A 60948-nucleotide genomic window follows, 5' to 3' on the forward strand; every position below is an offset into this window, starting at 1 on the left:
GCAGGAGCAACGTTGTAGTGTAGACGCTTACAGAGTTAGGGCGACATCAGCTGCCTTACGTTGACCTAACTCTGCAGTGTAAACCAGGCCTAATACATGCGGCATCCTACAAGCATTTCATAAACACGGAACACGTTTTTGTGAATCAAATACCTGTTTTAACAATACTAACACACAGGGGAGCCAGACAGATTTCCAGCCATGTATGTGTTGTCGTAGGAAGAGAGCCTGAGACAGAAGCCCTTGTATCAGAGGCCTGGTATGAGGCAGGACCTGCTCACAGAATCTGGCAAGAACAGGGCTGATATTGCAGAAATACATATTCCTAAGATGTGCTAGTCACAGAGTTCTCACGCAAACACATCGCGATATCAAGTGGTACCAGAACATCCCAATATCAAGGATGGTACAAAAACATCCCCCAAGGATAACAGGAACATACTGACCCCTCCTAAAAGATAAGGTCAGGATGACAGTACACAACAGAGATGTTTTAATCCAACCAACATGTACAAGGTGATGGGTAATAACTAGCCACGTCGGGGGCAGTAACTATATCAGAGGGGCAGTACGTAACTTGTTTGTATCAGGGTATAAAGATGCATCTCAGAGGGAGTGTCTTTGTCTGGCCTAGGGAGGAACGGAAAGTCCCACCGTTCACTGAGCTGGTCCATTGTTATGGGCATACATGTGTTAGTGGTCCAGTAGAGTCTGTGGGATACTAGTACCGTGCTTCATCAACAATAAACCTGGCTGGATGCCTTTGTCCCTTAACGGATCTTGTGGTCATTGAGCCATTTTATTGAGTTCTGTCATGCCAGCTGTCTGTGCAGGGCTGGGGCAGCAAAAAAGGGAACACACTCACCTAGACAAACATCAACCAACATCTTACCACATGTGTCAGTGTTCAGTTGGGGCCTAGGCATGAGCTGGCACCTGGTATGCCAGTGTCACATACCCCACCCCTCCACTGCAGTGTAGACATACTCAGAGGGATCTTCAGAAGCCAGCAAGTTGAGTAGGGAACTGCTTAAGCTAGGCAGGAGTGAAAAGCAGAGGAAACAGGCGGGACTTAAGGACAAGATTCACAAAGTGTAGTCAATAGCCCAGAGATCAGGGCACTCACTTGGGATACGGGAGCCATGTTTTCATCCTGCCTGATATGGAGCCGGGACCTGACCTCCAGGTCTCTCCCCCTAGGCAAGTGCCTGAACCACCAGCCTATTGGCTCCTGCAGGTGGGGCTGTCTCAAACTCTCCTGTTAGAGCTACTCTGCTTCTTTAATTGGAGCAGGGACATGAACTTGGATCTACCATATCCCAGGTGAGTGCCCCTGGAATAGGGGCACATACTCACCTGCCTGTGCCTGAACAGTTCCCAATTTAGCCCCCTAACCACTAGGCCATCCTTCCCCAGACACTTCCCTGGGAATCCCCCTTCCCCCAGCCCTCTCTCGCTGTGTTCATCTTTCAGAGTAATGACAGAGGAAAGGCCCATCCACAGCTGAGTTTCTGAGAGCGGCTCCCTATGGAGGCAGGGTGGGGTGTGTAGGGATGAGTCAAGAACAGTTGGGTTTTTAGGTAATGGAGAGCATAAGGTGAATGCCCCCCTGGCAGCCAGCTGCAGAATGAATCAGGCATTCCAATACTCCCTCACGCCGCGTCATTCCAGGACTCCCTTGTGGAAGAAGCATCTGGCTTCAATATTCTGTACAATGTGCAAGGCTAATTCAGCAAGGCAGCAGCTGTATGCATAGTGGGCTGGGATTTATGGCATTGACATGAGTAAGTGAGGTTAGAGCAAGGTCTAGAAAGGGACTGAGCAACCCCAGCAGAGAGACAGAGCTCTGCCCAGTATCATTTGCAATGGGCACTTTAATACCATGGTGATGGGCACCTTTAGAAATACCTAGGATGGATACATTAGACAGGGCCAGATGCTATGCTGTTGACTCACATCCTGTGAGAGCCTGCTGACCATAGGCGCCAGCTCCGTGGGTGCTCCACCCACTGAAGAAGGAAAAAAGGCTTAGCAAGGCTTAGCACCCACCGGCAGCCCCCCGTATCCGCTCTTCCCCCCAGCTCTTCCACCGATCAGCACCTCCCCCTCTCTCCCAGCACCTCCCACTCGCTGCAGATCAGCTGTTCTGCGATGTGCAGGAGGCACTGGGGGGGGATGGGGGAGGAGCGAGGGCAGGGCACACTCACGGGAGGGGGAAGAACAGGGAGGGAAGAGGCAGGGTGGGGCCTTTGGGGAAGGGGTGGACTGGAGGGAATGTGGGAGACCACCCCGCAGCACATTAGAAAATCAGCGCCTATGTCACAGACTTCAGTGGGGGCAGGGGGAGAGGGCAGCCAGCGCAGGCTTCAGCCCTTAGATAGAGTAGATAGCCGGATTCTGATCTCACTCATACCAGTGCAGGTCTATAACTTTCCTGGAGCCACCCCTGATTTACACCAGTGCAAATCACATCCACACGATGTAGGCTGCAGGCAGGAACAGAGCTTGGATGAGGATTTAGGGGTCATAGCTGACAAACAACTAAACACGAGCTCCTAGGGCAGTAGTTCCTAAACTGGGGTTCACGAATCCCTGGGGGTTCACAGAATGTTACAGGGGGTTCGCCAGAAAAAATGTCACTAATGGCAGCCAGAGGACCCCGGGCATTGGAGGTAGCAGGTGGCACCCAGTTGCACGGCAGACAGCCCGAGCCCCAGGGAGAGCGGGCCCAGGTAGTTTGGGCTGGCAGCCCCAGCCCCGGCGGTCAGCAGAACCTGCAGCCCGAGCTCAGTGGAGCTCAGTTGACCGGGGCGGTCAACGGGGTCCAGCAGTAGGAGCCCCACAGAGTGAGGAGGAAATTTAAACTTAAATCCCTGGAAATATTCATTTTTAGGAGGGGGTTCACGAGATTTCACAATTTAGTGAAAGGGGTTCGCAGGCTGTTGAAGTTTGGGAACCACTGTCCTAGGACAATGGTGCCACACAACAGCCAGGCTGCCCAGCTAGATCAGCGGGACCCAGAGAAGTTCAGCCCCCAAAGTACCAACATTTATTGTAAATAAATAGCAATTATAAAAGAACAAAGACTGCCTTGCCAGATCAGCCTCTGTACCTGTCTAACGTACTCCATTGTCTCCTCCAGGCAACCTTCCCCTCTCATTCTGTAACTCTCATGCAGTAACTTTGCTTTGTCTTTCTTTTTGCTCTTTTCTATGGCAAAGCAGACCTTGACTGACCAGTCCATAGCTGCCACCAATTATAATTCTTAATACTTAGCAGTTTATATTCTCTCATTCTGCCCTGTGTCTGTCAGGTAATGAATTGTCTTTTAATCTGGTGGAAAACTTCACTTTGATTTTCATCATTACTCCCCCCTGGGAAAGTTTCTCCTAAAACTTCTGCTCTCTCATTATCAGAGCTTCTAACTGAGCTGTCAGTCTGTTATACCAATAAAATAAAACCCAGCAGGATCTTATTAAAGGGGATAAGACAAAAGGTCACATTTATTGTGAATACAAAAAGAATCTTAGGAGGCAGTCAGTTATAGCTATAACATTTCATTCAGTTTCACATTCATTCACACGCTCATTCATACACACACACACACGCACACGCACACACACACACGTTCTGCAAATTTGTTATAGTTACCAGCCTAGAGGTTCGCAAAAAGAACAGGAGGACTTGTGGCACCTTAGAGACTAACCAATTTATTTGAGCATAAGCTTTCGTGAGCTACAGCTCACTTCAAGGAATGCATCCAATGAAGTGAGCTGTAACTCACGAAAGCTTATGCTCAAATAAATGGATTAGTCTCTAAGGTGCCACAAGTACTCCTGTTCTTTTTGCGAATACAGACTAACATGGCTGCTACTCTGAAACCAGCCTAGAGGTTGCTCATGCCAAGTTGCTGGCCAGGTAACTTGGGCATGAGGATGGAGCCGAGTCTTCGTCAAATGCGCATCCGATGCTCCTGGAGGGGGATAGCAGAACCAGACTCAGAGTTCTCAGTTTCTAGAGTCCATTTTTATAGGAATTTCTTCCTATGCCAGTCTATGGGAATTGCTTCATCATGCTGTTGCTGAATCAATCAGCAGATGTCACATTCCTGATGGCTCCGTGCTGCCAGATGTTACCTTGTTCTTCGGTTCTCCCACCCTTGAGGCTGTTGGGTGGTTTCCAGTCTGCCCTCCGGGGGTCCTCTGGTTGTCTCCACTCTGCGCATTCTTCGGCTGATTGATACTGAACTCCTAGGCTGGCACCTCCCTGATCATTCATTTATTATCTACACCAAGCATCCATCCACATAGATCCTCTCTCTCTATTTTAATCACAATTGTTAACGAAGCGAGATAAATATAACAGAAGGGTGGGGAGTCTCTGTGGGCTGTTTCTGTTGTTACAAACTTTGAGTCTCTCTCAAACACAATTAGCAGCTTGCAAGTTTCACACAGAGAGGAGAGAAACAGTAACAAACAAAAAACAAACAAACAAAAAAACCAAACCAAGAGACCTCTTAATTAGCAATGCCCTAGAATTTAAACTATGGGGAATCAAACTTACTTGTGATTTTAATACAGAACTTCTTTAATATGATCCAACAAGTCCCAAGAAGACCTAAAATGGGGTTACACTTAGTCTGAATTCCATTCATTCTTCTAATTTGCCTGTATACTTCTGATGTCTTGGTGTCTTTATTCATCTGCCTGCAGTACTTCCTCCAACTCATTTTCTTTGATTTTATAAAAATAAATTATTTGTGCTATTGCCTTACATCTTTTATATGTCATTAGATCTTCACACTATATTTTGCTTTGTTATAGGCTTTATTCCTTTCTTTGTCTGCCATTTTCCACACCTCATTCCACCATGGAAGTGAGTTTTTAGTTTTGGGGTACTTCAATATCTTAGGTACAGCTACAAGAACAGGAGGACTTGTGGCACCTTAGAGACTAACACATTTATTTGAGCATATTTTCCACTGAATGCATCCGATGAAGTGAGCTGTAGCTCACGAAAGCTTATGCTCAAATAAACTTGCAAAAAGAAAAGGAGGACTTGTGGCACCTAAGAGACTAACCAATTTATTTGAGCATAAGCTTTCCTTTTCTTTTTGCGAATACAGACTAACACGGCTGTTACTCTGAAACCTGTCAAATAAATGTGTTAGTCTCTAAGGTGCCACGAGTCCTCCTGTTCTTTTTGTGAATACAGACTAACAGGGCTGCTACTCTGAAACTCGTCGTACAGCTACAGTAGCTGCTGCTATTAATCCCTTTATTGTATGGTCATTGAAATTCTCTGTGCCATCACCCACATAATGATTATTCACAAATTCAGTACACTTAATTGTAAATAGCTCCTAGTTATTTTTCTTAAAATTCCAGGTGGGTAAACTTTTCATTACCTTTAGCCTTACCTTGCCCTTGAAAAGTAAAAAGGGTTGGGAAATGAGCATTCCCCATTCTTTCTTCCTTATATATTTTTTCCAGTTGCATCTACTTGCAATATCTGCTATTATAATTCCCAGGTCTAAGCAGTCTGCTGCATTAAATCTATAAAGTCATGACGGGTGTGGAGAAAGTAAATAAGGAAGTGTTATTTACTCCTTGCCACAACACAAGAACTAGGGGTCACCAAAGGACATGAATAGGCCGTGGGTTTAAAACAAACAAAGGAAGCATTTTTCCCCCCCACACAACGCACAGTCAGTCTGTGGAACTCTTTGTGAGAGGATGTTGTGAAGGCCAAGACTATAACAGGGTCCAAAAAAGAACTAGATGAGTTCATGGAGGATAAGTCCATTGGTGGCTATTAGCCAGGATGGGCAGGGATGGGGTCGCTAGCCTCTGTTTGCCAGAAGCTGGGAATGGGAGACAGGGGATGGATCGCTTGAGGATTCCCTGTCCTGTTCATTCCCTCTGGGGCACCTGGCATTGGCCACTGTCAGAAGACAGGATACTGGGCTAAATGGACCTTTGGTCTGACCCAGTCTGGCCATTCTTATGTTCTTAGTTGGGGTCCCATCATTTAACAACACTAATTTGTTGTCATCAACAAACTTTTCTGAGCATGTACCATGTTTACCAGTTGTCTTACTTCCACACCATTTTTTATGACTATTTAGGTCATCACATATAATACATGGGGTGTCACAGGGCCACCCACTGCTCCTGGCACCTCCTGCTGGCCATCCTGGGGGTTAGCTGTGCCAGTTGGTGTGCCCCCCTCAGGTGGTGCTGATCCCATTGTCCTCTCACCTTGCAGACCTGCCTCACCCCAGGAACTACTACACCACCATCATCATCATGACTCAGCTCTCTGACTGGGTCACTCAATATTCCCCCCTTCTGCGGTAGCAAAGTCCCTTCTCCTTAGCAGTCCTAAGGAGTGACTGCCGACTTCTCCGCAGTCCCCAAACACTCCTACCACTTCCCAGGGAGTAAATGCCCTTTCCCAGCCACCCGGCTCCTGGGCTTTCTAGGCCCACCTATTCCTGCCCAGCTGAGCCTCATTTAGTCAACTCCCTGTGCTTGGCTGCTCCCACAGGTGCAGCCTCGGCAGTTAATTGACCTACCTGGCCACTTTAACCCCTTCTAATCCTGTGTGGGGTGGACACCCCATCATGTAGTCTTTTAGCATTCTTCACTATTTCTTGCAGCTTCAAGCTTTCTACTTTCCCACATGGGTTATAGATATAAATCCTTAAAGATATATTTCTCTTCTGCATTGGGATCTAAACAGCATAAGCTTCCTTCTTCTTTCTTTACTGCTATGTAGTTTAATCTTTCCCTTATGACAGTACAAACACTTCCTCCTCTTCCTAGATTGTTGGTCTTGCCTACAGGAAATATACCCTGGAAATTTAAAAGCAAGCTTTTTAATCAAACCATGTTTCCTGGCTACATATGATATCTGGTTTAGTTTTCATTTCCAGAATATTTTCTTTTCGTTCTTGACTGGGTGATCTCAAGCTGTGCTCATTCCAGTAAAAGATTGAGATCCCCATACTAACCATATTTCTCCATAAACCTTATTCAAAAATCACATGAACACTGTCCGTTGCCAATTGCTAGCATACAAGTATTTTTCCACTGCCCTGGCTATAATTTTCATTTTTTCTGATTTTTCCGCAGTTTGTGATGTGCAATTTATCACTTCTATCAGAAATGCAATAAACCTTTCCTCTTTCGTGCTAAAAGACAAAACAAAGCTGCTGAAAGAGAGGAAAGGGCTTATACATGGCGTATGGAACTGCTCGCTGCTGAGAAGAGGGTTCACCAGTTGCAACAAGAAACTGCCAGACTTAAGCTCCAAGTCAAAAAAGCAATGGAAGAACAGCAGAAACTGTATTATCTTAAAAGTCCAGTTTATAACTATGTTGGTATGTTGTATTACTCTGAATAGTTGTCTGTGTTTAACCAGTTTTGCTATGGCCAGGGAGAGGGTGACTCTAACCTGGGAAAGGTGGCAAATAGCTGTTTGTCTAACCAATTTATTTGAGCATGAGCTTTCGTGAGCTACAGCTCACTTCATCGGATGCATACTGTGGAAACTGCAGAAGACATTATATACACAGAGACCATGAAACAATACCTCCTCCCACCCCAGTCCCCTGCTGGTAATAGCTTATCTAAAGTGATCATCAAGTTGGGCCATTTCCAGCACAAATCCAGGTTTTCTCACCCTCCGCCCCCGCCCCACACACACTCACTCTCCTGCTGGTAATAGCCCCATCCAAAGTGACCACTGTCTTCACAATGTGTATGATAATCAAGGTGGGCCATTTCCTGCACAAATCCAGGTTCTCTCACCCCCTCACGCCCCTCCAAAAACCACACACACAAACTCACTCTCCTGCTGGTAATAGCCTATCCAAAGTGACCACTCTCCTTACAACGTGCATGAAAATCAAGGTGGGCCATTTCCAGCACAAATACAGGTTTTCTCACCCCCCGCCCCTTTTTCCAAAAAAACACACACACACAAACTCAGGCTCCTGCTGGTAATAGCTTATCCAAAGTGACCACTCTCCCTACAATGTGCATGATAATCAAGATGGGCCATTTCCAGCACAAATCCAGGTTTTCTCACCCCCCCCCCACAAACTCACTCTCCTGCTGGTAATAGCTCATCCAAACCTGATGTGGGGGGGGCGGTGAGAAAACCTGGATTTGTGCTGGAAATGGCCCACCTTGATTATCATGCACATTGTAGGGAGAGTGGTCACTTTGGATGAGCTATTACCAGCAGGAGAGTGAGTTTGTGTGTGTGGTTTTTGGAAGGGGGTGTGGGGGGTGAGAAAACCTGGTTTGTGCTGGAAATGGCCCACCTTGATTATCATACACATTGTAAAGAGAGTGGTCACTTTGGATGGGCTATCACCAGCAGGAGAGTGAGTTTGTGTGTGTGTGGGGGGGAGGGGCGGAGGGTGAGAAAACCTGGATTTGTGCTGGAAATGGCCCAACTTGATTATCATACACATTGTAAGGAGAGTGATCACTTTAGATAAGCTATTACCAGCAGGAGAGTGGGATGGGAGGAGGTATTGTTTCATGGTCTCTGTGTATATAATGTCTTCTGCAGTTTCCACAGTATGCATCCGATGAAGTGAGCTGTAGCTCACGAAAGCTCATGCTCAAATAAATTGGTTAGTCTCTAAGGTGCCACAAGTACGCCTTTTCTTTTTGCGAATACAGACTAACACGGCTGTTACTCTGAAAGCTGTTTGTCTGTGAATGAAGTTTATGAATGTCTGTCTAACGTCTCAGAGGTGAATATGGAATTAGATCAAGCACAGAAAGAACTCATTGGTCAGGAAAAAGTTTCTCAGGAGCAGATTAAAGTGGATGGTCAGGTTAAAGCCCTAGCTGAGGAAGGAAAGGGTAGATTTTTGATGGGTGATGGATTGTTGGCTAATACAGTTTATAAAAGTAAACCTGAAAAAGGTGACTGTGCTTTGCTGGAAGAAGCTCAGTGTAGTGTGGAGAACAGCAGTTTACCTGCCCCACTCTCCTGGTATTTGTCTGTAACCAGCCCTGTGTGCTGGGACAAGGGAGAGGAGGACAAGGAAGGCAGGGAAAGTTTGGATGAGCCTAGGCAGCCTTGTGAGGTGATGGCTTTGTCTAGTCAGCAGTTTGGGACGGCAAGGATAGTGGAAAATGAGTGTCCCTGTACCTTACCTGTTAGCTGTGTGGAGAATTGTGACAGTGAAGGAAATGTGCCTGTGTCTGTCAGGGGTATTGACTTGCCTGTGGAGGGAGCTACCCCAGTCTCCAAGCTGTTGTCTGTGACCAGCCCTGTGTGCTGGGACAAGGGAAATGAGATCCCAAGCTGGGTGTCTGGTGAAGGAGAATGTGTCTCCGGCTCGTCTTTGTCTGTGAAGCAGACAGAAAGTGCTTCTCAGTTTATGCTACTTGACAATTTACCAGTGGTCCCAGAGTTGGTTCTGGATACAGCTAAAGCCCAGGAAGACAATGGTCCTAAGTTTGTGTCTGCTAGGGAGAATGGCCCTGTAACTAGGTTGCATCCACTTAGTGTCCTAGCAAAATTCCAGAGACCCAGACAATTCTGGTGCTTGTATTTTGCCTGTTGCTAATGTGTTGCTGGGAAACGGTGTAGCAACTCCGTCCGATCACGGTGATACCCTAGGTGGGGCACACGGGAAGCATAAAGGTGATTTGATTGTGTTGCCTACTGACAGTTTGAAAACTGGTAGCAAGAAGGAAAAGATTCCTGAACTTGTGTGTGGCAAAGGGAAGGAGAATGCTTCTAACCTTTTGCGTAGGAAATCTAGCCGTTTGCCCGAAAGGGGATTGTGTAGGAATGCGCCTGATGGGCCAAAGGTGATTCTGGATGTAAGTGAAACTCAGGAGTTAGTAGGGACTCAACAGAACAATGCTTCTGTGGAGCAAGGTAAAGGTGAATTGGTGCTTAGAAAGATTCCTGAAGAGAAAAATTTTCAGGGTAGTCTTTGCAAGCAGTTTGCTGCAACTGAAGAGTGTGGAAGTGATTTGATCAAGGAACATTCAGTTCCTAACAGCCAGAAATTTTCTGTTGTGAATGGATCCACTGACTTTCCTTTTGAAAGATCCAGTGTGGATAGCTTTGAGAAGGTCTCAGATGCCGTGAAAGCTGTTAAGAGAGTTGAACAGCCCCATAACCAAGTGGCTGTGCTTGACCAGTTTGTTGGAAAGACAAGGTTGTTGGGACAGGAATATCTCCATGTAGATTCTGTGAGTGAACATTGTCTCAGGTTTGGAGGGAAGAGTGGGTAGCTGAGTCTGCAGAGCAGAACAGCTGTGTAGTTAATCTCTGGAGAATGCAGGGGATGGCAGGTATGCGCTCATCTCTAGACACTTTGGATATGACTTGTAGTCTCTCAGTGGACTTAACATCTGATTCCACATGGAAGCAGAGGTTGGTATGAAAGGACAACAGAACCTTGCATCTAACATGCTAGTAAAAATGGATGGTATCTCTTTAAGACACAGACCAGCCTTGGAATTGGTAACAGTTAAGGATCTGAAAACTGGTAAACCGGCTCCTGTCTGTTTGGATGTAAATTACCTGGCTGACAGTGAGAAGAAAAACTTGCTCCTAGCTGTTAGCAAAGAGAGCACACCCAATCAGCCAGTGGATTCTGTTAAGCAAGGGAAATCAGGGTCCGATCTTTCAGGACAAGGAGGAAAGCGAGAACTTAATTTTGCAAAGGGAAGCCACAGGGTAACCCTAAAAGGCCCAAACCCCAATGGTATTGAGCCAAAGGTGTGGCATGTCAAAAATGATTGTAGATGGACACTTGCAATGGATTTGTTGTTATTGCTAATGGTGATTTTTGTACTAATATGTTGCTATTACTAAAAACCGTAAAAATGTACAATGTGCCTAATCTTTTGGGAAAACCCTTGAACACGTTAAGAGTGATAGGTAAGAACACACTTTATGTTAAAAGACCTTGTGATACGGATCTTTCACAGTTAGTGCCTGTAAACAGTCTTGAAACTTTTCACAGGAGAAAAGATATTCCCGACCCGATGTGCTGTATGAAAAGGGAAACTGAGGCAGACTACCATATAGCTTTCATGGCTAAATGCCAAGATTTCTATACTATGGACAACATTAATATCTACATTGTCTTGATATTAATTGGATTCCAAACATTTGCCAGAGCTTGTATGGATAAAGTAGCTATTTTCATTAGCTCTTGGCAAGATCACATGAGACATACAGGAACCATGCTGCAAGAGCAGATCCAATCCACTATTGTTCTAACCAAGTTTTACCTTGAGTTTGTAAAAAGATTCAATCCTGTTATTGAACATGACTTTGATAAACCATTTCTGTTATACACTGATACAGCTTCTAACCCCGGTGACAAAGTTCCTGCTCTACCTTGGCGGGTCTTGTGCTTATTGGCGGATTTGCTTGCCTTGGAGCTTCACGGCAGCCCTCAGCTTGGCCGTTTTTCTGAACCCACAGTCCAGGTTGACTCCTCCTGTGTCTGACCAGGAGTTGGGAGGATTTGGGGGGAACCCGGGCCCGCCCTCTACTCCGGGTTCCAGCCCAGGGCCCTGTGGGATGCAGCTGTCTAGAGTGCCTCCTGGAACAGCTGTGCGACAGCTACAACTCCCTGGGCTACTTCCCCATGGCCTCCTCCCAACACCTTCTTTATCCTCACCATAGGACCTTCCTCCTGGTGTCTGATAATACTTGTACTCCTCAGTCCTCCAACAGTCCGCATTCTCACTCTCAGCTCCTAGTGCCTCTTGCTCCCAGCTCCTCACACGCACACCACAAACTGAAGTGAGCTCCTTTTTAAAACCCAGGTATCTGATTAGCCTGCCTTAATTGATTCTAGCCGCTTCTTGATTGGCTGCAGGTGTTCTAATCAGCCTGTCTTAATTGTCTCCAGAAGGTCCCTGATTGTTCTGGAACCTTCCCTGTTACCTTACTCAGGGAAAAGGGACCTACTTAGCCTGGGGCTAATATATCTGCCTTCTATTACTATCCTATAGCCATCTGGCCCCACCCTGTCACATATCCGCCTCCCTCTGCTCAACACTACGGGGTTGGGCAACTTGGGACGTCAGGCAGTGTACTTGTGACAAGCCATCTGCATTGCCATGGTGGCTTCCAGCCGGGTGTTGTGTGGTGAATAGGAAAGGTTGTAGGGACAGGAACCATCTGGTCACCCTTGTGTTCTTCTCTTTATTTCGCTGCATCCACTGGAGGGGTGCATGGTCGGTCACAAGGGTAAACCGTCATCCCAGAAGGTAATAACGTAGTGTTTCCATGGCCCATTTCACAGCTAGGCACTCTCTTTCAACCATGGCATACTTCCAACATTCCACACAAAGATGGACTTCAAGCTGTCAGGAACAGTATCCCTGATAATGTCATGGCAAACCTGGTGGCTGAACTTTGTGACTTTGTCCTCACCCATAACTATTTCACTTTTGGGGACAATGTATACCTTCAAATCAGCGGCACTGCTATGGGTATCCGCATGGCCCCACAGTATGCCAATATTTTTATGGCTGACTTAGAACAACGCTTCCTCAACTCTCATCCCCTAATGCCCTACTCTACTTGCGCTACATTGATGACATCTTCATCATCTGGACCCACGGAAAAGAAGCCCTTGAGGAATTCCACCATGATTTCAACAATTTCCATCCCACCATCAACCTCAGCCTGGACCAGTTCACACAAGAGATCCACTTCCCGGACACTACGGTGCTAATAAGCGATGGTCACATAAACACCACCCTATACCGGAAACCTACTGACCGCTATTCCTACCTACATGCCTCCAGCTTTCACCCAGACCACACCACACGATCCATCGTCTACAGCCAAGCTCTACGATACAACCGCATTTGCTTCAACCCCTCAGACAGAGACAAATACCTACAAGATCTCTATCAAGCATTCTTACAACTACAGTACCCACCTGCTGAAGTGAAGAAACACACTGACAGAGCCAGAAGAGTACCCAGAAGTCACCTACTACAGGACAGGCCCAACAAAGATAATAACAGAACGCCACCTTCAGCCCCCAACTAAAACCTCTCCAACGCATCATCAAGGATCTACAACCTATCCTGAGGGATGACTCATCACTCTCACAAATCTTGGGAGACAGGCCAGTTGTTGCCTACAGACAGCCCCCCAACCTGAAGCAAATACTCACCAGCAACCACACACCACACAACAGAACCACTAACCCAGGAACCTATCCTTGCAACAAAGCCCGTTGCCAACTGTGTCCACATATCTATTCAGGGGACAACATCATAGGGCCTAATCACATCAGCCACACTATCAGAGGCTCGTTCCCTTGCGCATCTACCAATGTGATATATGCCATCATGTGCCAGCAATGTCCCTCTGCCATGTACACTGGCCAAACTGGACAGTCTCTACGTAAAAGAATAAATGGACACAAATCAGATGTCAAGAATTATAACATTCATAAACCAGTTGGAGAACACTTCAATCTCTCTGGTCACTTGATTACAGATCTAAAAGTCGCAATATTACAACAAAAAGACTTCAAAAACAGACTCCAACGAGAGACTGCTGAATTGGAATTAATTTGCAAATTGGATACAATTAACTTAGGCTTGAATAGAGACTGGAAGTGGATGTGTCATTACACAAAGTAAAACTATTTCCCCATGTTTATTTCCCCCCCCCCCCCACTGTTCCTCAGACGTTCCTGTTAACTGCTGGAAATGGCTCATCTTGATTATCACTACAGAAGGTCCCCCCCCACCCCCCGGCTCTCCTGCTGGTAATAGCTCATCTTAAGTGATCACTCTCCTTACAGTGTGTATGATAACACTCATTTTTTCATGTTCTGTGTGTATATAAATCTCTTCACTGTATTTTCCACTGAATGTATCCGATGAAGTGAGCTGTAGCTCACGAAAGCTTATGCTCAAATAAATTGGTTAGTCTCTAAGGTGCCACTAGTACTCCTTTTCTTTTTGCGACTAACACGGCTGCTACTCTGAAACCTGGCATACTTCTGCTCTCTCAGGAGGAGTTTCCTGCTGAGGTAGAGGATTGGGTGTTCTTCATCTCCGACCATCTGCGATAGGACAGCTCCCAATCCTACTTCAGATGCATCTGTTTGTAAAATGAATTCTTTGTTGAAGTCTGGGGCTATAAGCATGGGGTTACTGTAGAGGGCTGTCCGTAGATCCACGAATGCTTTCTCTGTGGCATCTGTCCACTTTACCGTGTCTCGACCCCGGGCTTTTATCAGGTCTGTCAGGGGACCCGCTCTGGTAGCAAAATGGGGAATAAATCGTCGGTAGTACCCTACCACACCCAGGAATGCCCAGACTTACTTTTTCCGATTCGGCCGGGGCCAATTTTGGATAGCCTCTAGTTTGTTTAGTTGGGGCTTGACCGTGCTCCTTCCTACAATGTAGCCAAGGTATTTAGCCTTGGCTAGCCCTATAGCACACTTGGCTGGGTTGGCTGTGAGGCCAGCCTGTCTTAGCATATCCAGAACTGCTTCCACCTTTCCTAAGTGGGTTTCCCAGTCGGGGGTGTGAATAATCACATCATCCAGGTATGCCACTGCATAACTGGTATGGGGCCGTAGGAGCTTGTCCATAAGACGCTGGAAGGTGGCAGGTGCCCCATGCAGTCCAAAAGGAAGAACAGTATATTGAAACAGACCCTCTGGTGTAGAGAATGCCGTCTTTTCTTTCACATCTTTGGCAAGGGGAATCTGCCAGTATCCCTTTGTTAAATCAAGGGTGGTCAAAAATTGAGCATTGCCCAGGCGGTCAATAAGGGGTATGGGGTATGCATCGAATTTGGATATCTCATTCAGCCAGCGAAAGTCATTACAAAACCTAGTGGTGCCGTCGGGTTTGGGCACCAACACAATCGGGCTTGACCACTGACTGTGGGACTCTTCGATGACTTCCAGCTCCAACATCCTTTTTACCTCTGCCTTGATCTCCTCCCTTTTTGCTGCTGGGACCCAATAGGGCCTTAAAGTTACCTTTGCCCCAGGGTCTGTGATAATGTGGTGATACGCTTCGGTGGTCCGGCCCGGTTTGGTTGAAAACACGTCCTGGTATTGGTTGATCACCTCAGTTACCTCCTTCTTCTGGTTTGGTGTCAGATCAGTGGCTATCCTGATCTGCTCCTGCATATTGTTTCCCTGGATCGGGGTCTCTTGGGCCACTACACTTGCCTCTCGTTGGTGCCAAGGCTTTAAGAGGTTAATGTGATAAATTTGTTCTTGTTTCCGGCATCCTGGCTGCCGTACCTTGTAGGTTACTTCCCCCACAGTCTCAACCACCTCATAGGGCCCCTGCCATTGGGCCAAAAGCTTGCTTTCTGCCGTGGGTACCAACATCATCACCCGATCCCCTGGTTGGAACTGTCGGATTTTTGCCTGGCGATTGTAATGGGTTTGCTGGGCCTCCTGCGCCTTTTCCAAATGTTCCCGTACAATAGGAGTGACCCGGGCTATCCGTTCTCACATCTGCAGTACAACCCGTTCCCTGCTCTCATCGCTGGACCCTGCTGCCCCTCCTGTATGACCCCTCCAGCCATCATCTCCCATAGGCCATCCCCACCACTCTCCAATACCAGGCGGTTTCCATAATGGAAGCAGGCTTGTAACAGAGTTCACTCACCGGTGCCCCTTCCTCACAATGCCTGGTGCCACAGCTTTCTTGCTGGGCTAGTCCCCCCGCCGATAGTCGCTAGGGCACTCTGGCAGTCTTTTGCCTGGGAACCCAGCCCTTCAGCCAGGTGACTTTTAGTCCGCTCCTTCCTGGGTCATGCTCATCCCAAACTAAAAGTCCAAAAATGTCTTTAACAGAAACAAGGTCCTCCGTCCTGTGGGGGGCTCTTCCCCAGCCTGACTTTGGCTCGGCTTGCCCTTGCTGGCCTTGGTAGCCCTTTCTATGGCCTTGTACATCCCCTTCCTTATAGACCATGGGAGAACCAGTCCTACCCTGGATTCTAGGTTCTGCCCCAAGGCCCTGTACCGACCAGCTAGGCCTGCTCCTGTACCTTTGCTGCGGTTTTCCCTGGTTTTCCCCTCATGTGGAGCTCACTCTGTAATCCATTTGGCCTAGCTCCAGGCTTTATAGCCCACAGGCCAAGCCCCCCTCTTATATACCCTCCTCCTTAGTACCTGGCCCACACGGGGGACAAGTTCTATTCTTCTCCAAGCTTCATCCCTCGTCATCTCATCGCTGACACCAGCTGCGCACTTGTACGGCCTGCACGCACCGTGTCTCCAGCTCCCCTGCCAGCTCGCTCAGCAGAATGCAGAGGCCATCCTCCTCTTCTGCAGGATCCCAGCGCTCTTCCTGCAGCCCCTCGTTCCCATGAGCCGCTGCCTGCAGAGCCTCTTCTGAAGCCTTTAGCTTCTTCTGTAGCCTCTTTGCTACTGCCGCTGCATACGCCAAAACCTTTTCCGTCAGGGTCGGAGAGCCCACCATGGACTGCTCCCTGCTTGTGTCTGTCCCTACTTCAGTCAGCTTCATCTCTGGGCCAACCATTTCGTCCTTCACCTCCCTGCAGCACCCAACAGGGTGTGTTGGTGGAGGGTCTGCAAGGTCCACGGCCATCCCTGCCACCTCCATGTTGCCTGCCCCATGAGGGTTTGCTTCTCCTTTCCTTGTACCTTCTTGGGACCCTGGCCCCTCCTTTTGCCACTCAGCAATTTCCTAAGCAGGCCGTGTCTTTCAATATGACCTGCTTCTCTGCACCCAAAACAAAGAACTCTTGTCCCCATCTTGGCATTAGCCAGGCTTGGACACTTTCTCATGCCCTGCCCTCCTGGGCTAACCTTCTCAGCACAGCCCAGGCATGCTCTCCGTGTCTGCTCTTTTTGGCCATGGGCAGAGCAGACCCTGGGTTGATTTCCCTTTGCAGGATCTCTCACAGGTTTTGCTGCTGCTGAGTCTGTAGCTCCGCCTGCACTTCCTTCGGCTTCTGTTGCTTTTCTAGGAGCTGCTGGAGAAACCCCTAGACCTGCAGGGACTGGTTCAGCAGCCAAAGCAACTGAAGTGGGAAATCCAGTGACCAGCTCGGTCCCCCGATACACCCGCTTGGGAGGACAGACCTTCCTTCAGCAACCAAGCCTTCCATCAGCCCTCGCGGATCACAGGGGGAATTCAGTCCTTCTGACTATGCCAATCAGAAACGAATCTACTCATTGTTACATGCCCCCGGGCCGCCACGCATGGCATCACAGCCCTCGCACTGGGCTAGCATCCCGCATCCATGGTCACTCCAGCACCATGGTAGTTTCTCTGCCTGGTAACTCAGCCCGCTGGCCAAGTCACCACCTTTAGTCCACCTTTCTGGAGCCCAGCTTATCTCATACTAAAAGTCCAAAGAAGTCTTTCCACAGAAGGAAGTCCTTCTGCCAGCGCTTCTGGGGCTCTTGCTCAGCCTGCAGCCCCCTTGCGGGGCTTGGTAACCCTCTCCGGGAGCATGTACGCCCCCTTCTTTGGGGCCAGTAGGGGAACCCAGTCCCACCCTGACATTGGTAGCTGCCCAGGACCATGTACCCAACAGCTAGGTCTGCTCCTTTCTCTTTGCTGCACTTTTCCCTGGGCACTTCCTACCTTTCTTCTCAAGTTCCCCTCTAGGCTTTCCTTGCTGCTTTGAACTTCCTACCTCCTTCTCATTCCTGTAGATACCCCAGCTGGGCTGGATCACCACTGAAGTCTGGCTCTTTAGGGGGAGATACATGGTGCCTCTCAGGTAGGGCTCATTCTGTAATCAGCTTGGCGAAGCCCCAGGCTGTGCAGCCCAGAGGAAAGCACCCTGTTACAGGCCTGCTCTGCCCACTTCTACTCTGACTGGGCTGGGGTCCTTGCTCCCCATTTCAGACCTGGTTTCCAGAGGGGCTGAGTACACACAGACCCCACTGCCTAGAACTGGAGTTTGCTTGTTCTGGTGACTCTGACATTCAGGCCCTTCATCATTCAGAGGCTGACAGGTGTGGTGAGGGTGCTGGAGAAACCCCACTGCTCAGCGGAAGGAGGTCAAAGGGTTGGGATTCTGGGAGCTGATGGGTTCATTTGCTCCGCTGTGGGAAGTGGAGCTAGAGACCGGACATGCCATGGGAACGAGACTACCTGACCCTCTCTTCATGCCCGAGGGGCTGGAGCCTCCTACCGGAAATGCTCTCGGGAGTCCAGGTTCGAGGACATCTCTGGGGAGCCCCTTCCTAGGAACAAAACCAGAGTGGTACAATGATGGATACATCTCTGTCCCAGAGCTGGGAAGCCAGGGATGGGGGAAGCTCCCAGACAGGCTATGCAGCGGGGATCCCATTTCTCCCCCAAGAGACCCACATGCCCCAAGGAGTAAATGGCTCGTCCCTCCATGGGGGAGTGGGGTCTTCCATCTAAGCCTCTTTGAGGGCCAGCGTTGCTTACTTTGATGGGATGAGGTGACCTGTCCCCACTGCTCCCTGAGGTGGCTCAGCTGCCGGCTGCGCCTGTCTGGGAGCCTGTGCCGGATCCCAGGGCCTGGAAGACAGCTGGGAAGGAGACTCCTATTCATTTCGCATCCAGACACCCCATAGAAGGGCCAAGGGGAGAATAAAGGGCAGGAGGTGAAGCTAGCCCTGAGCCTCTGTCCCACCCCCACCTCCTCAAAAGTGGAGCTTTCCGAGCTTCAGTGGGGTTCGGGGCTGTGGCCCTGACAAAATGGCCCTACTGCACCATATGGGTCAGGGAGAGCTCTGCCTGGGAGCAGGGGGAATGGGATGGGGGTAGACCAAGGAAAGCAGGGAGGGGAATGGGTGTGAGGGAAATAGCTCTTGCCCCAGAGGAAGGAATTGTGGGGGCAGAGGGAAGGACCCTGCTCCACAGAGAGGGGGGAGAGTTTTTGTGAGTATCAGGGGGCTCCATTTCCTCTTCCACTAGCTGCCCATTTCCAGTAAGCCAGAGCAGTACCTGCAGCGGGGAGCGGGAGCTGCTGGTGGTCTCAGAGGCACAGCCCCTGCAGTGCCTACGGCACCTGGCGCAAGTGCCGAATGATGTGGAGCTCGCGCTTCACATTGGCCGTAATGGCCTCCTGCTGCAAGGGAACGAGAACTTGTCAGAGACTCAGATGCCCTCAAGGAATCAGGGGATTAAGGGCACCTGGAACCCGCAGCATTTCCACCCAGTCCCTGCCACCTCTGCGGGATGGATTCACCCTCCTGATCCCCAGAATGGAGTCTTGTTTTCCTTTCTAGTGACCTCCAGTGCCAATTCCCCTCCTTGTAGGGTGAGCGCCTGCCAACTCCCTCTCAGTGCCCCTGACAGCTGTTCCACCTCCAATCCACAGCTCAACTTCTCAGACCCCTCTCCTCTGCCCCCACCCAGGGAGGGGGCTCTAGCAGGGGGCGCAGGAGGGATTCTGGCAGCAGTGAAGTGGGATGTGGGGAGGCTGAGACCTTTCCCCAAGTCATCCCAGCCACTAATGCTGACGCCGCAGGATGGCAGGCCTGGTGAATGGGCAGATCAGTGGCCCCTGCTGACTGAATCCTCCCGTTCTCTCTAAAGCGGGTCCAGCCCTGCCAGCAGCAGGACAAGCTTCCCCCGCCCATGTGCCTCAGTCCTGCCTGGTCAGTCGCCATCCCCAGTGAGTCCTTGGCCTCCCAGGCTGCCAGTGATGGGAGCAACTCTGGGTGGCGGCTCGGATGACACGGACACTAGGCCACTGGGAACTGGGTGCGGCCCTGTGGGACAGGAGAGGCTCGCAGAGGGCACTTAGGGGACTCTTCTGCCCTTCCCAAGAGCGATAGCACCATGTCCTAAGAACATAGGTCCACGATGAGGTGACGCTTGTCATTAATTAGCCTGGCTATAGAGCTGGGTTGGAGCTGTTCCAGGGACAAGCTCTCTCCCTCCTGCTCATGGAGGTGAATTCATCTCCCTCTCATTCCCCACCAGGCTCCTTGCTGCCAGGCCAGCGAATGGTGTTAGGATGGGAACGAGGCCTGGGCCCCACCCCAATCTCCCGAGTCTAATCCCACTGTTTACCTTGTCCCCCATCAGCTGCTGGGCTTCCCCCAGGAGGGAGAAGGCCAGGACCAGCCCAGTCTGGCTGACACGCAGCAGGGGGTCGTGGATGGCCAGCACCGCCGTCCAGAGGAACAATCTTCTCTGCCCCTCCAAGAAGAACTTTCCGAAGACCTAAAATAGACAGGGCGTGAGGCATTAGCAGATTGCCCAGAGCCAGCCTCCAAATCCTGGGGCTAGAACAGCATCTCCGTCTAGTGGCCCCAGGAGGTAGCCACTGCAGGGGACCCAGCCCCCCCCAACTCCCTGAGCTGTCTCATGCCCTGGCAGAGTGTCCTTACCTCCCCCACCCGGGCTGTGTTCCTGTAGCCCAGGAGCCTGCTGTCCTGGTGCCAGTCCCAGCACCACAGGTCTTCGGCCTCATGGATGGTCAGCCCTGGGAAAGAGACACACACACGTTTGTCATTCTGGTTGCGGTGCGTGTGTCCTTCCAATCCCTTTGGTGGCTGCACAGTGGGCAGAGGCCTCGCTGCGTGCCTGGCCCAACAGAATTGCAGGGCTGGTGTAGAACAGAGAAAGAGAGAGAGAGAGAGACTCATCCTCCAGCCGGGGTCAGTCTGAGAGAAATTGGCTGGGGTCCCAGTCTCACTCTTCTAGCGGGTGCCATTTCCCCACTGGGTTCCTTACCCCTCTGGTGCAGCAGCAGCTGGTAGAGCCGGTAAACACGCTCCCTGGCCTGCCGGCTGATGTCCTTGGCTGGGTCACCGATGGACAGAGCCAGCTGTGCCCCACGGTGACCCATCCTGGGGAATTCTGCTGAGTTCTAATGGAAGGGAGAGGAAGAGGGGACTCCATCAGCATTTTTCTGTCAGCTTCCAGGCCCCGCTGGGTCAGGACTCTCCTTCCCCCTCAGCCCCTCTGCAGGAGATGCTAGAGGATAGGACCTAGAGTTAGACCCTTAATTTCCTCTGCCCCCAAGGGAGCCTGGAGCACAGGGATGTGGGCAGGGCCCTTCATGAGGACTTGCTTCCCCAGCTGCTCCAGGGAGACAGGAAGGCATGAACCTGGAGCATGGTCCCCTTGAAAGCCCAGAGTCACCACTTAACCAGGACAAGAAGAACTTGACTCAAGCCAAGCTCAATCTCTGCTCTGACTCTGCCTCCCCAAGAGGAACACTCCTAATCCACAGCCCCTGCAGCTGCAGATCCTACAGCCAGTTGGACCCAACCCACCCACACCTGGAGTCAGAAAGCCGGGGTCAGAGGCCACTTACATCAAACTCAGGGAGGGTGATGGTGAATCTGAGTAGGGCCGTGCTGCTTCTAATGGCCCTGCCTCTCTCTTGCCATACCCTGGACACGATCCAGTAGTTAATGTGCTGTGGGGAAAGGAGGAAGCTCAGGATCAATGGGCAGGTGCATGTGTTATGCAAATGGGACCCTCCTCCCATCCCCAGGGGGCTGAGACATTGTGCGCAGGGTGGAATATCTGAGTCATTGATCGCAGAGCTTTAGAAGGGGAATGTTGCCCTCAGGACGATGCTTGTATCCTGCAGGTCACAACTTGTCATTGTCTCTAGACTGGAACAAAGGTCGGTGTTGGGGCTGGTCCCATCCTCCCTGAACTCCTGATTCCTGAACAGCTCACCAGGAAAGAGACAGACCCCTCACCCCTCCCTGGCTCTCAAGTCCTTGATTGGGTGAAGGGACTGATTGTGAGCACAATCCCCCCAAGAATCTCAGGTCCCATCACAGAGAAGGGCTGATTCTCTGGGGTCCTCCTGTTTGTCTAGGAAGGAGCCTGTGACTCTTCTCTGAGGACCATCTTCTGGATCTCACAGGAAGGGTTCAGACTCCCAAAGCCAGCCAGGGGCCCTGTGGTTAGTGCTCAACAGAACCAGGCAGAGCTCTGGCTTCAAGTCTCAGTTCCTTCCTCTGTCCTTCAAGGAGGAAGGGCCTGACACTGCATTGCACTGACTGCCCTGACCAAGGACAACCCACTGGGGGCCCAGCTAGGAGGACAGACTGGAAAATGGATAAAAGAGTGAAGGTAAAATTGCCCCCACCCTTTTCATCAGACTCACCTCCAAGATGTAGTGGAGCTGGTTGGTGTCTGGGGACTCTGCCAGCAGGTTCCCCAGCATGGCATCCAGGAGGTCTGGCAAGACCCTATGCAGATCCTGCAAAGCAAGGGAGAGCCATGGGTCAGAGTTAGGGAAACTGGGGCTACACCTGCCACAGGATGGGACGAGAGGTCTCTGGGAACCACTGGTGAGACCCTCAAACACGTATCCTGGCCTGTCTCATTCACATCGCACTGCAGGCAATTAGCAAGGATTCATGACAGGATGACAGCTGGCTCTTCAATCCATGACTTTAGCATGGGTGGTGTCCTTCTCGGTGCCCAGGGTGAAGACGGCATGCAGGGCAGCTCAAAGGAGGTGGGTCTCCAGATCTGGCTCCAGGGCAGGTGTCATGGTGCTGGCAAGAGAGAGGAGCCAGTATTAGACTGTGTAGTGTGGGGGTGGGACTGGCACCAACAGGCACGTGAAACTGCAGGGAAATAGGCACAGGCTGGCGAGAATGGAAACTGAGGCACCGAGCCAGGGAATGACAAGGCCAAGGTTTCCCAGACAGACAGTGGCAGAGCAAAAATGGCCCATGCTGCCCCTCCTGTATCTGATCCGGGGAGTGAGCTTCTCCCCAAAGCCATTGCACTCTTACTGGAGTGAAAAGAACACCGCAGCCAGGAGAGAGGAAACCTTCCCACCACCTCTGCCAGAGAAGACACCCTTGGGAGGTGACCTGGGAGTGGGAGGGGCAGTGATTCCCAGCCCTGGGCCTGAGCAGCACCGGGGTTAGGGGAACCGGGCGGGAGGGTCTCGGTACCTGAGGTTGCCCACAGCAATCAGGGAGTTAGCGAGGAAGGCGCTGGGTGGAGAGCTATCAGGAAGCTCCTCAATGAGCTCTTGTGAGACCCGAAGGACACAAAGGAGCGTGAGAGATTAGGGCTCACTGACACTTCCCAGCAAGGAGATTACCCAGCCAGCGTCCCACACAGCCAGCAGGATCCCCCCACCTGCCTCCCGCTCCTCCGATTCCTGCCTGCTAGTGACCAATCTCCGAATTTCTCCAAACCCTTCTCCCCAGTCTTCAGCCCCAGCAATCCCTGCCCTCCAGCACCAGCCATCCCCCATCCATTGGCCCGGGGAGACCCCTGCCCCTCCCATGTCTCTGTCCTCCCTCCAGCTGCCGGATGCCGTGTCTCGCTCACCACAATCCTCTCCACCACAGCCACCTTGCAGGAGTGCAGCTCCAGTGTGTCCTGCCCACTCTGCTGTGCAGCGAGACACACGGGGTGGATGGCGGGCAGGAACCTGAGCTGCTGGGCCTCATCCTGCACCCACCAGGAGTTGGGGTAGGGGAGAGATAGCCAGTTAGCCAGGGACCTCCCTGCCCCACCCACACCAGCTGCAGGACTCAGGCCTGAATGGGGGATAGTGGGGACCCGCCCACTGTCCAAATCACCCATGATTCCTACACAAGCAGGGTCAGGAACTGGGACAGTGCCTGTGGGAGGAGGAGACCCCGGCTGGTGTGTGACAAACACCCCCATCTTGGGGGTCCCAGATCATAGAGGAGAAAGGTCCCCATTAGGGCTGGTGGATCATCAGAGAGAAGACCCTCTGCAGGGGGTCAGGGTGCTGGGAAGGAGCAGGACAATCTCAGTTCCAGCACAGCTGGGGAAGCTTTGTACCGTTTCTCTCCCCTGGAGCTGCTCTCGGATGTTACTGAGAGCAGCCTCCTCTGTGGTCACGTCCACCCATTCCTGCTCTGAGTCCCTGGGGGTCCCTGCACCAGGGAGAGAAGGGGACAGGGTGACACCTGCAGTCACTCAGGGAAAGGACAAGGGCATGGTGGGGCAATCTGCCCCCTTCCCACCTCCGGACCCAGGGCAGATCGGGGCCCATACTCCCCCCTCTCACTGATGCTTTCAGCCCCCAACTCCCTCAGGAGCCCATAGCAAAGAGACACCCTCACACTGTCCTGGACCCCCTGGGAGGTGCCTTCCCCCACACCCCCAACTGGAGCACCAAGGACCTAAGTGGCAGCATCTAGTGTCAGTGAGGTTCATGTGGCTCAGGCCAGACACCTGGGCTGGGGACCTGCCCCCGTAACACTGGTCGAGTGCCTGGGCCCAAGGTGTTCACAGCCCCCTCCTCACCCCTCCCTGAGCCCAGCCTGGCTCCTCAAATGGAACAAAGCAGCGGCGCCCATCAGTCTCACTGCTGCTCGAGTCCCAGGCGCTGCTGCTGTCCCATAGGGGGCGGCCCGAGCTGCTGGTTCTGGGGCGGAGATCCTCCACCTCCTGCCCTGGGGAGGCTGGAAGGTCCTCGGTGCCCGGGCAGGGCAATGCCTCCTGCTGGGAATCAGGGCTGGGCTCCTGGGGCCGGTGCTTCCCACACAACAAGCCTGCACGGGAGCGGGTTTCCTCTGCCAGAAGGCTGGGCACTTTCACCTCCTGGCCCAGCTGGGAGCTCCTTCCCCGCCAGCAGGGATGGAGGGGCTGCTCTGCTCCTGGGGAAGACGGCAGCTGCTTTCCTCAGGCTCCGGGGCCACCTGCAGAACCTTCTTCCTGAACACCCCCAGGAGACTGGCCGACCTGGACCCGAGCGGGGAGCAGGCGTGAGTCTGGGCTCAAGGCAGCCTCTCACTAGCCAGCCTGTTTGGTCCCTCCCCATCCCTGCCCCAGCCAGAGCAGCTCCTTCTCCCCGCACAGGGGTGCAGGGAGTGCAATCCACACACACTGAAGTCCGGACTTCTCCTGGGAAATCATTCCCCACATCAAAGTCCCTAGGCATAGCAAGCCCTTGGCCCCCTCGGTTCCCATTGATTTCCATGCTCAGCAGCTCACATGGTCTGGCCCAGCTCAGAGACTCTCAGCCTGGGGAACAGTCTCCCACCAGGGAGAGCTGGGAGCCCCATTGCTGGAACATTGCCAAACACACTGGACACGGCTCTGGAGAAGCCCCTTCCCAGTCTGAGAGTGAGGGGCTCCTGGGGGCGGTTTGCAAATCCAATCTCCTTTGGGAGAGATTCTCTCCCCCTCTTTCTGCCTCTCCCCAGGCAGACAGGGGACGCCACAGAGGAACCTTAATGCCACTCACTTGCTCTAGGTGATGGAGCGATGGATGGCGGATGTTCAGGGTCGACAACTGTCCCTCGCCCTCCTCCTCACTCAGCAAGCCCAAGGCAGGCTGCAGAGGGTGGTGACCTGAGGAGTTACCCTGCCCAGCCAGCAGGCAGGGTGATGACACTGGGCGATTGACTGGCTGGGAAAACAAGAGTCTGTCTTATTGCCAAGGGATGGAGACACTCAGCCAGCAGCAGGGGTTGCAGAACACCGTGCTAGTACGGGGGTGACAGCGCCTCCCAGCTCCTGACATCCCGGCACTTTACACACCTTCCTGGAGCTTCCCACCACCCTGGGCTGTAGGGACTGTGACAACAACCCTACTGATGAGAAACAGGCCTGGGGAGGGGAAGCTCCTGGCTCAGGGTCACCCCATGTGCCAGAGCCAGGGATGGGACCCAGCAGTCCTTATTTCCAGGCCCCTTCACTAACCACAGCTGCACACTCCCTCCCACAGCCTGCAATTACAACCAGGCCCTCATGTCCGGTCCCCCTGTCTTTGAGAGGGAGTGTGCTCTGCTGTAAAGACTAAACCAGGGGACTTTCATTGCTGGTTTTCCTATTGACCTGTGGGACTTTGAGCAAGTTGCTCCCCATTCTAGGGCTTTGTCCCCAGCAGTCAAATGGGGATTCCCACTATTGGAAAGTGCTGGGAGAATCACCCAGCAAAAGCTGGTCTGACAGTGCGAAGCAGCATCTGCCCATTACAGGTTGGAGCGCACTGCGCAGGAGGAGGAGTGTTTGGCTCTGGGGTTTCACTTCAGCCCAGTCTATAGAGAGGGGCCCAGCCATGGAGTTTGGTTCAAGAAGACCAAGTCTCCAATTAGTTAGGGGCATTCTGAATTCCAATCCTGTGCTCCAAAGTGCTTGTTGTCATCTGTACATTTTAGAACCATACTCTCCACTCCATTTTCCAAATCCTTCATGAAAATATTGAATAGTACCGGATCCTGGACTGATCCCTGCTGGACCCACTAGGTACATCCTCTCCGTTGGACAGCCAAACATGAAGAAGGACTCTTGGAGTATGGGCTTTCAACCAGCTGTGCACCCACATTGTACTAATTGCATCTAGACCACATTTCCCTAGTTTGCTTGTGAGAATGTCCTGTGGGACTGTGCCAAAAGCCTTATTAACACCAAGATAGATCACATCTACTATTTACCCACCTCCACTAGACCCGTAACCCTGTCAAAGAAGGAAATAGGATTAGTTTGGAATGATTTGTTCTTGACAAATCCATGCTTACTAGTCCTAAGAACCAAATTATCCTGTAGGTGCTGACAAACTGATTGTTTAATAATGTGTTCCAGTGTCTTTCCAGGTATCATATATCTATGATATATGCTAGTATGGAAGTGAGGCTGGCTAGTCTGTGAGTCCCAAGGTTCTCTTTGTTCCCCTTTTAAAGTTAGGGACTGTCTTGTTAATGGATGGGAAGATGTTCTTTTTTGAGGATCTCGGAAGAGAACTGGGGCCCAGCACCTGGTTTGTTAAGGCCACAAAAATGGAGGCAGGAACCTCTTCTCTCCTCCTGGCAAAGAACCCCAGGTACCTAAAAGAGTGGGACTCACATCCCTGAATGGGCCTTAAAAAAGACAATGGTTAAAATTTGGCTCCGACCATTTCTGGTTTCCGCAGACTAGACATTTTAGCAAAATTTAGAATTTCTTGGTGCTCAACACCATGAAACTCCCCTTTCTCCTTCACAAAGGGCTTTAACGCCCCTTATCTCACCCAGGCTCATGACTGCCCAGAGTTCGAGAATTGTCCCTGTTCCCATTGGACAGATGGGAAGCCTGAGGTACAAAGAAGGGACGTGACCTACCCAAGGGCCTACACAGCAAGAATCACTGGAGATCTTAGGGTTTGTCCTTTTTGAAAGAGAAGCCACCAGTCCTGACTCCTGTCCTAAGAGACAACAAAGCCCCCCCAGAGGCAGGGATAGAGCCCAGGAATCGAGATGGTGGGGAAATTTCATTTAAACCGTTTCTGTCAGAAAATCCCATTCAGACTAAACCATTTGTTTCTTGAAATCATAACAAGTGGGATGAAAATTCTCTGCAAAAATATTTTCTTGCAAAACAAAAGCATCTCCTGTTTGTCACCATGTGTTACATTGTCTCTTCGCACACAAAGAGGAGACACTTAGATCTTGAAAATTCAATAATGTGCTTCAGTCTGAGCCAAGTAGTTGCTGCTCTTAACAATTTCAAAATAATCAAATACAAATAAAATAGACTATTTCAGCTATTCTATTGTGTCATAATCTGATCTGAGTAAACCTGATAGGACACCTCATATTATGCACTGCTCCTAGTGACACTCTCCAATGGATCCCCATTCTCCACCCACCGGGAGGTAGGTAGGATCGGATTGTTAGCCCTACTTGAAAGAGGGAGGGCTAAGGCTGAGAAAGGAGAATTGACTTGTCTCAGGTCACACAGCCAGTCAGTGGCAGAGTTAGGAATAGGACCCATCGGATTTTGAATTTCATACATTGACTGACCTGAATAAAATGCTCTCAGATGAGCTCCAGACCAACAACACTTCACAGTAATTATTCAGCAAGTATTTTCTGAGAACTGGAATGTTAGAGAGAATCATGAATTGCTCAGAGACAATTAATGCAGAGAAGCAGCAAAATTCGTCAAACATATGACTGGTTATGACTTTTTCACTTGGTCTTAAAAGAGAACAGCAAGGACCTGAGTCTCCTCCCTGTCAATAACCCCCTGCTCAGCCAATCAGGTAGAGATTGAGGGGCGGAAGGCTGAGGGTTCTCACCAGAGAGCCCAAAGGATGGCCCAGGTCACCGGTGGGGATCACTGTCCGAGCACTGTTTCAGCCCCACATTTTTGGGTGGACCTCCCACAATGGGAGCTGCAGAGCACCGCGGCCACACACACACATACACACACACGCGCACGCGTACCCCTCCTGGTGGTGGAAGGGGAACAGGGGAAAGGACAAAAGAAGTAAGAGATGAAGAGAAAGGAGGGAGGGATGGAGGAAAAGGTAAAACAAAAAGGAAAAACCCTAATGTCTCCCGTGAGTCTAAGGGACAAAATCCCAGGTGGGGAATACAATTCTGCCTCCTTAAGCTAGTGTTTTCCATGCCTAGAATTCAGCTGGCACCAGATGGATCAGACTGAACAGGTTCCAACCCTCTCGGAGGCTCTTACCTTCTAAACAGGGACGTCTGTTCTCTAGTAGAATCAGGCAAAGGAAAGGAGAAAACTCGAAAGAGGTTCCTCTTGGCGCTCACGTACCTGAACCCTGATCCTCTCCCAGTCCTCAAAGAGAGACCTCGAGAAGGAAACGTGCTGAAGCGAAGCCACGGGGGTCTCCGAGGTTTCCCTGGCCCCGCGCCCCTGTCCTGCCCGGCTGATGTCAGCATCTCCCTGTGAGGTCACCACCTCCCCACCACCTTGGACCAATAGGCTGAGGTCCTGCAAAAGGCCTTTGTGATGTCACTGCCACACCCCTCCCTTGCTGTGCTAATGTCCTGCCGCTGGCCAGACACTCTGGAGGTTCGAGCTACTCCCTGTGGACCACGCCGCTCAGTGAGTGTTCATTCTAGGAAGCAAGCCGGCTAGACAGTAAAACATCAGACACTGCTCCCCATTCTCCACTCAGTTGTTCAGAAATTAGTAGACTTTCTGGCCAGAAGAGACCATTAGAGCATCTAATCTGACCCCCTGCATATCACAGGCCCTCTGTGAACCACAATAGCTACTTTTGGGGCAAACACATTCCAGAAAGGCATCTAGTCTTCATTAAATGACATCAAGAGATGGAGAATCCACCACTGGCCTTGGTAGCTAGTTCCTGTGGTGAATCATCCTCGCTGTACCCCCAAGCAGCAGCCCTCCTGCCAGGAGCACAGCACCAGGAACTCGGGCAGAGCTCTGGGCTCTGGCTGCTCACACGTGCCCCAGCACCATCCAGGCTGGGTGCTCAGACCCCGCTGCCACTTACTGGAGTTAACTCCGCAGTGAAATGTACCGTGACTTTTAAGACAATCAGGCTTGGGCTTGGCACCAAACCAGGCCACTTTCCTCCCTAAAGAGCTGAGGGAGAGGCAGGGGAGCTGCCTCTCCTCCAGCAATCTGGGAGGGGGGGATTTACTGCAAAGTTAGCCACACCCATTTCGGTAGTACCCAGGGCTATGCAGAGCTAGCGAGGCAAACCAGAGGGGAGCCGGGAAAAGCAATAACCTGGAGGAAATAAGGAGAGTCAGCACCGTGGATCTCCTAGTGAGGGGGAGATTCCCACCAGCAGGGGGTGATGTGCAGAGACCCAATTCACACCAGAGTAGCAATGCTGGCAAGAGGGTACCCAACCCCCACCCAGCATGATGCCCACAGGTTCGCAGAGTGAGCCAGGGAGGGCGTGCTCCCCCATCTCCGAAGGGTCAGAGAAGCGACAGCGGAGCACGGCAGAGGGAGAGAAAGAACAAATAGATCTGGAGCCGTGTCCGTCCTCCCAACAACCCTTCTAGTTCAGCACCTTAGATAACAGCGTGCACAGCAAGGACAGAGGTCGTGTGAACTTCCATGGAGCAGCTTTGAGAGGCTGGATGTGTTGTCCCTTCCCATGGCTTGCAGGGGAGGCAGGGGCAGGTTGAAGCCAGCTGGCTTGTTGCTGCAGAGTTCTCCCTTCGTTAACGCTACCCTGGGTTCTTTAAGCTTATGCAAGTTCAGAACCGCTCGGAGTGGCCCAGCTCTGTGGGCAGGCAGCGCTGTGTGGCTCAGATCACTAAGGGACCATGACAAATACACAAATACTCAGTATTAAGGTTACAAAACCCATCCCGGCACCTTGATTTAATGCATCCAGCTTTGCTGGAGGCCTATGTAGGTCCAACAAACTCCCACAGGTCCATCCTAGCAGGTGCAAGGTCTCTTCTAAAACCGTGGATTCTTGGGAGCCACCTCCTCTTCACTGGCTCCAAAGTCCTGGGCAGGAGCCCCAAGGGCATCATCAGAACATTGCAAACATCTCAGTTACAGCTCTGAATGGAAAAGGGCTGAGCCAGGACTGCCAGCTGCTCACTTCAATGACCGCAGAGCTACCATCCTGGTCGGGGCATCCATTATTACTGTTAATTCCTTCTTGGAGTTCAAGTAGCACTGCAAGCCCCAACTGAGATCAGGGACCCATTGTGCTAGGTGCTGCACAAACACAGCATGAGAGGGTGTCCCTGCCCTAAAGAACTCACAGGTTAGACAGAGGGGAAGTGACTTGCCCAAGGTCACACAACAAATCAGTAGCAGAGCTAGGAATTGAGTCCAGGTCTCTCCTGAGTCCTAGCCCAGTGCCTTATCCCCTGAACCACACTTTCTCCTAGGATGCAATGAGCACAACTAAAGCTATTGCTCAGGACATGAGCAGCAACCCAAAGCAAGGATGCAGGTAAAGACGAAGGGTCGGTCTACATTGGGAACTTACATCGGCGATTCACACCCCTGAGAGATGTAGCTATGCCACCCACGGTGTAGACTGCGCTGGATCGATGGAAGAATTCCTCCATCAACCTAGCTACTGCCTCTCAGGGAGGTGGATTTACTACAGCAACGAGAGACCAACTCCCAGTGACGCAGGTCGTGTCTACACTGATGCACTACAGTGGCACAGCTGTCCTGCCGTAGCCGTTTAAGTGTAGCCATACCTCGTGGTTCACTGGCAACGCCGGACGGGGCCTCAGGAATGGAACTCAGGGTGCTGCAGCCCAGGAACGAGAGGCATCGGTTGAGCTAGGTGAGAGGCCTTTGCACAACCCCTGCTTCAGGCTGTAGCAGCCTCCCCCCTTTGAGAGCGTTCCAGGTTGCCAGCTTTCCGCTCAAGACTTCTGGGCAGCAGCAGGCCAGTGGCGCAGTGCAGGCCCAGCCCCGTGCTCTCTGGCGTGCAGGGCTGTCCCCTCCGCAAGGAGCAGCCCCGTAGAACGAGTGTGGGGCTGAGCTGCCTGTGGCTCTTAGCACAGAGGAGGTATTGACAGGGGACAATGATTCTCTCTTTTGCTTAAGAGACCTTGGAGATGTCGCATCTGAGGACAGGCACGAACCAGCTGAGAACTGAGAGCAATTACTACCCACTTAGCAGGGTCAGGGCTTTTGATGCTCTGCTGATGCCATCACTAACAGGATTAACCAGACAGGGATGCTTTAGAAGTGCGGCTGTTTGGAGCACTTCATTTCCAAGCTATCTAGGGCAGCGCTTCTCAAGCTATCTGATGTGGGGGACAGGCAACTTTCTTTTCCAGTGTGCGTGCAGACCGGCAGCCGACGGCTCGCGGACCGGCACTGGTCCGCGCACCACCACTTTGAGTAGCACTGATCTAGGGGCCATGAACCCAGACACACAGGCCTCCGGTCAGACCTGGTGAAGGAGGATGCAGCTCCATGGGCTTCGATGGAGTGCCAGCTTTATTCCTTTGTCCGTAGAACCCATACGGCAAAGGCGAACCTGTTGGGGCATGTTGGGACAAGGTCACTGTGCAAAATAATTGATGACACTGACCTGGCCCTGGATTTGTATTATCCCCAGTCATGCCCCAGGGTCCCATTGTGCTAGGTGCCGTACAGACAGAGCGGAGCACTTCACCATCTTTGCTGTATTTATCCTCACAACATAGCTGTGACGTGTCCCTTTTACAGACGGGACACAGATCGATTAAGTGACTTGCCCAAAGTCATGCAGAAAGTCTGTAGCACAGCAGACAAGGGAACCCTGGTCTCTTGAACTCCAAGCAAGTCCTGGGGCCAGCCTGGCTCTCTAGTTCTCTGCTAGGATACATGAACAACCCGCCCCTCCCCCCCCCAAAAAAACCCTTCATGGCTGGTTGCAGATTTGTTGTGTGAGGTAAGAATAGCCTAGTGGTTACAGCACAGAGCTGGGAGGCAGGAGAGATGGATTTTATTCCCAGCTCTGCCACTGACTCATTGTGGGACCTTTGTCAAGTCACCTCTGTGCCTCAGTTTCTCCATTTAAAATGCGGGTAATACTTCACCTCACAGTGGGTCTGGGCTCTATCCTTTAATACAGGATAGGATGAGCTCCTAGGGCTATGTGCCACTTCAAAGGCATCGGATCAGTTCATTCGAAGTGTTTGCAATTAAGGCCTGAGGGACAGGCTGGCTCTGGGGGGAGGGGGGTTGTTAAGAGCCTTTTTATTTCTAGGCCACCTGTTCATTTTAGAGCAGTTTCATAGCAGCGGCCAAACTGGTCTCCTGTTGGCTCTGCACTGACCTGGCCGAAAGGCCTGTGTACATCCAGCTCATCCCTCATGGACCCCATCACCAAAGGCACCAACTCTGAGTCCAGGAGAGGCCAAGGACACAGTGGGCATGGGAGCTGCCCTGTCCTTTCGCTCCTAGGGCTGAAGCAGCCGGATGGGGCTGGGCAGAAGTGTGCCCTGGCACTGCCCATACAGTAGCTGTTCTGTGGGTCTGGCCTGTACATTTCATTCACCTGGGCCAGTCCTGTAAGTGATGAGGAATGAATGCCCTGGTTCAGCAGTGAGTCAGTGGGCCAGAAACTCACCTGGCACTGATTATGTTGTAACAAATTCCAGGTACACTTGCCAAGCGGGCCCAGCTCAATGAGTCACAACAGGGCTCCCCAGCCACGCAGGAGTTCCCAGTTCCCGGAGGGATCTTTCCTCCTCTCTGCAGCCAATCTCGGAACAAGTGGCAGGGCGTGGGAAGTGCACTGAGATTAGCTGGTGAGTTCCTGCCTTCAGCGCTCTCGGGGCCAAAGGCAGAAAATTCTCAGGAGCGGGTGGTGGAGTCCACTTCTGCCACCCCCGGGATGTGAGACCGAGTCCACTGCTGAGCCCAGTGCACTGTAAGGGGCATCGCTGTACTGCAGCTGTGGCTGGGCATGGGGACGAGTGTAGGGCAGCTGCAGAGATTGTATGGGGCATAGGGGATCCTCAGTAATAGCCTGGCCAAGTGGGGAGGTGACTGAGGTGCTGGTGTAAATGACATTTAACAGGAGGGAGGGTCACTTCCATGCCTGCTCTTTACTGTTCCTGCTTCCCTTCCCTTCCCCTCCCTCGCCTTGCCCAAAAACTCCAGCCCGAAGTGCTGCTGACCATAGCCCAGCTACTGGGTTGGAAGCTTCCCCTTCACCCCCTGCTGCAGTCAGACCCTGATCCACAGCTGCGGGCCTTAACAAGACTAGGGGCTTGTCTACACGTGAAACGCCACAGCAGCCCCGCGGTAGCCACTGCCTACGCGGACGGGATGGGTTCTCCCATTGGCACAGGTGAGCCACCTCCCCGCGAGGCAGTCCTTAGCTCAGTGGAAGAATTCTTACATCGACCTAGCGCTGTCTATGCCAGGCAAGGCCATCCCAAAAGTGGGCTGCATCCAAACCCCCTCCCAAACTCCTTGCCCCCTCCATTTATATAGTAGAAATGTGCGGCCTGTGACAACTTACCAACATCTGTGGAGTGGCCCCCTGTGAAAATTATTGCCCACCCCTGGTGTCACCAGTGTCACCCCATCAGCCAGGAAGCCCGGCAGGATGGCACAAACAATGCAACCCCTGCATCCCTGGCTGCACCTCAGCAGCCCCAGGCCAACCCGTACACCCCTTAGTTCCTGCAGCACTAGAGACAAGAAAGCCTATTACCGGTCCTGGTTCCACCGGCTCCCCTCCCTTCCCCCCGCAGCGACAAAGGTCCAATTGCCAACCTCAGCCTGCGTCAGGCAGCTTTGACGGTACAGAACATGAACCCAGCCAAAAGCCCCACCCTGCCTAGCATCCAGCACTAGCTCCCTGGTGCAGGGCTCCCTCTTCTGGCAGCAGCTGGGGGCGTTTGCAGGAAGGGTCGCTGTCCCCCGACGCAGTAGCTGCACCTGCTAGATGGGGCTAGCTCACCAAGGGGCCTGCATCCACAGCTGTCATCGCAGGTCGATCGCAGAGAACACAGACCCCCGGTGTTATTTTTGCTTTTTATTTGAAAAAAAGCCTGTGGACTATCACAAGTGTGGTTAGACAATATAAAAACTCACCAAGGAGCTCAGCTACTGCCTACAGAGGCCAAGCTGTAAACATTCACAAGAGGGATTTCATAATGCCCATAGCAGCAGGGGGAGGTAGGGCAGGCTAGGGGACCGGAGCAGGGGAGCCCTCTTTAACCCCTCCTAGGAACAGAAACAAGCACCCCCATGCAGCAGGGCCAGGAGCACACATCTCATGGGAGGGGATGGAGGAAAACAGCCCCAAACGAAAGGTCCAAGGGGTAACCTGTTGTGTGAACAGACACACACCAGGCTCCATGTACTTAAGCACAGAACTGGAAGGTGATCTCATAGCCTGAAACCCCTGGCTTTATTAAGTTCGCCCTGTGACAGCTCCAGGAACCAGAGGACCAAGAATGGCGAGTTCAGCTCGGCTCCGCAGAGCAGAGGGCATGAAGCCTAGAGAACGGGCAGGAGAGCAAAACCAGGCCCAGAGATCTCACTCCTGCTAGATCAACAGATCTGACTCTCAGCAGCTGGGCCTCCTGCCAGTGCAGCTCTCCCCAGAATCTAAGGGGGACTTGCCTTAGAGGGGGCAGAGCAATTTTCTTGGTGCCTGGCAAGAGACCCCCTGTTCTGATACCTGCAGGCCAGGTGATATCATTACAGCAACACCCTGCCTGCCAATCAGCACTGGGGCCCCATTGTGCCAGGTGCTGCACACAATTCTGGGCTGAAGGTCACCTCCTTTCCCACCATTGTTCACAGTCTATTTAGGAGTCGGGTTTATGGCCTTCAGTCAGCCAGGTAGATCAGAGGAAGGTTTGTCAAACTGCTGTCTCAGTGCAATGCTGGGGGGGTGGGGGATGGGAGGGGACAGTAAGGTCCATTCCAGTTTGCACAGGCACCTAGGCTGAGATTTGGGGTGGGTGGAGGAAGCAGGTGGCTGGCAGCTTCGTTAAGGCCTGAGCCAGAAAGAACCATGTCCTGGCACAGCCCTAAGGCTGGTGAGGAGTCACAGGAGACAAAGGGGGCAGCTACAAGAGGCTTTTCTTGAGGCCACTTTTCTGCCCCATTTGAAGGTGGCAGGGTGGAGGATGAATGACGGGAGAATGGAAAGGGGGCAGCATTAAGGGGAGAGGGAAACAGTAGCTAAACTCATGGGGGTCAGCGATGTCCTTCAGTGTCACAGATGCTGCTAGAGCAATATGATCCCAGGGCCCTGCCTGGTTGAGGCACCATCCTGGACAGTTCTGCTCTGATGAGTGTGAAGAGAAACGTGAGGGGAAATACCCTGAGCAGCACCGGCCCCTCCTGGCTCATGCTTCCAGAAAACCCATCCACCCCTGTAAACAGGTCATGCCCTGGGAAGGTGATTGCAGCATTCAGCCCAGCAAAGCAGCAATTTCTTCACCCCTCAGAAGGCAGGCAGAAGTGGGGAGGGAAGGGAACAGTCCATCTGCATCCTACCCTCCGGCTGTGTTTGTTCGGTAGGGAATCTTAGTCCCGAAACCTCTCTGGTTCAGGGGGATGGAGTGGGCTGGCTCCAGGAGCCTGCTAGCTGCTCCCTTGTGCATTTCAAACAAACCAACCAACCAAAAGTTTTTACCCCTGGTGGGTCACAAGGAAAATCTTTCCTATGTTAACTGAGTGTAACTGATGCAGGGATGTGTGCCTGAGTCTGCAGGCTCCCTGGACCAGTAGCTCAGAGCTGGGAACTGCCCTATTCATCTCACTGAGGTGTTAACCCCAAAACTTAATTATGTCAGTTGAAGTGTAAACATTGACTATTTCATCACTACTCCAGACACGAGAGAGGGGCTATCATGCCATGAGGATCTGTACCAGCTACTGCAAATAGGGTCTTGGTGTCATGAGTGGGTGGAGCTTGGGACAGTACCATGGACATTCAAGCTAGCCCGGTGCTGGAGTGAGGGGTTAGGCATGTGAGGAACTAGCCTCTGAGTGGTCACTGTGCCCCTTAGATGCCAACAGGAGTGTTAAGCAGCAATACACAGTCCTCCTCGGAAAGCAGCCGGCATTCAGCCGTGTCACGCAAGGGGCTGAGAACGTAGCAGCCCTCCCGAGTACTGTACAGCTGCAGAAACAGCACCTGGGAGGAGGAGAAAACCTTTGGAGTACGGTGCTTCCCTCACCACAAGCAAAATGGATCAGGAAGACTTGCATGGTGCCCCGCTCAGTTTCCAAGGCAGAAGGGCAACAGCATACCCGAGCGGGAGATGCCATCCAGTCACAACCCAGCGCACAGATGTGGGGAGGTGCCAGAGCTCTGCAAGGGAGGCCTGGAACAGGCTCTGGTATCAGACAGGGATCAGTTCAGGTGCTTTGCTAGCACCTCCCAACCTACCACAAATGAGGCGCAGCATCGCCAAGGAGCAAGGGAACCAACGAGACTTGGGCAGGAGTCACGGCCCCATAGAAACCCACAATAAGCCTAGGCCCCATGGAGGCTCAGACCTGGCGACTGAGGTAGGCTGGCTGGGGCTGCTTTTGCAGCGGTGTCCCTGCCCAGCCCCTCCCCAGAGCCCTGGCCTGGGGTGTGGGAGGTCAGCAGGGGGGCTAGATGAAGGTGGAGTCCAGCTGGCTTGTTTCATGGTTATTTCGGGCCCGTGCCTCAAACAGCTGCTTGATCAGGGCGGATTTCTCCTGCTCCAGCTGGGTGATCCGCTCGCTCTTCTCGGTCACCTCCTGCACAGGAAGGAGGCAGAGCCCTGGTGACAGTGGGGAGCGTTCCCCGTGGGCAGCCAGCCCTTCCCAGGGTCCTGCCCCTCCCCAGACACCCTGGCTGACCAGCTGGATCTCCTCAACTCAAGGTAGTTTCATTTGGCCAGCACAAACCCCAGGCGGTTTACAGCACCAGGCCCAAAGCTCTCACTGCAGTCCCTGGTCACCAGTCCCCGCTTCGCCGGTCTACAAGGCAGGGCACACGACGGGTACACCTGCCCCCACCCTCCCGGCCCATTTCACAGAGGCCAGAGCTGTCAGCTGGCACCAGGTTTCCTCCACCCCCAGCCTCAGTGAGATGGACTCCAGCGGCCTCCAGCTGAAGTGCTCAGTTCCCTGAGCTGTCCAGGCCCCTTGTGCCTTGTGGTGAGATGGCAGAACCAGAAGACGACACCACTCAGCAGCCTCACTTAATTGGGGGGCTCCGAGTATCTTTGCTGTGCAGGGTTCCCCTCTCATCTAGGCCCTTCTCTTAGGCCTGGATCCCACTCCCGCAGCCTTCCTCTCTCCCCCAGCTAACCTCCTCCCTGAAGGGCCCGTCCCTTTGGCTCCCAGCCTGACACGGGGGCTGGCTCCCGGTTCCCCTGCCCTTCCTTTGGCCCCAGTTCCAAGCTCCTGACCCTCTCCCAGTGGGGGGGGAGCTCCCCCACCCCCTCACCTTGGTGAGAAGCCGGTTTTGTTCCTTCAGCACACTGATGGCTTGCTGGGGCCCTGCCAGGGCAGGAGGCGGCGTGGGGGCAGCAGGGACCTGCCTGGTCAGTGCCGACGAGGAGGAGTTCAGAGGCTGGGAAGGAGAGGGAGTTAATCTTTCTGCAGTCTGTCCCCATTAGCTTTCTGCTTCCCCCCCTCGGGCCAGGGCTGGGCTCTCCATGCAGATCACCCGTCACAGCCCTCCTGGCAGCTGATGCCTCGCTGACCCGTCTCCACTAGATGCAGGTCGACCTGGCGTGTCAATACACAGCTCAGCCTGCAGGGGGCACTGCGACCTCATTGCTTAACCCACAGCAAGCTGCACGGGGCAGGGGCACGGGAGCATGGTGCCAATGGACTCAGTTCACCAGCCGGGGCAGCCAGGGAGCTCATCCCTCAGCACCTACCCTCTGCACCAGGGTTTCGTTGAGCTGTGCAGACCTCCACATCCTCGCCCTCACCCCAGAATCAGGGGGCTACTCGCCTGAGAGCAGTGGAGAGCCACATTTGGCAGCAAAGAGGGAGGAGAGGAAAAGAAACTGGCCATGACATGACAGGTGCAGCGGCTGGGTTACATCCCAGGGGTGCAGGGCTTCCCATTCCTGAGGCGTCTGCAGCCCCGCCCCACAGCAATGATCTCGTTGGGTCCCTTTGCAATCTGGGTCTGTCCTCCCACAGCACAGAGACTTTGTTTTAAAGTCTCTAGAGCAGAGCTGGGCAAGCTTTGTGGCCCGAGGGCTACATCTGGGTGGGGAAAATGTATGCAGGGCCATGAATGGAGGGCTGGGGCAGAGGATTGGGGTGCAGGAGGAGGGGCGGAGTGCAGGAAGGGGCTCAGGGCAGGGGTTTGGGGGCAGGAGGGGTTTGGGGTGCGGGCTCCAGCCCAGCGCTGCTTACCTTGAGCGGCACCGGGGTGGCAGCACTGCACAGCAGGGCTAAGGCAGGCTCCCTGCCTGCCCTGGCCCCACGCCGCTCCTGGAAGTGGCCGGCATGTCTGGCAGTGGCTCCTGGAGGTGGGGCGGGGCAGGCGGCTCCGCCGCCCGTGGCCCTCACCTGCGGGTACCACCTCCGAAGCTCCCGTTGGCCGCGGTTCCCTGTTCCCAGCCAATGGGAGCTGCGGGGGGTGGTGCCTGCAGGCGAGGGCGGCGCACGGAACCCCCCCCACCCCGGGTCACAGGGACGTGGAGCCAGCTGCTTGCAGGAGCGGCGCGGGGTCAGGGCAGGCAGGGAGTCTGCCTTAGCCCCCGCTGCACCACGGGGCTGGCAATCCCGCGGGCCCGATTGAAAGCCCGGACAGGCCGGATCTGGCCCGCAGGCCGTAGTTTGCCCTCCCCTGCTCTACAGCCCTGCCATGGGCTAGAACGTGCCAGAGAGTCACAGCTCATTACCTGGGACCAGAGGAATTACCCAACTGTATCAGACAGGGGGTCCATCTAGCCCAGTGGCCTTTCTCTGACAGCAGCCAGACCCAGTGGAGGGGGCTGGAGCCCTGAAGGAGGCAGGGTTATAGCTCTGGATGTTCTAATTATCCACGTACCAGCTAACTCCTTTCTGAATCCTGCTGAAGTGCTTCACCCCTGTGACCTCCTACAAGCGTCCCATAGACCAGGTGGGCTCTAAACCCTTGCTAGATTAGGTCCAAGAGTCTCCAGACACCTGCTCTGGTCTCTCAGCTGAGGGACCAGGCATCCCAACAGGGCCATATTAATTCTGTTTCTGGTCTGGTGGCCCCCTTTATACACTGCTCCCGTTGATCAAATGGAGAACGATACAAACGGTCAGCCCTGGGAGTAGGAGCACCGGTGCTACCAGTACAGTGCTCTCACCTTCCCCGAGGTGGACAGGAGCTCTCTGAGGCAGCGGTTCAATTCCTGCAGCTTGGGTAGAAGGTGACCCAGGTGGCTTTGGTTCCCCTCTGAGAAGAAGTCCTGGAAGACGCAAGGGTGGGAAGGTGGAATGAGGAGCCAGTTCTCCAGGACTTCATGCTGCTGTAATGTGCAAGCAGAGATGACCCAAGAGCTCTCTGGCCTTCATCGTAACTCCACAGGACTCATCTTTCAGGACCCAGCCTGGCTGGCAGGCTGGGTGGGTGGAAGGGAATATTCCAGCCAATGCTGACTTTAGACTGGGGTGGGATGTGCATTTCTCCAGATAGCCCAGGAGGGTGCATGCCAAGGGGGCTGCTGGGGCTCTCATCTCTATTTACAAAACCATCCTGGCCCGGCCACATCTCTGCTCCTGCTCTGGAACGCTGCCTCGGGCAACGACCAATGCCTCATGCCTCAGAGGAGGGTGACAGGATAAGCACATGGCCTAGCCAGCTGGGCAAGGAGGCATAGGTATGTGTGTGCACACAGGGAATGAGGAATCCTTCCTGAATGCCACAGAGTTGATCCCCTTCATTATCCCCCATCTGCAAAGCTATCGGGGTGATTAACGATTATTAAGGCCCAGATCCTCAGAGGTATTTAGGCTCCTAACTCCCACTGAAATGAATAAAGTTAGGCACCTAAATCCCTTTGCAGATCTGGGCCTAAGAGCTTTGGACCCTTCTCCAAAAAGAAAACAATCCACTGAGCATTCGACTGCCTTTTTGGATACAGTTTTGCCTGGGTTGAAGCAGGAGTGATGCCACTGAGGCCAGAGGAGTGACTCCTGCTGGCACAAGAGCTGAGTGGAGCTTGCGATTAAGTCCCACAGGTTAGCTCCATGCTAGGCAAAGCAGGGTTCCCTGTAACAGGCCGGGCAGCTTCTTGGCTCATTTGTGGGACAAGGTAAGAAAGAGGAGGAGGAAGAGAAGTGACCTGTCATATGTCTCTTCCCCTTCGCAGGCTAAGTGATCCCAGCTGCCCTGACCCCTCCAAATGTGCAATTCCCACATGTACCCACTCTCCACTGACTTCAGTGGGAGCAGAGTGTCAGTGCCAAGTGCTTCTGCAGATCTCACCCCATGTCTCCATTAGATCGTTAAGGGGAAGTGATATTAGAACTTGGGGTCTTTCCAATCTCTGGATTTAACCAGTCCTTTATCCAGCGCCCCCCAGGCAGAGCACTCGAAGGTGAGACGGTCCCTGGAGCAAACCCCACACTCACATTTGTGGTTTTGTTTTTCCCCAGGTGTTTCTGGCGCTCCTGCACTGTCTGGATCTGCTGGTGGTACCATTCCCAGGCCCGCTCCACCATCTCCAGCCCCTGGAGCAAGAAGTCCTTCTCCTGCTCCAGCTCCTTCATTTGCTTCAGCTGCAAGACACAAAACCCAGGTACTTTAATATCCCCTCCATCCAAATCTAGGGGACGTTAATCACACCACCTGCCATCCTGGGAATGGGCCCTGAACCCAGGGCTGGGGGTCCCCAGACAGCCTCTACCCAATGGCTACTGAAACCACATGGACTGAGAAGCTACGAGGGCGATAGCCCCAGCCAGGGCACCACCTACGGGAGCTCTGACTGGAGCATCACATGGCTCCACCAATTGGTCCAACTACACTATTTGGGTCCAGTTCATGATCACATCAAGCACAGAGGAGAAGCTCTGCCTCTAGCCATGGCACATGCAGGAATTCAGTTACTAGCTGCAGACCCTGCAAGGACAAGACAGGTGAAAGGTGGCTCATCCCCTTTCCCCGGTGGCAGCTTCAGAGAAGCAGGAGCAAAGAGTTCGGTTTCCTTTAGGGAAAGAGCTGCCAGATTTGGGCATCCTGACATCAGCTGATAAGCGAAGGGATGGAAAGCTTGTCTCTGCCCCCTCCCCCCTTCTCATGGACCCTGGCATCCCGTCAGCCTGCACATTCAGCTATAACCAGCCTTCAAGAGGATGTGGACCTAGAACAGACATGGAGAACTGTAGCATGGGGCTTCTTTACACTGGAATATGAAGCCTGGCTACAATCAGAAGCTCTGGGGTGGGGATCACTCATGGGAGCCTCCTTTCTCAGCAAGTTTAGGTGTCCCTTTACTGCTGCACCATACTTGCATCCAAGAGACTGGCTAGATCAGAGTTATATGGACATGTTTGTCTGGTTAGATCCACAAAAAACCCCTTTACCCAGCTTATAGAATTGTAGGACGGGAGGGACCTCGAGAGTTCATCTCGTCCAGACCCCTGCACTCACGGCAGGACTAAGTATTATCTTCCATGTAATATCTTTCAGTATTATGTTTCAATGTCCTTTGAGTTTGGCCTAACGGGAGGTGGGGACCATGACACACCAGTCTGATCCATCATGCAACTGCTGCAAATCGAGAGGAAGACCGACAACCAGAGAGCAGATTCATACCCAGATCACTACTACTCAGAAGGTTCTTGCTCCATGGGAAGCGGGTTTCTCGGCTAGGTTGAACCAAATGCAGGTCATGGGAGAGTCTCCCCTCCGAACACCCTTCCTTCCTTGTTCCCCCAGGCTGTAGCGCCCACCCTGCCCCACATTAGATCAGTCCTGTTGCTCAATTAGAAATAGTGGCTTAATAGTGTCTGGGTCAATAGGAAACCTTTGCATGGAGATCTCATCTCAATAGCCCATGCATCCATGGCAGGATATTTCCTCCTCTGAGCTGCAATTAAGCATTTCCCTTATCACTCTACAGGAACCTGAAGTTTAGTCTCCAGTGCATGATGCTGGATCTCAGATACTCCGGTGCTCTACACGGCAGTGCTCAGAGATATTTAAGGGAGTTAGGTGCCAGATTCTACAGGCTCCTTTGAAAATCCCTGGTCATTTAAGCCAACATCTTCTAGCTTTGGTGCCTAAAGCAGCCACCTTACAGAAGTTTAAGGCTGCGAACTCACACTGTGTGGAACATTTTTCATGTGAGAAAGAATCAGGGACCCAGCGAGAGCCAATGGCCCAGAAACCAAGTGGGTGCAGTTCCCATGGACAGCAAGCGAGAAGGTGTAGCCGTCTCTGCCCCCACGTTTGTTTGCATGGCAGACACACGACATCATGGGGGTGTGGTTCCGCTCTCTCTCCAGCCAGCACAGATGCCAGCAAGGCTGTAGCTGCCACCAGGTAAAGAAGATGGCTCTCCAGACAAAGTTGGGGTATTTCCCCCCCTCCCCCAAGGCTGCTGCACTATGATTAGGAGGGGAGCCCCCCCCCATAATCCTAGAGGTGACTCACATTAATTTTACCCCTTCTTTAAAAAAGGGACAGACTGGAAGGTTTTCAGCCACCCCAGTGCTACACTCCAGAGGGGCTGCAACCCAACCCAGAGGCAGCCAGCCAGCTGTGGGGACAGGAGCGAGAACACCCCACTCTGACCCGAGTCACCACTGCCCGCTGGAGGAGCCCCAGCACAAAGGCTGCTCTGTCATGGCAGCAATGCAACAAGCGACCAAGCAACGAACTCCCACTATGAACAGTGCAGGTCCCCACAGGCAGTTCTCAGCCAGCTGGTCACCCTCGGAGAGCCCAAGCTCCCATTTTGCAGGCAGCATTGCAGAGACCCTGCTGTGGGGTCTCAGATTTCAGAACAGACGTGGCACCAGCCTCGTGGATTAGCCTCACGGGCACAAGCTGTGTATGGGGTATTTGTTTCCCAGCATCTGGAAGAGATGGATGCTCCCCTGAACCCAGAGAAAGGGGTGTGGATACAAAGCCTGCCCACTCAGGAATGGGCTTAGTTGCGGGGGGGTGGGGGGTGGGCAGGAGAGGCATTGCCCCCCAAACTGCAAGCCTCAGGTAGGCGTGGAATTCCCCACCCCCATATGCAGTCCCATTGGCCTGGCTAGAGCTGCCCCACCACATACAGAAGTCAAACTATGACCTCAGGACACCAGTAGACGTTATCAACAATATGCTAACGGCATATTGGGCTGCATTCATAAGAGCATTGCCAGCAGATCGAGGGACATGATTATTCCCCTCTATTCAGCACTGGTGAGGCCACATCTGGAGTATTGCATCCAGTTTTGGCCCCCCCACTACAGAACAGATGTGGACAAATTGGAGAGAGTCCAGCGGAGGGCAACCAAAATGATTAGGGGGCTGGGCACATGACTTACGAGGAGAGGCTGAGGAAACAGGGCTTATTTAGACTGCAGAAGAGTGAGGGGGGATTTGATAGCAGCCTTCAACTACCTGAAGGGGGGTTCCAAAGGGGATGAAGCGGATGGTGGCAGATGACAGAACAAGGAGCAGTCATCTCAAGTTGCAGTGGGGGAGGTCTAGGTTGGATATTAGGAAACACTATTTCACTAGGAGCGTGGTGAAGCACTGGAATGGGTTACCTAGGGAGGTGACAGAATCTCCTTCCTTTGAGGTTTTTAAGGCCCGGCTTGACAAAGCCCTGGCTGGGATGATTTAGTTGGTTTTGGTCTTGCTTTGAGCAGGGGGTGGGACTAGATGACCTCCTGAGGTCTCTTCCAAGCCATATCTTCTAGGATTCTAGGAATAAAGCTCAGAGCCATGCATCTCCCTGTCAAATCAAGTTTTGGCACTTTCATTTCTGTAGCACCTACCAACTGGAGATAATGCAAGGCTTCAGCAGTGTGGGCTAGAGACCCTAGGTGCTAACCTGGGACCTGATTTGTGACCCTGGGAAACACTTCGCCTCCCTGTGCCTGCTTCCCCATCTGTAAAATGGGGGTAATGATACTTATCTCCCTGTCTAAAGAGCTTTGAGATTCACTGATGAAAAGTACTACTGTTATTATCACCTATTTAGACGTTAAGGTCTTTGGGAAAATGACTGTCTCTTACTATACATTTGTACAGCACCTAACACAATGGGGTCCTGAGCCAAGCGGGGGCCTATAAGCACTCTCCTAACACAAATAAGTAACAAGCACTTTGAGATGCTTGGAAGAAAGCGTCTATAGCTGTATATAGCAGCCATAGTACAAACAAGGGACACAAGCAACTGCATGTTTAAAACCATCGCAGGAAGTGATTGAGTGCACACCTACGCAGCAACAGCAAGAACTATTAAAAAGCCATTACAGAAAAATCCTTTTCAAACGGCCACATCGTGATGAAGCTAAACACCCAAAATCCCTGCTCCTCCAGGCTGCACCCCACCCGCACAGCCCAGAGCCCACACCCTTCCGGGCTTCGCTTTTTCAAACACAAGATGTGGTTGCAATTCAAACGTTGACCCGCCAGGCCTGTGAACCGAGCACAGCAGAGCAGGAGGTGACTGCGAGCATCCAGGGATTTTAATATTACTAAGGGGAGAAGGCAAGTTTAGACACCACTTGAGTGCTGCTCACGCATCTCATACTCTGGGTATATAGCGGGCTCACATAAGGGGGACTCAGCTCATAATCCCAGAGGCCATTCGCATGCACTTCACTTCTTTAAAAGAGGGACAGACTGGAGGTTTATCAGCCTTCCCAATGCTTCATGCAGCCTGCCAGGCGCCCGCAGCCACAGCAATCCGTTGCTATCCATGCTAGTCACAACCTGAGCAGACAGGCCAGCGGACTGCCCGGGACATACCCAGAGGAAGTACTGCAAAGCCTTGGAGCTGCACAGGCTGCTGCTCAGAGGAACGAAGAGGGTGCTGTACGTCGCGAGGACGCCCATCCAGCTGTGTCCGCAGCCTGGCGCCAAACGCCCTGCCCTGGGCCTGGCCAGGCCAGTTACCGCGGTGACCGGAGGAAAGGACAACATCCCACTCGCCGGTGGGACAATGGCATCTCTGCTCGGCGAGCGGATGGAAGGCATCTAGTCAGCTGGCAAGGGAGGCGGGTGGGTTACGGATGCTGGCGGAGGCAGCTTCCAGGATGGGAGGAAGAAGCAGGGGTTCCTTCCACTCGAGTGGGGATGGCCTGGATGGGGGTGCACGTTAGCCCGGGATGCTCATGGATGAACGAGCTTAACCTCTGGTAAAAAGCCTCGCCCAAGCTGCAGAGAAGCCACCGGGGAATAGGCCAATCGATGGACTCAGTGAAAGACAAGCCAGCCGGATACACGCTGTCCTGGGGCCAGTGCACAGCCACTCCCAGCGCACACGGGCGAGAGGGGTCAGCCCCACGCTCCACTCCCGCTGCTGGGGCACAAGAGGGCTGTAGCAAGGTGCTAGGGATTCAGAGAGGGCTCTGGTGTCCAGCACCTTTTACCCAACGAATCTGTATTCTGGGAAGGGACGGATTTGTTTTTAGGCTGATCAGGAATAACCACCCTCTGCCCAAGGCTCCCAAAGCACTTTACAGCCTCTAGAGAGAGGAGAGGAAGGCTTGTCCAGTGGTTAGAGCACTTGTCTGGTCCATGGGAGATTGGCATTCAATTCCTGCTCTACCACAAGCATGCTGCGTGATGCTGGGTAAGCCACTTAGTTTGTCTGGCTCAGTTCCCCACCTGTCAAATGGGCATAATAGCCCTGCCCTGCCTCCCAGGATCGAGAGAGTAAAGCCTGTGAGGAGCTCAGACTTTATGGCGCTGGCGGCCAGAGAAGTACCCCAGACAGACAGAACACCCCAGTGGTCAGTCAGTGCCATTACCACCATGCTCCAGCTGGGGAAAGTGAGGCCCAGACCGGGGAAGGGACTCGCCCACGACCCGACAGATGGGAATCGACCCTGATCTGCTGAGTCCCAGGCCACAAGGCCAGCGTACCTTGCTTCTCCAGCTGCGCCTATTAGCAAATGTTAACATGGAGCACTGAAGTCAGTGATCGCAATCCACAGTGCTGAACGCTGCGTCAGAGAGCTGGGGGTACGGGAGTTCCCCTTAGCCGACTCCTATCCAAGTAAGGGCCCCTCTCCATCCCAGAAACAGCAACCCAGAGTGTCCAGTCTGGCTGAATGGAGGTAGAAAGCATAGCTTTCCTCAGGCTTCTATCATTCCCCTGCAAGCGCTTCACAGCCCACGCCCTGCTCCATCTCCCACAGTGAGCAAAGGGGATTAATTCTCAGCACTGCTGCAGCTTGCTTTAGCAAATGAGCTCCTAATTCGTGTGTGCAAAGCCCCCACTAACCCCTGGGGCGGGCCAGGCCAGGAATCAGAGCGTGTTATGTGGCCGACAGGCGCTGTGCCGACATAATCAATTCTGCACAAAGGCAGCCCACATGCCCCGTCAGCTCCGTTCAAATCGGGGGGTGGTGGTGGTGGGGAAATAGATGCTGACATTTGAGAAGGGAAAGAACCAATGCAGTAGGGCAGCACTCTTAGGATAAAATAATGTAAATTAAATTGCACGCAAGGTACACAAAAGGCAGGAGCTTCCATTAACGTTACTAATTCAAACTGCCCATAGGCAGGATTTGGGATCATGAGCAGCGTGGGTGAGCTGATAATATCATGAGTACTTTGCTCTCTATCTACGCAAGGTACTTCTATTGCACACCATGGCTCTCCAGGGGCCAAGTCTCCACCCTGCTCTGGGGCCATAGAGAGGGAACAGGCTCCCTGGCCTTGGTGCAACTCCAACTTACCACTGACAAAAGGTCTCTTGCGGGGCGGGGCGGGGGGGATTATGCCAGCTGAGGATCAGGCATAATGGACCTCTGCTCCACTGTGCTCCAACCCTTCCCCACCATGCCAGTGGTGGCTGGGACAGGAGAAGGTAGAGAGTCCTCTGCAGAGGAGAAATTCTCCACCAGCCATCTACTGCACTTTTAGTGCAAAGGAGACTTAATAGATTACATGATCCAGCCCCAGGAGTTTAAGGCCCTGATCCTCAAGTGACATGGGCCCAGACAGATCCCTGCACCAGCACAGAGTACAACTGAGCCTGTACTAGGCAACATATGTCTTGGCATTTAATTTCTCTGGTATGTTTGCAAAGACTAAAACATGAATCTCTGCTCTGAAGCCCCGATGCTCTGCCACAGCATTTCGAAGTCAAAGGAGCATTTAACTCTGCAGAGACGCAGCAGTACAAACCCATCCGTTTGATTATCACACTACAGCAATAGGCGTTTACAGGCTACCTAACATCCTTGACCGTTCCTTTTGCATATGTTGCAGGACAGAGGGTGACTTGTAAGAGACTGCGCAGTGATGCAATCAATACATGTTAAAAGAAATATCGGACTCTCTCACTAATGCCCCACAAACCCCAAGGTCATGCTGCCCCGTAGGACAAGTGTAACCCCAAAACACCCAGGGTGGACCAAGAGCGAGACTGGACAGCTCTCCTTCCAGTACATCCACCAAGTAGCAAACAGCAGGTGGGACAGCAGAGCTCCTAGTGGTTGCAGCTACTCCTGGCAGGAGTGACAGTGGCTGGGTAACCAGGCCAGAACTGCTCCCCTACCATGCCATAGTCCACCCCGTTGGTGATGGTGTGTCTCCGGTGCTCACCGCGACCTCTCTCATGCCGCCGAGCGTCCGCCACCCCCGTGCCATTGTCCTCGCCATGGGAGTGTCCTGTGGGCTTCCCATCGGCACCTGCAATGGAGGAAGGACATGCACGTTTTGAAGAGGGCCCCATGCAGGGACATACACCCAACACGAGAGGATCAGAGGATTTCTCCATATATTCTAGACCCTTTACAAAAATAAATAATACAATTTAAAAAGACCGTTTAACCCATTAAAGTCCTGGCTGAGCACCAAAGAGGAGTCTGCAGGTTGGGGTTTCAGCCTTGCTCCGGCAGCCACTCACCTGGCCATGTCTGGGTATTGCAGAGGTCTCAGATGAGCGCATGATCTTCTGCCCCACGTGTGCTGCAGCGCAGTGCACATCTTACATCCCAGTAACTCCCATGGGGCAGGATCTCACGGGTTCAAGTCAGGGAAAGCGGAGGGCCGGGCCCACCAGCGAGCGGCCAATGCTCACATTTATACTAAGAGCCAGTGCTGGAGGAGAACGTAACACTCTCACCTCTACTTTCTCTAACCAGGGGTGGCGGGGGTGAGTGGAGAATTAATCACAGCTCCCATTAGCAGCAGCAGCAACAGGTTTAGCAACTTAAGAAGTCAGCCCCATGTTACAGAGGGTGGGGAATAGGGTGACCAGATGTCCCGATTTTATACAAACAGTCCCAATATTTGGGACTTTGTCTTATAAAAGCACCTATTAGCCCCCTCTTCCCCTGTCCCGATTTTCCACACTTGCTATCTGGTCACCCTGGTGGGGAATGAAGGAAGAGTACATTTTCCAGCTCACTGCAGGGGAAAGGAGCCCTCACCTCACCATCTGTACCCAGCACTCATGCAAATCCAACCTCGAACCCTTCCAGGGACCAAGAACAAACATATTTGACCCTGGTACGGAACCACTTAGGGGAGATCAGATGCCAGATACCACCTCCTCCCAGAACCCAAACCCTCAGCTACCCACACATCAAAGGACGATCCTTGTCGCATCAGCAGAGTGGGCAGCCCACGCTGCCAGTCGGATGGGCAAACGAGACCCACCAAGGTTCTCCTGGAAGATTCCGTTAAGGAGCAGAGCTTGGCAGCTAACTGAGATACTATCCATAGACCCCCTGGCCTGCTTAGGGGCCTTGCCACATTTAGTCTGCCAGTGACTCTGAAGCAGGTCGATCCTTCCCCATTTTGCCACGTGGCCTCCTGCGCTCATAGAGAGTACCGGACAGCCAAGAGCCACCCCATTAAATTATACTGGCGCCTTTGGTGAAGGGTGCCCGTGGTTTGTTATGCAAAGGTGCTGCTTGGGGCCATAGGGAGCAGGGGAATCCACTCTGGGTTCCACAAGCGACCTGCTGGGCACACTGGATCAGAGCTTGAGACTGTCCTTTGGTGGAGCCACGCCGGGCACGGGGAGACAGGAGGGTTCAGTTTCTTTCTGGTCAACACAGGTCAGGTGCATTCAGTACGAAAAGCTACGTTTACCTCCTGCAAACCCTCTCAGTCAGTCACCAGGGCCAAGGCGATCCCATGACCTGGGCTGCATTGCCCACCAGCCCCAATGGCTGGAAACAACCAATCCACCAGCACATGTTAGGGAGAGCGGGCAGAGCGGGGCCTTCAGAAAAAGTTGTGTAGGGTAGATTAGAGCGAGGACATGCCACTGGCTCCACCTGATCAGAGAGGTGGATCAGTCCAGGGGTGTGTGGGTCAGCTGTACACATGGGATTCAAGGGGCTTATAAAGCAGGCCCCCCGATTTGATTTCACGAGGGCCATGACCGACTTTGGCGCTTGTCTCCTATAAAGGGCAGGCTGCTTCCAGCCAAACACTGCATTAGTCACCACCTGGCCAATTAGACCCTTAATGACTCCCGCTGCCTAGTTCTCTCCAGGCTTTTGCTGCCAACCCTTCTAATCTCCATGCAAAGTCACTGGCTCCAGCACAAGCTGCCATGCTCAGGGCTGTTCTACATTGTTCAACACCAGACGTTTGCCTCTTCCCTGCCCTGGCTCCTGCAGTCTATGTTCCCCTCCCCAGCCAGCCCAGGGAGCACGCCAGGCCACCCCCAAGCTCTCACATGATTTTCCAGATCAGCAGCAGCTGATCTGCCACTGGGTCAGCACAGAGACCAGTTCCTGAATGTATGGAGACAGAGCTTTCAATGGGTTTCCTTCTCGGTGGAGCCACTTTGCACAGCACTGGAGTCAGCTGTAAAGTTCATCCATATGATTTTATGGAAAACACCCCCCCACCCCCATGACCCCCAGGTGTGATCAGTGCCAAAGGAGCGAGATTAGCCCTGAGAGCACAAAGGAGTTTGCTTTTGCCCAGTGTCCTGCAGCGAGGTGCTGAAGCTGGTACCCATCTTTCCAGGGCAAGAGCTGCCCGCCTGCTTCCTCACTCCTGCTGCCTCCCCTTTCTCCAGCACCCCAATTTCCCCTGCTACCTGCAGCAGACCCTCGCACCCCCTCACCTTTTCACCTCCCACCCACTTCATCTCTGCAGCTTGCCCTGCCTCTTGGCACACAGACCTCTTTCCTGAAGGCAATCCTGGTTTTCTTCATTAAACTAATCCCTAAAGCATATATGGGAGCCCACTTGGATGAAGAGCATCACAGAGGTAATGACCAACCACAGAGGCTTATGCTGCTTTTACAGGCTTGTGTCTACTGCAGATTTGGACACTGCTGAGAGTGAAGACTCTGGATTTTAATCCCATCTGACCCTCTAACTCAGTGGGTAGCCGTAGGCAAGTCGACCGACCTCTGTGCACCTGAGCTAGGCCAGATGAAAGACAGAAGATAAAGCAAGAATCTTGCTAATGACCAGATGCTGCATGTGAGCCAGCGTTCCCTGGGGGAGAGGAATCAACTCGTCAGCAGTTGCAGATGGAAGGGACCTATTAGGCCATCCAGGCCCCTGCTCTGCCAGGGCAGCATTGCTCTCTGCAGAACACGTACAGCTGCCTTGTCCAGTCTAAGTTCAAACAGGAACGTGAGAGCAGCAGCCCAGCGTCTTGTCTCCAGCAGTACCGTGTCGCCAGATGCCTCATGGCAGTTTTACACTTTCCCCACCAGGCAATTATGCCATAAACTGCCGAAGGGGGAAGTTTCTTCTTTACCCTCCGATGGTTAGTGTTTGGCTTGTGCAATAGAAGTTATAACAAGACACCCACCCATATAACTGCCCTGTTTCCATTTTCCTGCCTGTGCTCCCCTTTCCCCTCCTTAGCACTCAAAGAGGGGCCACTACAACTGACAGGAGCTTCAGCATGGCAAGGGCAAATCCCAGGTGAGTCAGGAGCTGGGGAGGGATGAAGGATGGGCCAGTAGTTCAGGCACTAGCCTGAAATTCAGCAGCAGCTCTGGGTTCAATCCCCTGCCCTGCCACAAACGCCTAAGAACATAACATAAGAATGGCCAGACTGGGCCAGACCAATGCTCCATCTAGCCCAGTATCTGGTCTTCAGACAGTGGCCAATGCCAGGTGCCCCAGAGGGAATGAACAGAACAGGTAACCGTTAAGTGATCTGTCGCCCATTCCCAGCTTCTGGCAAATGGAGGCTAGGGACATTATCCCTGCCCATCCTGGATAATAGCCATTGATGGACCTCTCCTCCATGAACTTGTCTAGTTCGTTTTTGAACCCTATTCTAGTCTTGACCTTCACAACATCCCCTGGCGAAGAGTTCCACAGGTTGACTGTGCATTGTGTGAAAAAACACTTCCTTTTGTTCATTTCATACCTGCTGCCTATTCATTTCATTGGGTGACCCCTAGTTCTTGTGTTATGGGAAGGAGTAAATAACACTTCCTTATTTACTTTCTCCGCACCCGTCATGATTTTTATAGACCTCTATCATATCTCCCCCCGTAGTCGTCTCTTTTCCAAGCTGAAAAGTCCCAGTCTTCTTAATCTCTCCTCCTATGGAAGCTGTTCCATACCCCTCATTTTTGTTGCCCTTTTCTGAACCTTTTCCAATTCCAGTATCTTTTTTGAGATGAGGTGACCACATCTGCACACAGTATTCAAGATGTGGGCGTACCATGGATTTATATAGAGGCAATACGATATTTTCTGTCTTATCTGTCCCTTTCTTATGTAAATTTTTTCATTAGTAGATCTCACCTCTTTTGCCAAGCGCTTTAAGTACCATTATCTCAATTTTACGGATGGGGAAACTGAGGCACAGATACCCTGTTCAGTGACTGTCAGCACAAGTTCTTATGTTCACCAGCTCGAAAGGCCAATAAATTGAAGATCAATCCTCTTGCCACATTTCATCTCTGCAGCAAATGCTGAGTCTCACCTTTTCCACAGCTTACTGGAATTCAGAGCAGAACTAAGTTGCACTCAGACGAACATTCTCATCTTAAGCTCTCAGTCTGTTTTGATCCCTCTCTAATGAATTGTTGGATTTATTTGAGCCTCAGTTTCCTCTTTTTTATGATACAAGAAACTTTCCCTCTGGTTAGTCATCCCATAACTGCCTAGCAAACAACAGGATCTCTTACACCTTCCCCTGAAGCAGCTGGTGCTGGCCCCTATAGGAGCAGGATGCTGGGCTAGATGGTCCGATCCAGTAGAGCAATTTCTGCGGTCCCAGAACCAGGTATAATAAAAATGATTGGCTTGTAAGCTATAACAGGGCACTTCTTGAACTGTGATCCATGAACTACAGGAGGCATGCGGAGCACTTGCTAGTTCAACAGTTCAATAGCACTAAAAGACAACTAAGAACACATGGCATGCTTTCCCAATGTTCTTTGCCATTTAAGCAATTGCTGTAATAGCAACAGGGATGCTATGTGATCACAAAAAAAGGGCAGGTGGCCTCAGCAGTCACAAATGGGGCTTGATCCACAAGATCAATCATTCCGCTGAGATGAGGTTCCCACTAAATTAAAAAACGGTTGAGAGTCTGTGTTACCACCACGTTGGTTATCAAACTTAACTCTGCCGTTCGTTCGGTCACATTTGCTCAGCTAGCAGGGGCCCTTTCGCTGACACACAAGACATGGCGATCAGTCAGTTAACCTGAACCAACTTCTGAACGGCTGCATTTCTAGCCACCCGCGTGATGTCACCTACATCACTTTAGGCAACAGGACAACTATGGGCATGTTAATGTTAAGCCCCTAATAGGTCTTGTTCATCACTATAACAGACAAGTCACCACATGATGAGGAATACAAGTTAAAGGGGCAACAGCGGTGGATTGGGAGCTGGAAACTGGAGTCAAGTATATATTGTGTAAGATATGCTGTACAGAGCCTGATCTGAAGTCCATAAAAAGAATTCCGCTGGCTTCATGGGCTTGCATCAGGCCCATAAGGAGTGAATTTTCTGTTGTCTTACATCAGAGGGAGAAACAGGTTTGCACTGCTTGAAACCAGAGCTGCAGGTGTTGGACACACCCTGGCCTTCTGCCCTCTCTACCGGAGCAATCCAGCAGCAGTGGCCCTTTTCATGATTTGAAACTATGAAATTGCTGCTGTGGCACCTGCGGAAATTCAGCAAACTTCCCCACCCCAGAGGAAGCGTTTTCTTGATGTGAAAACCATCCGAAGGGTCAGATATTTCAGATCCAATGACCAGATCACAGCCCAGCAGAAAATAACCTGCACCAAAGTCTTCAGGAAAAGCAGATGAGGCTGTAAGAGCGTGATGGCACTTATCCAGTAATCTGCGCTCCATGTGAATATTGCAATTACTCCTCCACATGATTCTGGGGAGCCAGGCTAGATTCCATCGTCCCCCCTCAGCACCTCACCTTACCCGCTCCCCCAGCCAATGTTCCCAGATTCATTCATGCCCCTCAAAGGACCAGAACAGCCTCAAGCAGGGAAAAGAAGTAATCTATTGAAGACCGTGGTGGATTTTAAAATCCACAACGTTCAATCACAATAAAATCTGGTGCATTTTTATTTTATTTTGGTTTTGTCAGAATGCAGGTTCTGAGAGACAGATGTCAGCCTGGCAGGCGGGGGGATGGGGGAGGGAAGGAGAAATAATAATCATTTAAAAAAAATCATACAACTCCACAAGACTAATGCAGGCAATTGGTATCCACGCAGCCACACACTACCATCCTTACTCGTAGTGAGTAGCATCTTTGGGCAGACAGTGATACTCTTGCTCACATGGAAAGGTAACGGACATTTTGAGTAAGCCATTTTTCAAGATGCCAAGTAGTTTTCAATGACTCTTTTGAAAGGCCGACAAACCGGCCCTTACTCTGCATGCCGTGTTGTTGGAGCCACGTCGGTCCCATGATCTGAGCGAGACAAGGCAGGAGAGGTCATATCTTTACTTGGACCAACTTCTGTTGGCGAGAGAGACACGCTTCAGAGTTTACACACAGCTCTTCTTCAGGTCGTCTCAATGAAGTCAATGGAGCTGGATGCTACTCAACATGAGCATGGGTGGCAGAGCGTGGCCCGAGAGCAGGGGCCCCAAATCCTGCCACCTGCTTCTCTGTTTGTTGCCAGTGTAGAGACACCCCCATCCCCAAATTACTCCTTTAAATCAAAAGCGGCTCTCAGCTACAGCTGTGCAGGCAGAGGAGGAGAGACCAGTCAGGCTGGGAGTTTCGGGCCAGGGCGGTGCGAGGGCATTAATCGAGACAAGATGGTGGCTACGTCCCCTGGAGCTGCGTGGCCACACAGCAGCCTATTGAGCGCCGCGCAGGTGCTCAAGGAACCTGCCCAGGGACCAGCTGTGGCCGGGACGCCCCCGCATCCCCACCTACCCAGCCCCCAACCTGCGGCGGCCGGAACACCCCTCCCCCGACCCCAACTGTGCTGTGGCCGGCCCCAAGCACGGCTGGGGTGCCCCTTCCCCAGCCCAGACCTGGTAGGGTTGGGGGAGAGGCGCCTGTCTTGCAGCCCCAGCCCCCAGAGCTGCCGAGGCGGGGAAGAGGCACCTCTCCCCCCACAGCCCAGGTGCTGCTGCGGGGAGCCCTTTCTCCCCGTCATAGCCCCTGAACACCCTCCTGCACACCAAACCCCTCAGCCCCAGCCCAGTGCCCGCACCCCCAGCCAGAGCCCTCACCCCCCAGCACCCCAACCCTCTGCCCCAGCCCTGAGCCCCCCATCCCCACCTCAGGGCCTGCACCCCCAGCCAGAGCCCTCACACCCCTGCACCCCAACCCTCTGCCCCAGCCCTGAGCCCCTCATCCCCACCTCACGACCTGCACCCCCAGCACCCCAACCCTCTGCCCCAGCCCTGAGCCCCCAACCCCACCTCAGGGCCTGCACCCCCAGCCAGAGCCCTCACACCCCGCCTCCCCAACCCTCTGCCCCAGCCCTGAGCCCCTCATCCCCACCTCACGACCTGCAGCCCCAGCACCCCAACCCTCTGCCCCAGCCCTGAGCCCCTCATCCCCACCTCAGGGCCTGCACCCCCAGCACCCCAACCCTCTGCCCCAGCCCTGAGCCCCCCATCCCCACCTCAGGGCCTGCACCCCCAGCCAGAGTCCTCACACCCCAGCTCCCCAACCCTCTGCCCCAGTCCTGAGCACCTCATCCCCACCTCAGGACCTGCACCCCCAGCACCCCAACCGTCTGCCCCATTTCTGAGCCCCTCATCCCCACCTCAGGGCCTGCACCCCCAGCCAGAGCCCTCACACCCCTGCCCCAGCCCTGAGCCCCTCATCCCCACCTCAGGGCCTGCACCCCCAGCACCCCAACCCTCTGCCCCAGCCCTGAGCCCCCAACCCCACCACATGAATTTTGTTATGTGCATTGATGCACATAAAATTCGTTCCACACCTGGGTGAGAAAAAGTCGAGGCAGCACTGGGTGGGGGTCCAAGCAGAGCAGCCAAGCCGAATCCAAAGGCGAGCCGGAGGCTGGGAGGGACAGGCAGCCTGCGCAGAAGCTGCCGAGGGGAAGGCTCTAGCCCCAGGAGCGGCGAGGGGTCATGTGGGAGGAGGAAAGCGGGTCTGGCTCAATCCAGCCAGCACCAGCGCCCCAGCGGGGCGCAGATACCCCCCACCCCGGGGTGCGGATCTCCAGCCACCCTCCCGATCCTGCCGCACTCACCTCTGCGCCTGCCGTGGCTCTGCCCCCCGCGGTCCCCCTCGGCCCGGTGCGCGGGGGCTCCCGGCGGGCTGGGGATCTTCTCCATGCTCCGGGACGAGCTGCCGGCGAACCCGCTCGAGTACCTGCCCTTCTCGGCCAGCGGCCTGGGCTCCCCTTGCCCTCGGCCCGGCCCGCCCTTGGGGGCGGCGGGGCGCGCCTTGCCGTGGGGGTCGCACCCCCCCGGGGCCGGCCGGGCCGCTTTACCCCCGTTCGCCGGGCTCAGCAGCGAGGCCCGCAGCCCCAGCACGAACCTCTCGAAGGTGAGGTAGCCGCTGGCCGGGGCCGCCTGCCGCAGCCCCTCCAGCACGCCGGGGGGGAGCTCCCGGGCCTCGGCCCCCTGCCAGCGGGACTCGATCTCCCGCAGGTGCACGTAGCCCCGCCGCCGGTCATCCAGGATGTCGAAGAGGGTCCGCAGGCTCTGCAGGAAGGCTCTGGGCAGCCCCTCAGTGCCGCAGGGCAGCGAGCGAGCCCCGCGCTCCGGAGCCATCGGGGCCGCCGACCCCGGGGCAGCCGCGGGCTCGGCGCGCTGGAGATGGTTCCACCCACTTCCGCGGGGAACGCCGCCTGGCTCCGCTCCGTGGGTTTCTTTCATTTTTTTTTTTTTTCCTGAATGGGGGCACCCCTCTCGGTTGACGTCACTTCGTTAGCATTCTCCTTTCTCATTGGCTGGCGATGGGCAGCCCCGCAGGCTGATTGGCTGGGGAGGAAGCTGGCCGGTTTGATTTTTCCAGCGCGGCAGGCCAGCCCTGCAGCTTGGTGTCATTTAAAACCTAACCCAACCCAGAGAGCCCCCTACAATGGGGCGCTGAGATCCCCCCAGCCGCCCTCTGCACCCGCCCTTCACGTTGGGTTTCTCTCCGCCACGGGGGAAAGGCCGGGGAGGGGGATATTTTCTACCTAATCAATGCACGAAAATCCCCAACTTTTAGTCTGTTCAGACAGCAGGGAGCTCAGGGGCCGCCTTTGTGAACAGTCCGGATTGGACCCCTATGTCCCCTACCACCACTTACACACCTATGGCTGTGACACTCGCAGCACCCATCGCTGAACTTCACCCACCACCGGGAGTCCTACATTTGGGAAGGATGCCCTGAGGTTGGGTGGGTGTGGCCCCCCTACCCCAGCCAGGGGCAAAAGCCTTGTCCCTAGGGTGAGACAAGGTTCCGCAACTTTCTCTTCCTCCTGCAATTAAGGGCTGTGTTTGTGGGTGTCAGTGAGCCATTTAAAACCTCACCTACACATTTCCCCCCTCTTTTTAAATACATCAACTCACTCAGATTGTCCCAGACCTTGAGACAGCCACGTGTATCTGGGGATAAAACAGCCTAGAAAATTCTGCTGCAACCCTACCAAAACAAAAGCCAGGCGGTTTGACATCTCTGCTCCTAGCAAAGGACGCTACATGCCTAAATGCCATGCTTGCCCTTGCTCATCCGGTGTGCCCTGCCCTTATAAACAAGAAGGAAAGTTATGTGTGGATCTATTCCTCTGAATTACTTGTACTAACAGCAGATACATAATGGGTACACTCATATGTCCCCAGTTCTTAACAAAGCAGGTAGGTCTTATTTTAGGCGGACCAGACTGGAGCTTCTCCCAGCAGCTGTCCAGTCATTTGTAATGTTTTAGTTTCACCTTTGTGGAGACTTGAGAGAACCATAAATTATCTACCCCCTTTTTCCTTTTTCATGTATTGGATACGAGTCTTCCCCACATTTTGAATGGGATGCTGAAATGAACATGCTCGTTTTCCTTTAACTTTCACAAAGTCTTAATGGCCCCAGATATCTTTGTGCAACAGTATAATAATGGATGTTGGCTGAGTTTTGGGGGAAATGTAGTTAATTCACTGCTGCTGCAATCACTGAACAGGGAATGCACATGTATGTTTCCACAGGTTCTACATGATTAGTGTCTATTCTCAGTGACGGACTGTAAGATTTGTGGAGTATGCATAAAGAAAAGGAGTACTTGTGGCACCTTAGAGACTAACCAATTTATTTGAGCATAAGCTTTCGGCAGTACAGCTCACTTCATCGGATGCATACTGTGGAAAGTGTAGAAGATCTTTTTATACACACAAAGCATGAAAAAATACCTCCCCCCACCCCACTCTCCTGCTGGTAATAGCTTATCTAAAGTGACCACTCTCCTTACAATGTGTATGATAATCAAGGTGGGCCATTTCCAGCACAAATCCAGGGTTTAACAAGAACGTCAGGGGGGGTAGGGAAAAAACAAGGAGAAATAGGTTACCTTGCATAATGACTTAGCCACTCCCAGTCTCTATTCAAGCCTAAGTTAATTGTATCCAATTTGCAAATGAATTCCAATTCAACAGTTTCTCGCTGGAGTCTGGATTTGAAGTTTTTTTGTTGTAATATCGCAACTTTCATGTCTGTAATCGCGTGACCAGAGAGATTGAAGTGTTCTCCGACTGGTTTATGAATGTTATAATTCTTGACGTCTGATTTGTGTCCATTTATTCTTTTACGTAGAGACTGTCCAGTTTGACCAATGTACATGGCAGAGGGGCATTGCTGGCACATGATGGCATATATCACATTGGTGGATGTGCAGGTGAACGAGCCTCTGGTAGTGTGGCTGATGTGATTAGGCCCTGTGATGGTGTCCCCTGAATAGATATGTGGGCACAGTTGGCAACGGGCTTTGTTGCAAGGATAGGTTCCTGGGTTAGTGGTTCTGTTGTGTGGTATGTGGTTGCTGGTGAGTATTTGCTTCAGGTTGGGGGGCTGTCTGTAGGAAAGGACTGGCCTGTCTCCCAAGATTTGTGAGAGTGTTGGGTCATCCTTCAGGATAGGTTGTAGATCCTTAATAATGCGCTGGAGAGGTTTTAGTTGGGGGCTGAAGGTGACGGCTAGTGGCGTTCTGTTATTTTCTTTGTTAGGCCTGTCCTGTAGTAGGTGACTTCTGGGAACTCTTCTGGCTCTGTCAATCTGTTTCTTCACTTCCGCAGGTGGGTATTGTAGTTGTAAGAATGCTTGATAGAGAATGCTTGATGTAGTATGCATGCGTGTGAACTGGTGCACCATTTTTTCCCTTTAGTTTTCTAGCTTTTGCCATCAAAGCAGCATGGAGCTTATAATTCTTTTTATTTATTCATTTATTTATACTTATTTTATTAAATCTTGAAACCTGATGCTACATAGAAGAGATGTTAAAGCAACATCCACATTTTGATTTGAACTCACAGGAAATGTAGGATATGGGCAGAAATTAATTCCCCCAGCGGTGATCAGGAGGTGCAATCCATATGGCCTTTTGTCAGGGGCTTTGTATTTATAGACATCTCTCAAGACTAAAACTCCAGCGGCAATTTGTCCAGTTACACCAAATTCTTCCTGGAGTCCCCCACAACCGGGTGTGTGCTGGAATACCTCGACACAATAGGGTGAGTTAAGAAAACATTTCAACATCCCACCTGAATTTCCTGTCTCTTGTAAGTTCAGGTCACACCATGAAAGGGCTTAAATATTTCTGCCTTTTGCATGGAAATTTTAGTCCAGATTTGCCCACAGTGAACTGGGATGTAATTGCCCATTGCAATTCAATTCAATGCTTTGCAATATTTTCCACACGAATATATCCTCTGGAGTCTGTCATAAATCAGATGACACACATCCTGCTCTTTTAAACTACTTCCATGAGCAATAATACAGTTAAAGTGAATGAGAGAGACTCATGTGGATTAGGTAATAATAACTAGCTCTTAAACATGGCTTTTCATCAGCAGCTCTCAAAGCACTTCACAACCTTTAATGTATTTATCTTCACAACATCAGTGTGAGAGAGATTCAAACTCTGCTTTTACAGTTGTTTACAATCCAGTAGGACGAACTCTCCTGGCTTAAAAAAAAGAATAACTTCAGTTCTTTCAACATAACTGATGCAAGTTGCTTATTTTGAAATCTGTTGAGGTTATTTGTACTGACATTCTGGGAAGGAGCAGAAAAGAGCATTGGGGCTGCGGTATAGCGCTTGCATAGGCTTTCTTTGCCCTGTTTTTAAGAGTTAACAGCAAGAGATTGATAGTCACATCTACATCGAACACATCGCCGGCCACCGACAGTACCAGGAGGTGTGAGCCGGTACAACATTGTGCATCCACTATGGGAAAGGGACTGAGAGACTTTTTCCATTGGACCATATGAACTGGAACCATAAACTCACTGAACATTAAATCCCACCAAATGAGGGTAAATCCATCCTCATCATTGTATCCATTCATTATACTCCACACCTGAACATAGCCATTATATGAACAACTTACCCCCATATCTCAATGTCTGTACTTTGACCCGTTAAACTTTTACCCCCAGTCAGGGAGATTGCAGATTATGATTCCTTATGCCACCCATTCCTAAACCGAATTTCGCACCCCTTGATAATCTGTACCTTATTCCCTAATAACTAGAAACTTCTATGCTTAAACTCTGTCCCGTTTTCTTTTTACTTCAACATCATCTTAATAAAAGTATTAAATCTGTTCTTATCAGTTTAATATCTGATATGTCCTTTATTTAAGGACTGTATATTAAATTGATTTTTGAAACAGGGGGATGGAATAGGAGCTTGCTCTATCCACCCCACGCATTGACCTGGTATTGCAGTGCTTCCAGGAACAGTGCATTTCCCTTTGGGGAGAATATTCTGGTCAGAAAAGCAGAAACAGTTTTACTGTGATGATGCTTCTTTAAAGCTGATTTTTTGAAGTAGTTGACAGATCTGTAGTGCTTTGGTTTCTTTATAAGAAAATATTATTACAATCTCCTAGGGGTGTTTTGTGAGTCTATTGTCTTGCTAGAGAACTGTTTAAGAAGCCAGCATCTGTCTTTCTGCTGTGAGTCTTTCAACCGCATGAGGGATGAATGCTTTCCAGACCGTGGGTCTTTTGGGGAGATGGTTGGTTGGCTTTTGGTTTCTTTGTATTTTGGAGGGGGGGGGGTTGGTAATATTTGAGGTCACA

At 52.3% G+C, this 60948-nt stretch overlaps 1 protein-coding gene and 1 non-coding gene across 2 annotated transcripts; one reads left to right on the top strand and one right to left on the bottom strand.

The window, feature by feature from the left end:
- Positions 1-34193: 34193 nt before the first annotated feature.
- Positions 34194-56485, bottom strand: SAPCD2 (suppressor APC domain containing 2). The gene is made up of 6 exons (XM_074974107.1): positions 55923-56485; positions 47816-47949; positions 40710-40856; positions 39443-39544; positions 37585-37710; positions 34194-36890 (listed from the first exon to the last, which is right to left on the bottom strand). The coding sequence occupies exons 1-6, from the start codon at positions 56446-56448 to the stop codon at positions 36762-36764; spliced, it is 1164 nt and encodes a 387-aa protein (XP_074830208.1). The 5' UTR covers positions 56449-56485; the 3' UTR covers positions 34194-36761.
- Positions 56486-60425: 3940 nt separating this feature from the next.
- On the top strand, positions 60426-60617 carry LOC142000130 (U2 spliceosomal RNA). The gene has a single exon (XR_012642177.1). It is a non-coding gene; the product is annotated as a U2 spliceosomal RNA (small nuclear RNA).
- The last annotated feature ends 331 nt before the right edge of the window (positions 60618-60948 follow it).

The sequence above is a fragment of the Natator depressus genome, chromosome 16 (assembly GCF_965152275.1).
Source record: "Natator depressus isolate rNatDep1 chromosome 16, rNatDep2.hap1, whole genome shotgun sequence".
Classification (NCBI taxonomy): domain Eukaryota; kingdom Metazoa; phylum Chordata; order Testudines; family Cheloniidae; genus Natator; species Natator depressus.

Excerpts from the sequence above, each read along its gene's own strand:
- SAPCD2 (XM_074974107.1), bottom strand. The coding sequence starts at position 56,448 with ATGGCTCCGGAGCGCGGGGCTCGCTCGCTGCCCTGCGGCACTGAGGGG. Across the intron at positions 40,857-47,815 it reads ACGGGGTGGACTATGGCATG|CTGAAGCAAATGAAGGAGCT; the intron begins GTAGGGGAGCAG and ends TGTGTCTTGCAG. Across the intron at positions 36,891-37,584 it reads AAAACCGGCTTCTCACCAAG|GAGGTGACCGAGAAGAGCGA; the intron begins GTGAGGGGGTGG and ends CTTCCTGTGCAG.